This window comes from Trachypithecus francoisi, unplaced genomic scaffold (genome assembly GCF_009764315.1).
Source record: "Trachypithecus francoisi isolate TF-2019V2 unplaced genomic scaffold, Tfra_2.0 Lachesis_group8, whole genome shotgun sequence".
In the NCBI taxonomy this organism is placed as follows: Eukaryota; Metazoa; Chordata; class Mammalia; order Primates; family Cercopithecidae; genus Trachypithecus; species Trachypithecus francoisi.
The window spans coordinates 16,388,912-16,461,000 of NW_022681473.1; the positions used below are offsets into that span (position 1 = coordinate 16,388,912).

General features: G+C 37.0%; 6 protein-coding genes across 6 annotated transcripts in view; 5 read left to right on the top strand and 1 right to left on the bottom strand.

The window, feature by feature from the left end:
- The first annotated feature begins 5,626 nt into the window (after window positions 1-5,626).
- On the top strand, window positions 5,627-6,610 carry LOC117080025 (olfactory receptor 9G4). Its single transcript, XM_033204499.1, has one exon. It carries the CDS (start codon window positions 5,627-5,629, stop codon window positions 6,608-6,610), a length of 984 nt encoding a protein of 327 aa, XP_033060390.1.
- A 2,060-nt stretch (window positions 6,611-8,670) lies between these two features.
- LOC117081179 (olfactory receptor 1013) lies at window positions 8,671-9,699 on the bottom strand. The gene has a single exon (XM_033206887.1). The coding sequence runs from the start codon at window positions 9,592-9,594 to the stop codon at window positions 8,671-8,673; it is 924 nt and encodes a 307-aa protein (XP_033062778.1). The 5' UTR covers window positions 9,595-9,699.
- A 15,161-nt stretch (window positions 9,700-24,860) lies between these two features.
- On the top strand, window positions 24,861-25,893 carry LOC117080543 (olfactory receptor 5M8). Its single transcript, XM_033205653.1, has one exon. It carries the CDS (start codon window positions 24,877-24,879, stop codon window positions 25,810-25,812), a length of 936 nt encoding a protein of 311 aa, XP_033061544.1. The 5' UTR covers window positions 24,861-24,876; the 3' UTR covers window positions 25,813-25,893.
- Window positions 25,894-31,349: 5,456 nt separating this feature from the next.
- LOC117081085 (olfactory receptor 5M3) lies at window positions 31,350-32,388 on the top strand. The gene has a single exon (XM_033206697.1). The coding sequence runs from the start codon at window positions 31,385-31,387 to the stop codon at window positions 32,306-32,308; it is 924 nt and encodes a 307-aa protein (XP_033062588.1). The 5' UTR covers window positions 31,350-31,384; the 3' UTR covers window positions 32,309-32,388.
- Window positions 32,389-37,563: 5,175 nt separating this feature from the next.
- Window positions 37,564-38,496, top strand: LOC117081271 (olfactory receptor 5M9). The gene has a single exon (XM_033207105.1). It carries the CDS (start codon window positions 37,564-37,566, stop codon window positions 38,494-38,496), a length of 933 nt encoding a protein of 310 aa, XP_033062996.1.
- A 33,064-nt stretch (window positions 38,497-71,560) lies between these two features.
- The window catches only part of LOC117080214 (olfactory receptor 5R1), a 1,422-nt gene continuing 893 nt past the window's right edge, over window positions 71,561-72,089 (top strand). The window contains exon 1 of the mRNA XM_033205014.1: window positions 71,561-72,089. This exon is cut by the window's right edge and continues 893 nt beyond it. Coding sequence (XP_033060905.1) covers window positions 71,561-72,089 — 529 coding nt within the window.

The following is a 72,089-nucleotide window of genomic DNA, read 5'->3' on the forward strand; positions in this document are numbered from 1 at the left end:
TAGGTAGGACACAGAAACAGATCGAGAAGTAGGGCCAGAGAGAGATTTCAGAAAACTTTATATCCAAGGGAAGATTTAGAGTGAAAATCTTCACCAAAAAAACAGTGACTGTTAACGGTCAAGAATGTACTAATTTTTGTATGTTGTTTTTTAGTGTTATGTTATAAATTAATTAAAAATTAGAGACTATTTCACTGTGATATATCAAATTTCCTAGTTATAGTAGTCTTTTTACAAATAAAACATGAGGATTTTCCAGCATAAAAAGGCCCTAGTGAATGTATTAGTTTGCAAGTGTTGCTATAACAAAATAGTGCAGCCTGGGTGGCTTATGCAACAGAAACTTACTCTCCCATTGTTCTGAGAGCTAAAAGTCCAAGCTGAAGGTGCTGGCAGGATTAGGTTCTTCTGAGAGCTCTCTCCTTGGCTCTCAGATGACACTCTTGCTGTGTTCACATGTGGTTTTCTTTCCATTCACTTATAACCCTGGTCTCTGTGTATGCTCACCTTTCCTTTTTATAAAGACACCAGTCAGATTGGATTGAGCCTATTCTAACTGCCTCATATTAACTTAATCACTTCTTTAACGGTCTCATCTTCAAATATAGTCAGATTCTAAGGTACTGTATAAGTTAGGGCTTCAACAAATGCATTTCCAAGACACAATTCAGACCATACCCCAGGGATAGGTAGTAGATTTCCAGTGGAGGAGACAAGGGCGAATAGCCTGGACAGAGAAAAGAGCGTATCACACAGAAAAAAATATAGACCACATGATACTTTCTAGAAAAGTCTAATTAGTACAATTTGGAAAAATTCAATTATAAGATACACCAACTATAACAGAATTCTGAGTTAGATCCATTAAGAGAGTCAACTTTTAATGACATACTACTCATTTCATCATATCCTAATTTATTTAACGTCCCCAAACTCCAGATGAACTCTAATTGAGTCTTTGGAGACAGAGGTACGGATTTCTGTGCTGCTGTGAGGGAGGTGTCTCAAAGGGCTGTTGAGGAAATACATACATTGAGTGCAACAAAGACACATTACACACCAGAAGAGAGGGAAAAGTGTCACTTCCAAGAGCTGGTCTTCCAAACCAAGGGTAAGCACCTAGGATCCGGGGCAACTAGGAAGTCTGGCCTCTCTCTGACTTCAGCTGCAAATCAGAAGGGGGATACAGAATCTGGCATGGCTGTCAAAGGATTTACTGCTGTGCCACACATGCTCACAGGTGCACGTGCAGACTCCCTAGTACATCAAATTCCATTCAGTGATACATCCTGCTCTCACCTAGAATTTGAAACTCAGTCTTATATCTATGCTGGACCATCATATATTCACTTACACAGTGAAGAAATCAAGAGGGCAAAAAAAATGTGACTTGCTTTTCTGACTCCAGTGATTGTGCTACTCTAAACTACTAGTGTGTGGCATTTTCACTTCTTGGTAGTAATTTTCAGATGCCAGGAAGGCACATTCCTACCAAAGAATTTTTCTTGCTCCAGTGAAGGGAGCAGAGACCTGGGCTGTTGCAGGGGAAGATGCATCTTGATAGGCCATTCTACAGGAGATTCTTTAGCACGATTGGCTCAGACATTTTCTGTGCCTTTTATTTCACATTCACAGATATTTGGTAACTTGGTTCAAATTCAAGATGGACTTGAGGTCTTGGAAGTGAGCCTTCTCTTTCATTTACTCTTCTTTCTTATCTTGATACAGTACACTGTGCTGGGAAAGTCCACTTGAGGATAGATCTTGTTCTGAATATTTTGAACCAGGTTAGAAATAGACAGTAGTGGCCGGGCACGTGGTTCAAGCCTATGATCTTAGCATTTTGGGAGGCCAAGGAGGGCAGATGACGAGGTGAGGAGTTCAAGACCAGCCTGGCCAACATAGTGAAACCCTGTCTCTACTAAAAATACAAAACATTAGCTAGGCATGGTGGTGGCTGTCTGTAATCCCAGCTATTTGGGAGACTGAGGCAGGAGAATCACTTGAACTTGGGAGGTGGAGGTTGCAGTGAGCGGAGACCGTGCCACTGCACTCCAGCCTGAGTGACAGTGTGAGACTCTATCTCAAAGAAAAAAAAAAAAAAGAGATACATAGTACTTTGTTAAACCAGCTTCAAGATATGATGGTAATTAACCAATTACTCACTCTAGAAATATTTACTGAGTGTCAATTCATTAATAGGAGCTGTTCCTCATGCTGGGATATAGCAATAAACAAGACAGAGAAATATTTTGCCCTATAGATGTTGCATTCTTGTGAGGAGAAGTAGGCAATAGATTTAATAAACAGGAGTTAGAGGATGACAATAGATGAGGGAGATAACACAGTAGAATCGAAGTAGAGTAATAAGGATAAAGATTGTTGGAGGGAAAGGGACATGGAATTTAAAAGGAGTGGTTAGCATGTACCTTTGTCAGAAAATGACATTTGAAAGGAACTTAAAGAAGATGAATGAGTGGGCCATGCTATCATCTGGAGAATAGTGTTCCAGGCAGAGGGAACAGACAGTCAAAAATCTTTGATGCTGGGACAGAGACGGCACATTTGAGAAAAAGTGAGAAAGCCATCAAGACTGGGGCAGAAGGAAGGAGGAGGTCAGTGAGGTGACTGTTAGGAGATGAGGTTCTTTAGGTAAGGGAGAGACAGATTATGGGTTTTAACTTCGAATAAATTGGGAGCCTTTACAGGGTTTTTAAAACAGAAGCAAGTTATTTATGTGTTTAATGGCCTACTCTGGCTGATGCATTGAAAATATGCCATAGGGAACAAGGGTGTAGATGAGTTAGAAGGTGATGGCAATATTCTTGACAGTAGATCATAGTGGTTTGAACAAGAGTGGTAGCAGTGGAGGTAGGGAGAAGTGGTCAGATTCAGGATACACTTTGAAGGTAGGAAAATCACAACTTTCTGAAAGATGGAAAAGTAGATAAGAAAGAAACAGGGTAGACTGATTCCAAATTTTTGACTTCAGATGCTGGAAGAGTGGAATCTTATTAACCAATACAGGAAATGAACACATCAATTTTTGGAACTGAAGATTAGGAATTCAACTTTAAACATGGTTAGTTTTAAATACTTATTACCCCTCTCTTATTACAGCATATTAGCACCTGAGCAAACTCAGTCATCTTCCAGTAGCAGAATTTTTTAATCTGAAATCATAACCAGCAAATTAATCGATTTTTGGGAGTTTGTGAACCTATTAAAATTTTGCATGTTTTTACATATGTACATATTCATATTTGAGAATTATCATTGCTGAGTTTATCAAGTTCTCAAAGAGGTTCATGAGTCAAAAAATTTAAAAGCATTAATTATTTGCAGATAAAGAAATTAAGAAATGCAGTGTTTAGAAAATATGCACAACTTCATAGGACTGTATTTTAAGGACACAAGAATATGTATGCAAATCTTGAGATGAAAAGAAGGGTGCAGTTGTCTTCAGCAAATTTAATTTCTCACTTCAACCAAGACAGTGGTAATATCCTGTATATCCCCAAATACCTGTGTATATAAGGACTGTTAATCTGCTCTGCCACACTGTATTGCAACAAGTGAGGCTATCTGTTGTCTCATGAAAGTTTTTCTTTTTCTTTCTTTCTTTTTTTTTGGTTTCGAGACAGAGCATCTCTCTGTCACCCATACTGGAGTGCAATGGTGCAATCTCAGCTCACTGCAACCTCTGCCTTCTGGGTTCAAGCGATTCTCCTGCCTCAGCCTCCTGAGTAGCTGGGATTACAGCCGTGTACCACCATGCCTGGCTAATTTTTAGTAGATACACGATTTTGCTGTGTTGGTCAGGCTGGTCCTGAACTCCTGGCCTCAACAGATATGCCTGCCTCAGCCTCCCAAAGTCCTGGGATTTACAGATGTGAGCCACCGCGCCTGACCCATGATAATTTCTGTAAGAGATTTTACCAAATTGGAATCATAGAAGTTTGGTGCTGGGAATAGGATCAACCAAAATTTTCACATGGGTGAATTGTGTTCCTGGGATGCTGAATTACTTTCCTAAGTCATACAGGTGATTAGTGTCAGGGATATGTACCAAATATTGGACCCCACAATCCTAAACCCTGTAACTCCTTTGTCAAATTACATGGGAGTAGTTGACAAAAATATCAAATTCTAGGATGTTAGCAAGATACTGAATGATACCACCATTCTGGCTGAAATTGCTTATTTGTAGAAACTTGGCCTTATTTATTTATGTTTTACAAGCTCAGAATTTATAATTAAGTCAGATAATTACCCTCCCACTCAGAATAATGACAGTTAAAAATTTGTAGATTGATTTTCTGTCTAGAAAATGGGCTGTTTTCTTATATTGATGTTTTCTTACCCCTTTCTAGGTAAAAACATGTAGGTTAGGAATTGTTACAACACTTCTCCAAGATTACAGAACTACCAAGTAAGAAGATCTGGTTTTGAACTCAGACACCATATCACTTGGGCAATTCTACCTATGCCAGGCCTGTCTTTTCTCACCTGGGCTTGCTCATGTCTGTGGGTAGCTCTTAGCACCACTGTAGACTGGATCATATAGAAGGGCCCCATCCGCGTGTTTGGGGGACAGCTTGCAGTTACCTGGGGTGACAGAGTGAGCACAGCCAGATGTCTTATCCAGCAAACTAACCCAGGCTTATTTACATGGTGGTGGTAGGATTCTAAAAGTGAGAAGAGAAACATAAAAAGCCTCTTGAAATCTAGGCTTTGAATCCACATGGAGCTGCCTACCTTTCAATCTATTGGCCAAAACAAACCACCAAGCCATCCAGACTCAAGGAGTTAAGTATAAGAATTAGAATAGTAACTGGTACGTGGTCAAAATGTATTTATATTTATAATATAAATAGCAGCTTTCATAATCTAATACTTAATGTAAATACTTGACACATAAGAAGTTTTCAATAACTTACGGAAAGATAGTGAAATTTTTGAGTGCCCACTAATGGACCCAATATTGGACTGTGTTATTTTTATGTATGTTTTCTTTATTCAATCAGACAGTCTGTCAAGAAGTTATTAGTCAGCCAGGTACAATGGCTCATGCCTGTAATCCCAGCACTTTGGGAGGCTGAGGTAGGTGGATCACCAGAGGTCAGCAATTTGAGACCAGCCTGGCCAACATGGTGAAATGCTGTCTCTACTAAAAATAAAAAAATTAGTCGGGTGTGGTGGTGGGCGGCCATAATCCCAACGACTCAGGAGGCTGAGGCAGGAGAACTGCTTAAACCCAGGAGGCAGAGGTTGTAGTGAATGGAGATCATGCCACTGCACTCTATCCTGGGTGACAGAGCGAGATTCCGTCTCAAAGAAAAAAAAAAAAAAGAAGTAATTAGTTATCCTTGTGAGTTTCATTTTTCTTTTCATGTTTGTAAGAATATGAGACTTGCCCTGCATTAAATAGTTAATAAGTAAAATTCCTAATTTTCAAATTATTTTTGACTCCAATTCCAGTAATTTTTCCGAATCGTGGACTGAAGTCCTATAATTCTAGATAGTAAGGGAGAAAAATCTACAAGTTTCTTAGTAATTGTTGATTTGTAAATTAGTAATAATTGATACCCTTGTTAACTTGTGTCAATACAAAAATCACTAAGTGATGCTCTTCCCTTCTTGTGATAGTCAGGCTTTCACCTCTGTGGACATGGACGTGGGAAATCGCACCATCCTGACTGAATTCATCTTGTTGGGTTTCTCAGCGAACCCCCAGTGGCAGCTGATTCTATTTGGAGTGTTTCTGATGCTCTATTTGATAACCTTGTCAGGAAACATGACCTTGGTTATCTTAATCCGAATTGATTCCCACTTGCATACGCCTATGTACTTTTTCATTGGTAATCTGTCTTTTTTGGATTTCTGGTATACCTCTGTGTATACCCCCAAAATCCTGGCCAGTTGTGTCTCAGAAGATAAGCGCATTTCCCTGGCTGGATGTGGGGCTCAGCTGTTTTTTTCCTGTGTTGTAGCCTACACTGAATGCTATCTTCTGGCAGCCATGGCTTATGATCGCCATGCAGCAATTTGTAATCCATTGCTTTACTCAGGTACCATGTCCACTGCTCTCTGTACTGGGCTTGTTGCTGGCTCCTACATAGGAGGATTTTTGAATGCCATGGCCCATACTGCCAATACATTCCGCCTGCGTTTTTGTGGTAAAAATATCATTGACCACTTTTTCTGTGATGCACCACCATTGGTAAAAATGTCCTGTACAGACACCAGGGTCTATGAAAAAGTTCTTCTTGGTGTGGTGGGCTTCACAGTCCTCTCCAGCATTCTTGCTATCCTGATTTCCTATGTCAACATCCTCCTGGCTATCTTGAGAATCCATTCAGCTTCAGGGAGACGCAAGGCATTCTCCACCTGTGCTTCCCACCTCATCTCAGTCATGCTCTTCTATGGATCATTGTTGTTTATGTATTCAAGGCCTAGTTCCACCTACTCCCTAGAGAGGGACAAAGTAGCTGCTCTGTTCTACACTGTGATCAACCCACTGCTCAACCCTCTCATCTATAGCCTGAGAAACAGAGATATCAAAGAGGCCTTCAGGAAAGCAACACAGACTATACGACCACAAACATGAAGGTTATTCTCTTTGCAAAAGCTGTTATTGAATTTTCCAGATTATTGTCTTATACATGTTTGTTTGCATTTCTGTAGTTCATTTAAATTCAATAAGTCATATTTAAGACATTAAAAGACTGACCACATGAGTCTTTAATTGTTATTAGTTTGTTGTGATGTAAGCAAAACAAAGCAATATTTAAAACTTCTAGTATTGGGTTGTTTGACATTCTGCAATACGGTATTTTGCCTCGGCAGTATTCAGTCTTTCGTAGATTTCATTGTGTTTGCTGCCTTTGGGAGATCTTGGGGAACAAAAGAAATTATGTGGTTTAATGAGTATAGTTTGACTTTGAAGCTTGGTAAGCAATCTTTACTAGGTGGCAAGAATCTCTGAAAGGGTGAGACTTCTGGAAATATGCTCAAGATTTTACAAATATTTATTTTAAGAAAATCATTTCCTCAAAATTTCTTCAGAATGCTCTAATTGAGCATATAGGAAGTATCTTTGTAAACCTCATGCCTTCTACGTAAAGAGAATAAATTAGGAAGATGTTTAAGAGTTGTTCAGGTTACAAACAACAATGACAACAGCAAAACCATCTCTAAATTAATGAATAAATATGTGTCTTTAGAATTGCATATCATCCTAAAAGAGTGTTCTCTCTTACAAGGAGTGAGTACTCCACAGTACTCTCTCTCAGGTCACACAGCGGTGTAACAACATCAGACAAAATGAAGCAAATGAGCAACAGTAACCACCGCTCCCTAGTTACCTTTCTTTTTCGTTTGTCCTGACCAAAAGACATAAGCTGCATGTTTGCCCCTGGCCTGAACCCAGCCTGGGCCTTGCACATTCCTAAGAACTGATAAACTTGTTTAGGTCGATGCCTGAAATCCTGAAAAATCAAACGTGTTGCTAACCACGTGGAAACTAGCCTCGGCCTTGAGCCCAGTTCCCTAAACGCTGATAGAAACTCTGTAACCGAACCCCCTGTGATGGCAGGTTGACTTGATATTTCACTCCGTAGCCTTTAGAAGACGGCAAGGTAAGGATTATTGGTTACAGTTTTCAAATCAGAAGCTTGCGGCTCAGAGGTTAGCACTTTGTTAATGAAATGTTATAGCATTTGCTGGAATGAGCACATTTACAAAATTAATTGAAATTTAAAAATTTGGGACATATAGCTGTAGCCATTTCATTTGTCTTTGCTGTGACATTTCTCATCTTTCTCTTCAGCTGCATTTGTTTTCCAACACATCCTGCCTCTTTCCATCAAAATAATCATGACATTCTTATGCCCCTATCACAAAGGAAGCTGTTTGAGTACTTAACTATAAGGATTTGGGGTGTATCCCACAAATATCAATGATCCATATCATGATTTCTTTTCATCTCCATAATACTCACTATGTAGGAAAAATAATTGGGTCAATATTAGGGGAAATAACAAAGTAAAATTTGGTTTTACTTTAGGATGTCAGAAGTATTACTCTTCCATTTTGCATTAATCGGAGATACTGAATTTTAAAAACTGTATCAATATTCAATTGAACCTACAATTCTGTAGTATATATTATAGTCTGATATCAAAACCATAAAAAACAAACAAGCAAACAAAAATACAAAGAAGCAACATTTTTTCTGTTGAATTTTGTTCAATGATAAAAAAAGAAATAGAGGGCCGGGCGCGGGTGGCTCAAGCCTGTAATCCCAGCCCTTTGGGAGGCCGAGACGGGCGGATCACAAGGTCAGGAGATCGAGACCATCCTGGCTAACACGGTGAAACCCCGTCTCTACTAAAAAATACAAAAAAAAACTAGCCAGGCGTGGTGGCGGGCGCCTGTAGTCCCAGCTACTTACTCGGGAGGCTGAGGCAGGAGAATGGCGTGAACCCGGGAGGCGGAGCTTGCAGTGAGCTGAGATCCGGCCACTGCACTCCAGCCTGGGTGACAGTGAGACTCCGTCTCAAAAAAAAAAAAAAAAAAGGAAATAGAAATCTAGTTCTGTAACCTCTCTGAGCAGTTTGTTATCACTTAGCACTGATTTGGGAACCTTAGGTCAATTCAGACTTTGGATTACGCTGACTTGAAGAATTTTTTCAGAGCTTCTTTCACGTCTTTATTCCTCAGACTGTAGATCATAGGGTTCAACATGGGGAACAGCACAGTATAAAAGGTAGAAACAATTTTGTCCCTCTCAAGGGAGTAGCCGGAACTTGGCCGAGAGTAGATGTAGAGAATGGAGCCATAGTATAAGGTAACAGAGATCAGGTGGGAGGAGCATGTGGAGAAGGCTTTGAGGCGGCCCTGGGTGGAGCGGATCCTCAGGATGGTGGCGATGATGGAGAGGTAAGAGGCCAGGATGAGCACAGTAGGGGAGATGACATTGGAGGCCAGCAGGAAGTGCAGTACAGCCTGGTAGCTGTCTCTCACCCTGCATGCCAGCTTCACCAGGGGTGGGACATCACAGAAAAAGTCATCAATGACGTTGTCACCACAAAAATCCAGTGTGAATGTGTTGCTAGTTAATATTATTGCATTGACAAAACCCCCAGTATAGGAATATAAAACCAAACAGATGCACAATCTCCCTGGCATAGCCTGAGCGTAAAGCAGGGGCTTGGAGATGGCCACGTAGCGGTCATAAGCCATGGCAGCCAGCAGGTAGCACTCACTATAGGCCAGTCCAGCAGAGAAGAAGAACTGACACAGGCAGCCAGCAAAAGAGATGCTTTTGTCTTCAGAGATGCAGGTCACTAGGATCTTTGGGGTGTAGACAGAGGAATACCAGAGATCCAGAAATGACAGATTTCCAATGAAAAAATACATGGGTGTGTGGAGGCGGGAGTCATTACAGATCAACATGATGAGGATGCTATTTCCTACCACAGTCAGAGAGTGCACGCCCAGGAACACCACAAACAGGCCCAGCTGCATCCCTGGATCTGTGGTGAAGCCCAGCAGGATGAATTCAGTCACTGTGTGATTGCTCCTCTGCATGGCTTACGGATACTGCACCTACAAATAGAGTAGAAGAGAGTTTAATTGCCTCAACCAACACCAAATGATGGCATTTTCTATGCTAAGCACCTGCAATAATATAACCAACACTAAGCAGGAATTTTGGCTGCCTTGGGCAGGTGATGGAAATTTTCTGAGCTTCAATATATTTATTGTAATAAAATGCATTTAATAACAGAAAAGCCTTCATGCTATTGAGAGGTTTGTTAATTTTTTCTTGAAAAACAAAATATTTATTGAGCCCTATGTGCTGTTCCAGACAGTGGGATATAGCAGTGAAGATGATAGGGCTGACTCCTATCCTACTGAGCTTTTATTTTAGAAGGGAGAGATACATAAAAAACAAATAAGTACAGTGTCAATTAATGTTAAATGCTAATAAGAAAATAAAACTAGATGATAGGATAAAAACCAACTAGGAAAGAGCTCGTCTAATTTAGACACTGAGAGAAAAAAAAATTCTTTTCCTGTTCCCAGCTGTGGATGGACAAATTGTTCAGAGCCTATGAAAGCTGAAACCTTCTAAACACTATGGTTTAGAGGGTGATAACAATGTATTTTTCCACAATCACAGAAAAAATTATCTGCTTAGTTACTCCACAGGAGTCTTTGGTACATTTATCATGAATTCCAGGGAAGGAATCCGGTTGAGAATTAGGGTGAAGCTTGGGTAAAGACCAATGAGTTTATCTGTTTCTGCCAAGTAAAAAAATGTGTGATTTCTTTATGGGTATTTGGGGTATAAAATATTGAGACTCAGCATTACTTCTCATCTCTATAAGCAGCCCTGGACATGGTTCTTAAAAGGACAGTTATCCCAAGTTGATATTGTCTACAGCAATAGTTCTGAATGCCATAATATTGGAAAAATCTTCTTGTCAAACAAACATTAAGAAATGCTTCCTTTAGATTCTTGAAATAATATGTATAGTTGATGTAACCTAAGTATAAACATGTATGTATGTGTATGCAAACTATCCTAAGTCTAATGTAAATGGATGTAAAAGAAAAATAATTCACAATACAATAATGAAATAATTATAATATAGGTTGTATTATAAAATAATTTGAATTTCAATATATAAATGCTGGATCACTTAGTGAGATATAGACAGTAAAATCGACACATGTAGAATCATCATTAATGTGTTGGTGATTCAAATATCAGGAGTCACGTTGATATTGGTGATATTTTCCTGACAAGTTCATCAAGTCTTGACAAAGTTCCAAACAAAGTAAACCACAATCTTTCCTTGGTTTTATTAAATTGTTGTATAGGAGGACCTTGCAAAATATAAGTTTTCTTTGTCTGTAGAGCAGAGTAGATTTCAAACTGATGTAATTATAACAATATTTTCTAATGCACAAATATGCATTGGGAGTCTGGGTGTAGGGAATGGAACATTTTTCTTTGCATAGGGTTGTCCCTATGGATGCAGGATGTGTTCATACTTGTCTACTACATACTAAACATCCAGTAGTCCTCTTATCTTTGTGATAATAATAAATCCAACCACACTCTTAAGAAATGACCATCAATGATAGACTGGATAAAGAAAATGTGACACATATACACCATGGAATACTATGCATCCATAAAAAAGAATGAGTTCATGTTCTTTGCAGGGACATGGATGAAGCTGGAAGCCATCATTGTCAGTAAACTAACACAAGAACAGAAAACCAAACACCACATGTTCTCACTCATAAGTGGGAGTTGAACAATGAGAACACATGGACACAGGAAGGGGAATATCACACGCTGGGGCCTGTTGGGGGTTGGAGGGCAAGGGGAGGGAGAGCATTAGGACAAATACCTAATGCATGCAGGGCTTAAAACCTAGATGATGGGTTAATAGGTGCAGAAAACCACCACGGCACATGTATTCTTAGGTAAGACAAATCTGCACGTTCTGCACATGTGTCTCAGAACTTAAAGTAAAATAAAGAAAAAAAGAAAAGTAAAAGAAAACCCAGCAGCTATGAGCACACACAAAGCACAAGTTTTGGTAGCTAAATACCATTTTTCCACTGAAGGGACCCAGAGCTCCTTAAACCTCCCAAGTTTTGGTCAAGGATTACATAAGATGAGTCTGGGACATCTTGTGGCAGAAACTAAGAAAATATTCAAAGATTATAAGGACATGTTAAAGCGACCCAGAGGCTGGTATGAAGAAGTTTCCCCTGGATGCATTTTAGACAATTTCATATTATAAGTATAATTACCATAATTGGATAAAACATATTGAATATAAAATAAAAAAAGAAACACTCTTTAAAGGATGTTTTCATTTATTGAGACTCCACTCCTCCAAAACTTTGCATTTTACTTTGTGAAGCTTCATAGGCTTTTCTAGGAATTGTGTAAAGAAATACAAATTAACTGGAAAATGTTCCTAAGTGGTCAAATTACCTGTGGCAGTACGGCTCTCCATTTACTTTTTTTTAACTGGGTCACTGGGGTAAAGTAGAGATAGAAGCCCACAGGATAGAGCAAGGATTTTTGTTTCTTTTGCATGTTACATATCCCCACTGCCTAGAATAGTTCCTGGCATATAATAGATATACAATAAATATTTATGGAATAAACAAATGGGTAACCCTGACTCAGAAGAGAAACAAGTCAAGAGAATTGATGTTCTGGGTGTCCTCTAATGATGTCATTATACCCTAAAACCACTACAGAATTGTTTGATATTCCGCATGCATTTCCCAGCACCAGTAATCCCTGGTCATTTGTGTTTTTTTGCAGACAGGTGCAGGGACAAAGAAATCAGTCCACAATATAGCCAGCCTAAACAAATATTTGTTTTCCCAAATGGAGTGTCTGTGAAGAAATTGTTTTTCATCTGAGCAACAGATTGCCTGTCATTATGTGTCATGACGTTTAGGAAGCAAGCCTAAGAAATTAGAGCTGACTGCTCACACTAGAGACAGATGGGATACCCTCGAAAAAGCATTTGTCTTTCAACAACTGAGAAGGATTCAAGTTCTTCATCACTAGTCAACAATGTAAAGCCTCCATTTCTTCATATGTAAGATAGGGATAATTCATCTCTTTTTAGGGTTGTTGTAAAGCAGTTTACTCAAATAAGGACTACATTCAGTGCCTAGCATGTCATAAACACTCAAGTAATAAATGGTTCTCAAATTCTTTGCACCTAAGAGTGCCCTGGTATTTCTAACTTAGGAAGTTGCAGGCGAGCCCCCAGGAAACTGCTTTCATTAAAGCAGCCCAAGTGCTTGTAATGTGGGTTGCCTGTAGGTCATGTTGAGAAACATTAAAATGAATATCAGTTGTATTTATAAAAGTTTCCAGAATCAAAATGAAGTTAATAGTGTTAAATAAAAACAAGTGACAAATGTGGCTGGGCATGGTGATTCATGCTTTTAATCCCAGAACTTTGGGAGGCTGAGTTGGGAGGGTCTCTGGAGCCCAGGTGTTCAAAAACAGTGTGGGCAACACAATGGGACTATGTTTCTATAATACATACATACATATATAAAAATAATTTAAAAAGTGACAAAAAGAGCCAGAGAAGGCAATTAAGAGAGGTTTCTCATGCTTGTATGCCTGATAAAACTGTCACAAAGACTGCAAAAAACCACACTCCTGCACAAAGGTCATCATAACTTTACACAAAAAGAGAACTTCTGCAAGGACATCTGCCCAGAAACTGCCTGTCCAACTGGGCATCGACCGGGCCACACACGCCTGCTACTGCTGGGTGCTGGAGAATCTGGTAAAAGCACCACTGTGAAGCAGATGAGAATCCTACATGTTAATAGGTTTAATGGAGAGGGTGCTGAAGAGGACCTGCAGGCTGCAAGGATCAACAGAGATGGAATATATTATCCCTGGATGATGGCTACAGTTTCTCATCTTCCTGGCTATGTCCTATCAAAATTCACATGCTGGAATTGCTCCGTCTTAGGAACTTCTAGTTGATTTGCGTAGAGGTGTTTATAGTATTCTCTGACGGTTGTTTGTATTTCTGTGGGGTCGGTGGTGATATCCCCTTTATCATTTTTTATTGTGTCTATTTGATTCCTCTCTCTTTTCTTCTTTATTAGTCTTGCTAGCGGTCTGTCAATTTTGTTGATCTTTTCAAAAAACCAACTCCTGGATTCATTGATTTTTTGGAGGGTTTTTTGTGTCTCTATCTCCTTCAGTTCTGCTCTGATCTTAGTTATTTCTTGCCTTCTGCTAGCTTTTGAATGTGTTTGCTCTTGCCTCTCTAGTTCTTTTAATTGTGATGTTAGAGTGTCAATTTTAGATCTTTCCAGCTTTCTCTTGTGGGCATTTAGTGCTATAAATTTCCCTCTACACACTGCTTTAAATGTGTCCCAGAGATTCTGGTATGTTGTATGTTTATTCTCATTGGTTTCAAAGAACATCTTTATTTCTGCTTTCATTTCGTTATGTACCCAGTAGTCATTCAGGAGCAGGTTGTTCAGTTTCCATGTAGTTGAGCAGTTTTGACTGAGTTTCTTAGTCCTGAGTTCTAGTTTGATTGCACTGTGGTCTGAGAGACAGTTTGTTATAATTTCTGTTCTTGTACATTTGCTGAGGAGTGCTTTACTTCCAATTATGTGGTCAATTTTGGAATAAGTGCGATGTGGTGCTGAGAAGAATGTATATTCTGTTGACTTGGGGTGGAGAGTTCTATAGATGTCTATTAGGTCTGCTTGGTGCAGAGATGAGTTCAATTCCTGGATATCCTTGTTAACTTTCTGTCTCGTTGATCTGTCTAATGTTGACAGTGGAGTGTTGAAGTCTCCCATTATTATTGTATGGGAGTCTAAGTCTCTTTGTAAGTCTCTAAGGACTTGCTTTATGAATCTGGGTGCTCCTGTATTGGGTGCACATATATTTAGGAGAGTTAGCTCTTCCTGTTGAATTGATCCCTTTACCATTATGTAATGGCCTTCTTTGTCTCTTTTAATCTTTGATGGTTTAAAGTCTGTTTTATCAGAGACTAGGATTGCAACCCCTGCTTTTTTTTGTTCTCCATTTGCTTGGTAGATCTTCCTCCATCCCTTTATTTTGAGCCTATGTATGTCTCTGCATGTGAGATGGGTCTCCTGAATACAGCAGACTGATGGGTCTTGACTCTTTATCCAGTTTGCCAGTCTGTGTCTTTTAATTGGAGCATTTAGTCCATTGACATTAAGGTTAATATTGTTATGTGTGAACTTGATCCTGCCATTATGATATTAACTGGTTATTTTGCTCGTTAGTTGATGCAGTTTCTTCCTAGCCTCGATGGTCTTTACATTTTGGCATGTTTTTGCAATGGCTGGTACCGGTTGTTCCTTTCCATGTTTAGGGCTTCCTTCAGGGTCTCTTGTAAGGCAGGCCTGGTGGTGACAAAATCTCGAAGCATTTGCTTATCTGTAAAGGATTTTATTTCTCCTTCACTTATGAAACTTAGTTTGGCTGGATATGAAATTCTGGGTTTAAAATTCTTTTCTTTAAGAACGTTGAATATTGGCCCCCACTCTCTTCTGGCTTGTAGAGTTTCTGCCGAGAGGTCTGCTGTTAGTCTGATGGGCTTCCCTTTGTGGGTAACCCGACCTTTCTCTCTGGCTGCCCTTAAGATTTTTTCCTTCATTGCAACTTTGGTGAATCTGGCAATTATGTGTCTTGGAGTTGCTCTTCTGGAGGAGTATCTTTGTGGCGTTCTCTGTATTTCCTGAATTTGAATGTTGGCCTGCCCTACTAGGTTGGGGAAGTTCTCCTGGATGATATCCTGAAGAGTGTTTTCCAAGTTGGTTCCATTTTCCCCCTCACTTTCAGGCACCCCAATCAGACGTAGATTTGGTCTTTTTACATAATCCCATACTTCTTGCAGGCTTTGTTCATTTCTTTTTCTTCTTTTTTCTTTTGGTTTCTCTTCTCGCTTCATTTCATTCATTTGATCCTCAATCGCTGATACTCTTTCTTCCAGTTGATCGAGTCAGTTACTGAAGCTTGTGCATTTGTCACGTATTTCTCGTGTCATGGTTTTCATCTCTGTCATTTCGTTTATGACCTTCTCTGCATTAATTAGTCTAGCTGTCAATTCTTCCACTCTTTTTTCAAGATTTTTAGTTTCTTTGCGCTGGGTACGTAATTCCTCCTATAGCTCTGAGAAGTTTGATGGACTGAAGCCTTCTTCTCTCATCTCGTCAAAGTCATTCTCTGGCCAGCTTTGATCCGTTGCTGGCGATGGGCTGCGCTCCTTTGCAGGCGGAGATGCGCTTTTATTTTTTGAATTTCCAGCTTTTCTGCCCTGCTTTTTCCCCATCTTTGTGGTTTTATCTGTCTCTGGTCTTTGATGATGGTGACATACTGATGGGGTTTTGGTATAGGTGTCCTTCCTGTTTGATTGTTTTCCTTCTAACAGTCAGGACCCCCAGCTGTAGGTCTGTTGGAGATTGCTTGAGGTCCACTCCAGACCCTGTTTGCCTGGGTATCAGCAGCAGAGGTTGCAGAAGATAGAATATTGCTGAACAGCGAGTGTACCTGTCTGATTCTTCCTTTGGAAGCTTACTCTCAGGGGTGTACTCCACCATGTGAGGTGTGGGGTGTCAGACTGCCCCTAGTGGGGGATGTCTCCCAGCTAGGCTACTCAGGGGTCAGGGACCCACCTGAGCAGGCAGTCTGTCCGTTCTCAGATCTCAACCTCCGCGTTGGGAGATCCACGGCTCTCCCCAAAGCTGTCAGACAGAGTCGTTCGTGTCTGCACAGGCCCCCGCTGCTTCCCCTGTTGGTCTTCAGCTGTGCGCTGTCCCCAGAGGTGGAGTCTACAGAGACAGGCAGGCTTCCTTGAGCTGCTGTGAGCTCCACCCAGTTCGAGCTTCCCAGCGGCTTTGTTTACCTACTTAAGCCTCAGCAATGGCGGGCACCTCTCCCCCAGCCTCGCTGCTGCCGTTTCGGTTAGATTGCAGACTGCTGTGTTAGCAATGAGGGAGGCTCCGTGGGCGTGGGACCCTCCCGGCCAGGTGTGGGATATATTCTCCTGGTGTGCCCGTTTGCTTAAAGCGCAATATTGGGGTGGGAGTTACCTGATTTTCCAGGTGTTGTGTGTCTCAGTTCCCCTGGCTAGGAAAAGGGATTCCCTTCCCCCTTGCGCTTCCCAGGTGAGGCGATGCCTCGCCCTGCTTCAGCTCTCGCTGGTCGGGCTGCAGCAGCTGACCAGCACCGATTGTCCGGCACTCCCTAGTGAGATGACTCCAGTACCTCAGTTGAAAATGCAGAAATCACCGGTCTTCTGTGTCGCTCGTGCTGGGAGTTGGAGACTGGAGCTGTTCCTATTCGGCCATCTTGCTCCGCCCCCCCCAAGAACTTTTCAAGGAGCTCGACAAAGGCATAGTTTTACAGGGGTCATGAAACTGTAAACAGAAAGATCAACACAATTTGTTAAATGATGTAAGACTATGGAGGTGCTAACGAAAGGGAGGAAAGAAAAAATTATCTCTGGGCAAATTGAAGCTAGCCCTGTGATTGTCCAAGACAAGAACTTGTTTATGCTTTGTGCACCTTCCTCAGTGCTCCCATAGCTCCTGGTATGATGTTATGTCTGGTGGGGTCTGAGCAAAATAATTAAGAACCAATTTATGATCAAATATGTGGATGTTACTTTCAATGAAAAATAAAAAACCATAAAACTGTAACAAGTCATAACTCAAAAAGACATATTTCTTTCTCAGTTGTATTTCAAAGCTTTCTTTGTACCTGAGTTGATCTCTGCTTAGTATTTGCTACAGAAATTTTCAGACTCATTCATTTTATATTATTGCATACAATTATTTTAAACTTTTTCCTGCTACATATTCCTATTTAAATACCTTGATTTTGAAAGTCAGATTGCCCACAAATTCTGTTAAAACACACATATATATAAGAAAACCTTTTAAAACTGCTTTTTTTACATTTAATTAACAATTTATTGAATTCCACTTAGATGCATACCTAGATGTATTCCTGTTTAAACACACACATGTTTTTAGTTATGCAAAACCAGCCTCTTAATTATATCAAATTTTCTGATCTCAGGGCCCATGCTTCTATCTGTATAGCCTAGCTTGGCACTGAGGAAAATTTCAATGACTGCAGCATGAAAGTATACACCATACAAATTAATTTTATTAAAAGTGAATGAATGTCCACTTTCAAAGTAAGCAAAGTGCCTCAATTTTAGAATATATGAGAAAAGTGTCTTTGAATGGACCAGCAGATGACTCTGAGGGAATATGTTATTAGTCATAAACCAACTTACTTTTCAGAAATACGAGTAACCATAATGTCATTGATGTTTATGACTGACTCTAGCAATAGAAAACCAATAGTTATACCCATATATACACAAGTTTAAGATAAAAAAGGAATTACACCAAGTGCTTTCATGAACTGACTGGCTCGCTGGAATCACATCTATCAGCCTGTTAAGACTATCTAAGTCCATATCACATTGTATTAGACATAAAATAAATATGTGCTCATGAAAATTTTTGGTATTAATACATTATTTTAGTAGGCCCTGGATTTTACCTAAAAAGGAAAGAATAATTTTCTTATTGATGACATTGATGACATTAAAATCCCATTATTAAAGTCTGTCATAAGGGATTTCAAGAAGAGTCTCCAATTTCACGTGCCTTTTCTTTCAAAGTTAATTCTGTTGAATTCCTTATTTGTTGGACAAATTGGGTAACACAATGAAGAAATCATCAGAAAAAATAGAGAACATTTACTGTACTTTTGAAAAGAACAATAAATATGATATATTGTATTTTCTCCTCACCTATTCAAAAGATCATCACTCGGATACTGCTTTCAGGAAAATTTATACATGTGTATAAAAGACTAAATATTATAGGGAATAGTGATGTTATGAGCCTAAAGTCTTTACTCATACTTTTTTATGGCCCCTTCAGTCAGTAGGGGATTAGGATGATTAGATTATCAGTGAATTCCATCTCAAAGTAGGCCCAGTGGGTCCCTGAACTCATCCTGCGGTTATTTCTCTGGTTCTAAAATGCATAAATAGAATAGACATACTTGGCAGAATCCCCATGTTGGTCCTCATACTTGTGAAGCTTGGGTAAGAGAAATAGTTGAAACAATTTATTTAAAGTGTTTTGTGAGCATAGAGAAAGAAAAAAATTATCCTGACAAAAAGCTTTTTGGGTAAGGTAACCACTGAGATGGGTTTTGAAAGTTGAGTAGGAATTTCAAAGGGTAGAGGATGGATTGCAAAGACATTTCCTAAAGAGTGAACCAACCAATCAAGAAGAATAGCTTGGTTGTGCTTGTGACACAAATAATAGATAGGAAAGTAGTAAAAGATGAGGTTGAATAGTAAACTAGATCAGATAAGGCAAGAATGAAATGCTTTGTTAACATATTTAGACTTAATTGGATCTACATGATGCCGTGATTTGAATGTATCCTCAAAAAAGAATGTGTTGGAAAGTTAATCCCCACTGTAATGGTGTTCAAAAGTGGGGCCTAATGGGAGGTATTTAGCTCACAAAGGTTACAACCTCGTGGGATTGATAAAAAGGCTTAATAAAGAACGACTTAAAAAAAAGCCAATTATAGAAGGGCATGAGGCTGCAAGTTCGCTAACTTGCTGTCACCTTCTCTTGCCCTCTGCCTTCCTCCATGGGCTGACACAACATGAAGGCCTTTGATTGATGCCAGCACCATGAATTTTGATTTCTCAGTTACCAGAACTATAAAACAGGTACATTTCTATTTACTGTAAGTTACTTAGTTTGTGTTACTCTGTTGCAGCAGCATAAAACAGACTAAGAGAAATTTGGTACTCAGAAGTGGGGCTGTACTATATCAGCTGAACATGCGAAAGTCGCCTTGGAACTGCGTAATGAGTAGAGGCCAAAAGAATTTGCAGGAACAGTCTAGAAAAAGCCTAGACTGCCATGAATGGTGGTTTAAGGGTGATTATGGTGAAGGCTAAGAAATGTAGGGCAAGTCTGGAACTTCTTAAATACTACATATGTGGCTATCATCAGATTGCTGGTAGAAATATGGGTAGCAAAGGCCGTTCTGAAGAGATCTCAGGTGAAACTGAGAAACAATGTATTGGAAACTAGAGTAAAGACCATCTTTGTTATAGGGTGGCAAATAAATTGGCAGAATTCTGTTCATGTCCCATGGCTCTGTGGAATACATAACTTAAGAATGGTGAGCTAGGCTACCTGGAAGAAGAAATATCTGAGAAGCAAAAAATTAAAGGTGGTGCACAGCTTATTTTGGGTGCTTACAGTAAAATGAGAGAAGAAAGAAAACAAGATGGAATTTGTAATGAAAAGGAAGCAGCATGAAATGATTTGGAAAACTCTTAGCCTCATCATGTGAAGCATAAAAAAGCATGTTTGGGACAGAATACTAAGGGAGTGATCACGTAGGACACAGTACATTCCTCTTTGAAGTTTAGCCTGTTAACTTCAAGAAGGAGAAAAATTGTTAAGTACAATGAGTTCTGAGTTCCACTTCAAAGAAACAATGTATCAGTATGTTCAGCTTCCCTGTTCTTTGTTCTCCATTTTAAAGTTTGATCTCCTCGTTCTTTACATCTCTTTGCCCCTAGTTTCAGTAAACAACCCCCTCCTAGCCTCTATCACCTGTTCTGTCCTTAGTCATCCTCAGTCACCTGCTCTGTCCTTAGTTATCCTGCACTGTAACCTTCCTTCCCATGGAAACTACTCATGGGGCCATTCTGGCTCCTACCCCTGCGCTCTTTAAAATAGCCAATCAGAATAGCTTAGACTGTGGGGTCCAACCCTAGCCAATAGGGGAAAGACATGGCAGTGGGGACTAGATGCGTTAGGATAAGAATCCTTTCCGTTTCCTCCTAAGGTGTGCTCTCACCATCGCTCCATGTGTGAGATGCACCCTTCTACAGAAATAAATTGCCTTGCTGAGAAAACTTTTGCCTGAGTGTTAGTTTCACTTTGTGGCAACGAACATTTACTTCCAACAATCATTTGCTACAGAGATTAACATAAATAGAAGGAATCCAGGTTGAATTTATCAAGACAATGGGAGGATGACCCTGAAAGCATTTCAAAGATCTTGCAGGCAAGCTGGGATTTTGAGAGCAAAGTACCCAGAGAGATACGTAAATATATGTTTAGTTTTGAACTGGTAGTGAGCTGGGATGTACTGTATGTAGTACAATCATATATTTTAAAGACGTGGAAACTGAAAGAGGGTGACTAGCCTGAAACTAATGGACTAGCTTGTGAAAACAGTATTTCTCAGTGGAACTAAACTGACTTTGCTTGTTTTTCTTTCTAGTTAAATGTTGTAATAAATTTATCAGATACTGCTTCCATGTATCTGGAAAGCATAGACATTTCGATTCATTGTAATCAATGTTTAATCATGAAATTAGATGAAGTAACAGCAAGTGAAGCATGTTAGTGCATGTTAGTGACTAGAGATAGGAGATTCATAGTCAAAGCTGCTTTCATTTCTCAGTGAGCTCACTCAACAGCTTTTTGAATTTGAGAAAATTGAATTTTCTTTCTAAGCCTCAGTTCCTTCAGTATATAATGGGTCTAATAATATTTATTTCATATTTTGATATTTACAATAAAATTATACATAAGTTCTGTATATTGAATTTATAAAAGCCTTTTATTTTAGTAATCAAGTATATTAAATACACTTACCCCAAATTTTAACTGCTGTATATGGTACCTCATGGCTTAGGAAAATAAAGAATAATAAAAATTATCCTAATCATTTGCACTCTTTAGATTTCTTCAATCATATTCATTTACTCTTGGATTTTTCTACAAACAGACCAACACAAAATAAACAAAGAAAAAGAAGGGGACCAAAAATACCCCATGATTTTTTTTTTTCAAATGAATGTGTGCTCACGGTAATGATACTGTGTGTTAGAACATGTTTTTGCTCCATTAGTGGCCAAGTGAAAAGAGTGAGTAAAGTGTTCCTTTTTGAGTGCAGTTCTTTCTGCCGAGTAATGGAGGTAGTGAGGTAGAACAATGCCCAGTGATACATGATAAGCAATAAGTAAAGTCATTACCAAAAGACATGAAAAAGATGCAGAAGACATATTAAGCCATTTTTAACTCCCTTGTTAAAAGTCACTGAGCTGTCTTCGGGGAACATTTAATTGGCAGAATTGACTGCCTCGTTGTGACTTGTTTTTGATGCAACAGGGTAAAGGAGTCAACTTTATAAACACAAGCAAATATTTCCTTATTTATTATCCTTGAAGGCCCATTGGTTTTCCTACTTCTTTATAGGTAGGGCTGTCTATTTTGTGTGTGTGTTAGGAACTAGGTAAAGTGTTACTATATATACTTAGAAGCCAAATACTTATTGGGTAGAAATTATGCATGGTTAGAAATAGTTAAATGACTTCATAGGAGTATGGGTGGTTATATAGGTATCAATGCACACAATCTGAGAATTTGTATTTGTTCTAACCACTGAACAAAGGGGACTAAGAAACTAAAATTTCTTGCAATGACTTTATGTACCTCACATGTTGTCAGATCTCTACATAGATTATAAGTTTTAATCCTCAAAAAGCAGTCCTTTAACATTTTGAGGTGAGAAAACTAAAGCTCATAAAAGTTATGTAAGTTGTCTACAATTGTAGAGCTAACATATAGCATAGTTGTAATTTTTCAAGTCAAATAAGGCAAGTTCCAAAACTTTTGAGTTGATTTTGGGAGATGAATACCAGTATTAAGGATGTTGGAAACAGTGTAGCACAAAATAATTTTAATGTTTTGGAAAGTACAAATGTACATGGCAGACTGTTTCTAAGGAAGGTGGGATGTAAGGTTAGGACATGAATATATAGAAAACTGCAAGATGATGTTCCTGTGTTCTACAGAAAAAGATGAGGAAAAGATGGCAAAGCATCTAACTACACAATCCTCATGAAAACATATGCATGCACCCTGAAACAAAGTCTACATGTGTATGCATGTACATATGGGTATTATGTATCTCTATGTGTATACATACAATATGCATAGTCGGGGAGGCTTTACATACATTGTCAGGAGAAGAGAGAGACACAGAGAGAGGTTAAATCACCATCCTTCTAAAGATAATGGTTCCTGTTACATGAAGAACCTTTTAGTTTGTCAAAGCACCGTAATGTGTTCACTAGGCAAAGTTGGAGCTAGAGCAGAGTTTGAGATTAGGAGACCCCAAAAGGTGAACCACTTAGAATAAAAACATAGAGAAAAATACAGTTTTTGAGGTCATTTTAGAAGAGAAGGAAGGAAAGGTGAGAAATAAGAGGGGAGTAGAATTAAGAGAAACCAGAGAGTTATCATGAATTGGGTTAAGTGCTGTAAAATAACCAGTGACAAATTCTCTATGATTAGGCCACAGGTAGAAAATTTTAGAAATATAATAGATTTAATGTTTTAATTTTAATTTTTATTCTCTTTTGCAACAAATATCTTCTACTTGCTTTCCACAGAGTTGCAATATTATATGTGTCTGTGTGTTTGCATACTTGTAAACATTAGGGATTTCTAAATGACATGGAATAGATAGGAGTTTTAAGATGATTTTTGCAAGGTCTCAAGATGCCGACATCAGGATTATTTAAGCATTATCCTTACATTTTATAAGTCATACTATAGTCCTTGAATATAATCTCTAACAGAGTAAATTCTAACTTATTAGTTAGATCACTAGTAAGTTCTAACTTATTAGTTAGATCAATCACTTCATATGTTTTCATATTATATAGCAGTCAAGTTTACAGTAATCTTATTAAGCACTGACCTTAAGAGTGTTTATATTAGTTAGACAATGAATTAAATTCCTACCAGAGCAAAAAAAATAACAGTCAAACAAATTAGAAGTTTATTTCTCATTTCTGTAAAATTCTGAGCTGGTATGTCATATCAGCTCTGTCAAGGTTTTAGGAGCTCCAACTAATTTACTCTTCTTTCTCTGCTTTCTGTAAAAAGTTACTCGCGTCTATATGATCCAGGATGGCTCAGCACTATATCCACATTACAGCCAGTGAGAGGCAGAAAAGAAGGGAAGGGCAAATCTATTTTATCAATGGATGGATACAAGTAGTATACTTTTCTTTTATCACATTCTCTTGGCCATCTGGTTTGAGAATTTAAAAAAAAGAAAAACAAAAAACAAACAAAAAAACCCACGAAATTCTCATCATTTTTTGTTTTATTTTCTTTGGCTTTGCTTTTTAAAATTTATTTTTACTTATTTATTTTTTAAGAGCTGTCCCAGCTTTGGCTCTGAGGAGCAAATACTTCCCTGATTATGGGAGAGGTACTAACTTCTAGTGCAGGCTCAAGCTCTGTCAAATCTGTCTGTTGTCTGGATGTCTGAATGATGACTTTGCTATCTAATCACTGTGCTATCTGATCATTTTGCTATTCATGCTCAGTATGCACAAATATAGATAGACATGTTGGACAAAGTCATTTCCATGCTCTAATTCAGTTCTGTCTCTCCAAAAAATTACCCACTTTGAAGTTTATGAAATTAACTGGAAGAATGTTAGTAGACATTTTGAAAGTTTTTCTGTAAGATTTTCAATTGGTATCCTCTTCAAATATTTCCCTTTTATTTCCCCCCAAAAGTAGCAGCTAGTCTAAATTAGTATATTCTGTTTATGTCACACAAAGAATGAGCTAAAATGTATTTTTAATTTTTTACTACCTGTCCTTGTAACAAAAACTTAAGGGATTTTATGTGACATGGCATGGAAGAATTAACTATAATCAGAAAAAGAATGTCAGGTACCAGGTTCTCAAGTTATAGCTAAGTCATCTAAACAATTAATTTACATAAGCAGTGAGTATTCATTTGTTTATTAGCACTGGTGGCAAAATCTGAGAATTAAGGATGTCAGATAAAAAAGCAAAATGTAAAAAAAATAGATACAGTAGAAATGAAGAGGAGTAAGAAATTGACATAAACCAAAAAGATTAACAGAAAAAAAGAAATAAGAGGGCAAAAATAAAGGCAAAAGACCTGAAACCAGTGGCAAATGAGACATAGCAGCAGTTGATTGTTTCTTAAAGCTTAAATGTTTAATTAGACCCTGTTTCAGTTAAATCACTATCTCTAGCGTCTCCTGAGACAAAACGAAGTTAGAAAAATTGCAGAGGAGCAATGCAAAACAATGTTCTAAGAAAATATAAAAATGTTTGCCCTTTAAAAAATATCTACTAATCCAACATTCTCATTTCCCACTGAAGGAAATTATGAGAAGAAACTTTACGCTGTTGACTGAGTTCATTCTCCTGGGACTGACCAGTCGCCGGGAATTACAGATTCTCCTCTTCACGCTGTTTCTGGTCATTTACATGGTCACGGTGGCAGGGAACCTTGGTATGATTCTCCTCATCCAGGCCAATGCCCGGCTCCACACACCCATGTACTTTTTCCTGAGCCACTTATCCTTCGTGGATCTGTGCTTCTCTTCCAATGTGACTCCAAAGATGCTGGAGATTTTCCTTTCAGAGAAGAAAAGCATTTCCTATCCTGCCTGTCTGGTGCAGTGTTACCTTTTTATTGCCTTGGTCCACACTGAGATCTACATCCTGGCTGTGATGGCCTTTGACCGGTACATGGCCATCTGCAACCCTCTGCTTTATGGCAGCAAAATGTCCAAGAGTGTGTGCTCCTTCCTCATCACGGTGCCTTATGTGTATGGAGCGCTCACTGGCCTGATGGAGACCATGTGGACCTACAGCCTAGCCTTCTGTGGCCCCAACGAAATTAATCACTTCTACTGTGCTGATCCACCACTGATTAAGCTGGCTTGTTCTGACACCTACAACAAGGAGTTGTCAATGTTTGTTGTGGCTGGCTGGAACCTTTCTTTTTCTCTCTTCATCATATTTATTTCCTACCTTTACATTTTTCCTGCTATTTTAAAGATTCGCTCTACAGAGGGTAGGCAAAAAGCTTTTTCTACCTGTGGCTCCCATCTGACAGCTGTCACTATATTCTATGCAACGCTTTTCTTCATGTATCTCAGACTCCCCTCAAAGGAATCTGTTGAACAGGGTAAAATGGTAGCTGTATTTTATACCACAGTAATCCCTATGCTGAACCCTATAATTTATAGCCTTAGAAATAAAAATGTGAAAGAAGCATTAATCAAAGAGCTGTCAAGGAAGAAATACTTTTCTTAAAAATAAGTATTCTTTTGGTTTCTAAAGCCCTTCCTAGACTTTTTTTCCTTAGTTGAGAAATATAGTACATCAATGGAGAACATTGCAGTTTTAAAAACTTTATTTATTTTTATTTTATTATTATTTTTTGAGACAGAGTTTCTCTCTGTCACTAGGCTGGAGTGCAGTGGTGTGATCTCGGCTCACTGCAACCTCTGCCTCCCAGGTTCAAGCAATTCTCCTGCCTCAGCCTCCCGAGTAGCTGGGACCACATTGCACACCACCATGCCCGACTCATTTTTTGTATTTTAGTAGAGACGGAGTTCCATCATGTTGGCCAGGATGGTATCTTATCTCTTGACCTCGTGATCTGCCCACCTCGGCCTCCCAAAGTGCTGGGATTACAGGCATGAAACACCGTGCCCCGTCTAAAAATTTTATTTTCTAAAATTCAAATACATACAACTTTGCTCACAAAAGTTTTTCTGTTTTAAGATGTCATTCATCTTGTTCAGCAGTTATTTTAAGTTATTTGTCTTCTGTGCACAGTATGACTTTGTACTTCCATGCCCTTAGGTTTAGGTAAGATCATGTGGCTATTTCTGGAAGATGAGATTAAAATTCACATATGTCACCTCTCGGTTGAACATTCAATTGGTTGTTAGAGCATTTTTGAGTGGGTCTGTTGTTGTTTTAATTTTTTCCATGGTGACAAGCAAGACTTAATATAGTGGCTGCTCAGTCAGGCGACATGGAACACAGTTCTCATCCGACTCACAATGGCAATACAAAATGGCTGATAAATAACCGTCTTTTCATAAGCTACTATGATATGTGGAGTTTGCTTGTTTCCCTAGCACAAAGTAGTCTATTCTGACTGATGCCATGTTAATAATACAAATTTACACAGGCTGAATTACGTAATGTGGTAGCTACGATATGAGCAATATGAGCTAAGGGTTGTCAAAATTCAGGAGCAGAGATTATTAATTTTACCTGGAAACTTCCAGAAAGTGTTTAAGAGAAGACAACATTTGCATGATTCAAGTAAACAACTCTTGAGTTAAGTTACCTTCTTTCTATCATGGAGAGGACTTTAGGACTAGAATAAGAAAAGCTTACTTTCTTGCTATGTGGAATGAGTCTTATCTATATTTCTGTGTGCTAAATAAGTGGCTCTCACAGCTTATCACAGTCCCCGATAAGCACATTTACATCATAAAATGCAGAAAAAAATCACATAAGGTTATTTAGTGTCTTGTAGAGAATGACCTTAAAAATTAAACCTAACACAATATTATTACAGATAAAAATTATTTAATTGGCAACTGAAAAACAGTCTGTGTTCAGAGAACTGCAGGTTACCCTTTATAATGTGGGGCCCATGACCTCTATAGATAGTAAACTCCTGGCAATAAGTAGCACAATTATTCTGTCACACCAACAATTTTTCTCTTGATGCACTCAGAGCTCTAACTTGCAGTCTTAACCAAAGTTCTTCAGCGTTAAACTGTAACTTCATTTTGTGTCTGAAACATCTCAACATTATTCTGAGAAGTGCTTAAGAATACTTAGATGTGTACCTCTCCTATCTATCTAGTCAAAGATTGAAAACTTGATCACTTTAACCATTTTCATCAGTTAACAAATATTTTGTGAAACTACCATGTGCCAAATACTGTTATAAATACTGGGGCAGGGCTGGGGCAATTCAGTCAGGGGCCCTTTTATCAAAATTGTATTACCATGAAAAAGGAACAAGGTATGAGTAGAGAAACCAGCCATTTTCTCCACAATTTAATAAATGAGAATCAACCTTGTTTTGTAGGAATGTAAACATGGCTGGTGTTAATATAGTCCAGTAGGGAGGCCAGAAGAGGCAACAAGTTTCACCTGTGGGAGCACATTTTCAGGCACCCAAGTAAAGTGACAACTGCACATGACACTGAAACAATCCACAATTGTTTGGCTATCCAAAAAACAGATTTGTGTTCCCTTAAGTCCATAAAGACCATGATAGAAGGTATCACGTATACCAGTCATGTAACAAAAATGAGAGTCTTTTGGGATTAGGAAATAAGAAATTTGGTCTCTTTTCCTGTAATGGTTACTTGTTGGACAAAAGGATGAGATGGTTAATGGTACAAATTCTGGAATCAGGAATTTAGTTCATTGAAAGTGTGACACTGATCAAGTCACTGAACCTCTGAAAGACTCAATTTCTTGTCTGAAAAATAAGAATAAATAATAATTGCCTCAGGGTTGTTACAATAATTAAATTAGCACAGTATCTGGTGTGTGTTACTTCAAAAATGCATTATTGTTGCTATTATTACTACTACTACTTGGAGTAATGCTTTTGTTATTTATAAAATGAGGAATTGAAGAAAATGTATTTTTTCTGCTTTTATATGCTATATTTTTAATTAGAGGGAATAATACTTGACTCATCTTCCCTGAAAAACCCTACAACAGAGAATGTGAAGTATAGAGCATGAACTTGATATATACAGTTTGGATAACCCCATAAACAGGTTTAGTGTGATACAGATCCCCTCTCAAATTGTATTTGATTTTAGTACTCATTCGAAATAACTGGAGTTTGGGGGAAAATAAAATTGTAGAAAACTCTAATGAAAAAAACCCACACACTCAACAGTTGGCTTTCTCTCTAGAGATGCACTTTCCACAGGACCATTTCTATGGGAAAAAAAATCTTAATTGCTCCTTGCTTTCTAATCAAGCAGTTAAGGGAGACTTCCACTGTGGACTTTTCCCAGTTTCTCTTTCGTCAGATTGAAAGTGTTTACCATTCCCATATATAGCATGCACTTTTCAACTCTGCATCCACATTGGGAATATTTCTCTTCATTCTCAGGTTGGTGAAAAATGTATCTATCTGGAATTGTCAGATGGAGCTTGCATTGAAGATTTTATTTTCTTTTACGATTTATAGGAAGGCATTCATAATTTTTTCTTTATGTTACATGTGTATGTGTTGAGATACATAAGAGATACATTTTCAATAAGACTATATTATTGGATAATTACAAATGAATAAAGGAGTGTATCTGATAATTATTTTCATATGTATTATGTGTTAATATATATCTTTTCAAATTCACAAACACACAATGAAATGGATATTATTAAGTCCTACTGAGGAATATAAAAAGTAAAAGCAAAACAAAACAAGAATAAAACAAGTCCAGTTTTATAAAATAAGTCATAGAGCCTGGATCCAACCATGCTCTGATGATAGAAACAGAATTCTTTAACTAGGATAGTTAATATTGCTTCATACCTGGTCTGGAAAAGAATCCATATTTATTGGCAATTTAATTTGAAATAGAGTAATTTAATAAGGGAAGGTTATGTGTGTATTTTTAAATTTAGGTAGTGAGGAAATTCTCTAAATATTCTTGAGGTCCCCAATCTCTATTTCTTTGTACACCTTGCCCCCCCTAGGATCATGTCTCACCCCTGGGTTCCTGTAATTTTACTATCGCTGTTCATCACCTGGATAACCATCACTCAGGACTCTTGTGGGGAGTAGGGACAATGCCATCTTCTACATCCTTGTTTGTGCTGAATCACCCTTCAGCACAGAATGAGATACGACTTTCCAAATAAGAATCCCTCTCTTGCCAGCAAGAACATTTCGGGCCGCTGCAGGCATAAACTGTTGAATCAGAAATCTGGAGTTATCTGTTGATATGCCTGTAATTTCTGTTCGGATATGAATCTAAGGATCTCAGAGATTTTAACAACTCTGTAAGTATTTTGCAGTCTATATATAAATATATTCTAAAACAGTATACATAGTTTTTAGAACTTTAACTATTATTCATTTAAAAAAATGTACCTACTAATTAATCCTTCAAATTTTTATTAATTAGATCAAACCTCTGGAGCCATGTAGAATGTAACCTGTCTCAGTTAGTAATTTTCTCCTCTAGTCATAGAAAAATGTTCTTTCCAAGTTTGTGGTTGAAAAGTTTTGAATTATTACTATAGATAAATAGTCACTTATTTTCACTATCCATTGAGATTTACCTTCCTGACTGCTCATTTTTTGGGTAACTGCTAACCAGTAATAATACGGATACATTTCATCACATTGTGATTGAATACAGTTTAACGTTGCAGATTACAAAAAGGGTTTTGGGAATAATCATTTGCTGTAGGGATAATATATAGCCATTAGAAGATTTGACACAATCCCATCTCCAACAAATGTATTTCCTGCTGAAAGGCTGTCTCAAGATTCTTATTAGATATATTTGCACTCTGTGTTCTGAGGAATGTGATTGCTCATTGACAACATATCTAATTAATGGAATTTCTCTCATACATATATGAGAGAAATATATATAAGCTTTATGTATGTTTATATACTTATAGGTGTGTGTGTATATATATACACACATATGTATATACATATATAGAGAGAGGTATGTGTGTGTGGCAGCGTGTGAGTGTAAATTTGTATGTTAAACGAATGATGTGTACAGTAAATAACTTTACTAGGTAGACTGTGAATCACTAAGAGATTTGACAGGGCACAGAGATGTCCCATTTGATGGAGAAAAACTTGTGGATTATTCTCTATTATGTCCAGTAAGATCATGCCAAACGCTAATGTTTTCTTAGAAATATAATTTGAGAAAGATTTTTCTAGAAGAAATTTCCTATATGATACATCCTATATTTGAAAATAAATTTGCAAAATATACAAGAAATCTTCCTAGAATTCCACTGAACCCTCAAAGGAGAATCAATCACTTCCTAAATTTCTGTCCCTATTATACCTCTGTAAGAATACATCCAAGTTTTAGAAAGTATTTATTTACATTAGTAGCTTCATAAGTACTAACATTAATCTGTATGTTGCACATCTCTTTGAATCTCTAGAACATAACAGTATATAATATCTAGTGGATTATAATTTTATATTAGAGTTAGGAGGGAGTCCATATCCAGGACATGTTGATACAGTGTGAACATGGACAAATAATTCACCCTTTAACTTGACTTTGATGGCTACTATCATCAGTTTTTTCTTCTTTACTTGAAAATAATGCAAATATGAGATTAGATTAAAAATATTTTATAACATTTTAGGCTGATGATTTAATCATATGATTTTCTTCTCTAATCATTGAGAATATGCTTATAACAAACAAGAGATTAGGTAAAAATGTACACTTTTTAAGTTCTATTATGAAAATAACTATAATCCCCTGTAACTATCTTTAAAATATGAAACTCCAGACATGCCATCATTGAAAATCAGGGAAATTTAAGAAGTAATGAAGTAATCTTGGAAATGTGACTACTCACAATACTTACTATCAGTATATACAATTATACTTTGTATAATTGTTATATGATAGGGACCGTCCACATTTATTCATTGTAGAGCCTATTACGTAACAGGCACTGAGAAAAGATTGGTGAAAATAATGCAGTGTGCTTATAGATATTGTATAAAGGGAGGATCTAAAGGTATAAATTAATAAACATCCTAATTTTTTCCTTTATTTTAGTTATCAAAAAGTTTTATAACTGATATTGACTTAGAATTGGGAAAATGCTCAATTTCACTGATGTGACAGAGTTCATTCTTTTGGGGCTAACCGGCCATCGGGAATGGCAAGTTCTCTTCTTCATCGTCTTCCTTGTGGTCTACATTATCACCGTGGTGGGCAATATTGGCATGATCATGTTAATCAAGGTCAGTCCCCAGCTTAACAGCCCCATGTACTTTTTCCTCAGCCACTTGTCATTTGTTGATGTGTGGTTTTCTTCCAATGTCACCCCTAAAATGTTGGAAAACCTGTTATCAGATAAAAAAACAATTTCTTATGCTGGCTGTTTAGTACAGTGTTTCTTCTTCATTGCTCTTGTCCATGTGGAAATTTTTATTCTTGCTGTGATGGCCTTTGATAGATACATGGCGATTGGAAATCCTTTGCTTTATGGCAGTAAAATGTCAAGGGTTGTCTGTATTCGACTGATTTCCTTCCCTTACATTTATGGTTTTCTGACGAGTCTGGCAGCAACATTATGGACTTATGGCTTGTACTTCTGTGGAAAAATTGAGATCAATCATTTCTACTGTGCAGATCCACCTCTCATCAAAATGGCCTGTGCCGGGACATTTGTAAAAGAATATACAATGATCATACTTGCCGGCATTAACTTCACATATTCTCTGACTGTAATTATCATCTCTTATTTATTTATCCTCATTGCCATTCTGCGAATGCGCTCAGCAGAAGGAAGGCGGAAGGCCTTTTCCACATGTGGGTCCCATCTGACAGCTGTCATCATATTCTATGGTACTTTGATCTTCATGTATCTCAGACATCCCTCAGAGAAGTCAGTGGAGCAGGGGAAGATGGTGGCTGTGTTCTATACCACAGTGATCCCCATGTTGAATCCCATGATCTATAGTCTGAGGAACAAGGATGTGAAAGAGGCCATGACAAAAGTGATCAGTAGATCATGTTAAACAAAATAAAATCAAATTTGATTTAATTTTATCTTCTATTATTTGTTTGCAAAATGGTTATTACCCAGTACCTATGAACATTAAGATATATTCTGTAGGTTGAAAAGAAAAATAAAAATGTTGCAAATTGAGAAAATGTAAGGTGGAATGATTCATTTCTGTTGATGTATGGAGATTAATTACATACGAATAAGTTAATTGAAACGGTGATGTGTGCCAAAGTTCATAGGTGTACTAAGGGAAGTTGCTCAAATACTTAGCTGCAACCAAAAGACTTTTTCTTAATGAAAAGTACAGTTGCATGACTTTAAGAAATATTTATTTGCCCACTTAAAAACAAATTTGGGGCAGAAAAAAAAACCCATGATATTTAATTTGGTTTTCCAATATGAAGACATAAAATATTGGTCTCACTAATTGTTATGAGATTAATTATTGTTTAATGCATCTTTCATTATGTTGTGTAGGGTCTGTTCAGAGACTACTACTTGGAAAATAACAATATTATTGTATTTCATGCTTTTTAACTTTTTGGTGTTTCTTAAGAAACACAACATGGTGGCCGGGCGCGGTGGCTCAAGCCTGTAATCCCAGCACTTTGGGAGGCCGAGGTGGGCGGATCACAAGGTCAGGAGATCGAGACCATCCTGGCTAACACGGTGAAACCCCGTCTCGGCCGGGCGCGGTGGCTCAAGCCTGTAATCCCAGCACTTTGGGAGGCCGAGATGGGCGGATCACGAGGTCAGGAGATCGAGACCATCCTGGCTAACACGGTGAAACCCCGTCTCTACTAAAAAAATACAAAAAATTAGCCGGGCGAGATGGCGGGCGCCTGTAGTCCCAGCTACTCGGGAGGCTGAGGCGAGAGAATGGCGTAAACCCGGGAGGCGGAGCTTGCAGTGAGCTGAGATCCGGCCACTGCACTCCAGCCTGGGCGACAGAGCGAGACTCCGTCTCAAAAAAAAAAAAAAAAAAAAAAAAAACCCCGTCTCTACTAAAAAATACAAAAAACTAGCCGGGCGAGGTGGTGGGCGCCTGTAGTCCCAGCTACTCGGGAGGCTGAGGCAGGAGAATGGCGTGAACCCGGGAGGCGGAGCTTGCAGTGAGCTGAGATCTGGCCACTGCACTCCAGCTTGGGTGACAGAGCGAGACTCCGCTGGTGTCTTCACTTGACTGAAGAGTAGGAGGACAATTAGTGGAAGAAGCTGTCATTGTAAAACCATGGCTCTCCAAATTCCATAGAATGAATTACATTCCACTCATGTGGCATATTTGGCATACCTGTGACCAAGACATGGCACTTACATATTCTAGTTAGCTTTTACATTTGAAATAAATTCAGTATTTAGGACGCATTATTTGTTGTTATCAATAACATTTTCTGACATCATAATAGGAACATAATTTGACATCTCTCTTGAACCTTATGTCATGAAGCATAAGGATGAAGCTACAACTTACCTTATTTCATCAAGTCTACATCCTCAGGTCAAATAAACAAATAATCACCTTCTGTTTTGATGCAAACAATATACAGCTAAAGAAATGTAATTTATACATTTTAATTTATACATTTAAAAATTAAAAATTATCTGCAAAGATGTGAATATAAAATAAGATTGGTGTCATCTGAGAAAAAAAGCATTCTTTTTTAATTTAAGTTTTATTTTAAGTTCAAGAGTAGGTGTGCGGGTTTGTTCTACAGATAAAACTTGTGTCATAGAGGGTTGTGGTACATATTATTTCATCACCCAAGTATTAAGCCTAGTACCCATTAATTATTTATCTTGATCCTCCCAACCTCTACCCTTTCATAGGCCTCAATGTGTGTTGCTCCCCTCTATGTGTCCATGTACTCTCAAAATCTTAGCTCACACTTCTAAGTGAGAACATGAGGTATTTGGTTTTCTGTTCCCACATTAGTTTGCTAAAGATAATGGTCTCAAGCTCCATCTATGTTCTCGCAAAGGACAAGATCTCATTGTTTTCCTTATGGTTGCCTAGTATTGCATGATGTATATGTATATTTTCTTTATTCAATCTATCACTGATGGGTTTTTAGGTTGATTACCTGTGTTTGCTATTGTGAATAGTGCTGCAATGAATATACATGTGCATGTGTCTTTATAGTAGAACAATTTATATTCATTTGGGCATATACCCAGGCGTGGAATTGCTGGATATTTCTGTTTTGAGGTGTTTGAGGAATCACCACACTGTCTTCCACAATGGTTGAACTAAGATACATGAGGCCAAGAATCACATGAAAAAGCTCAACATCACTGATGATTAACAAAATGGAAATCAAAACTATGGTGAGATACCATCTCACATCAGTAAGAATGGCTATTATCAAAAAGCCAAAAAAATTAGATGCTCATAAGGTTGTGAAGAAAAAGAAACGTTTATCTGCTGTTGATGGAAGTGTAAAAAAGCATTCTTCTTTGTCCATGATTGAATTTTATTTACATCAAGAGAAACTATAAGTGCAATGAACTAATTTCCACATACATACACATAAATAATGGGCAGCATTTTAAAACCTTTTGCATACATAAACAAATTACTAATTTAGATTCGATTATAGTATTACTGTGTCTCTGGTTGAAATATGTCAAACCTCCGGAGACTTTTAATGTCTCAGGTACTCATTCTTTTGGGATTACTCCAAAGTTAAAAGTAATTTGTCTTGGCAATAAAAACATTTATTTGCCATTTTGGGGGAACTCTTGATATGCCAAATTAGTTTCTTGTTATTAATAAATTTCAAAATGTATATTGAAAGCATTTTATCACTTTCAGCATGTTGGCAGGTAAATTTGAACCATCTTTGTTACCTCTTTTTTTCAAAGGCAAAATGCATTTCTGTTTATTCTTTTGGGGAGTTAGTTTAGATAACATAAAGAATGATGAGTCAAGGTCCGTGGTCAAACCATGTTTCTGGTTTGAGTTTCCAAATTTCAAGTGCACTTGTGGAAGACCTTGGACAAGTCACTTTTTGTCACCCATCCACTTACTTTTAAGGTTGTAAACCTTACTTCTCTCTCTTTACCAAGGATTTATTCTTTGAGGCATCTGACATCTGAACACAACCATGAGATGCATGGGACATGCATTCCGATGATCATGTGTCCTGACAGATGGCGCTTTAAAAGAACAGTTGTCCAGCCAGAAAGGGACTCACTGAAATTTTAAGTGATTCAAACCAATATCTTGCTGAAATGCATAATTGTCAATGTGTAAATAAAAGAAGACAGAAACCATGTGAAAGTGGGAGATAAGATTACACTGTTGATAAAGAATTTTGATCTATTTTATTTAAAAATTCTTCTCCTCATTCATACTCCTTAACTGCTCCTACACCTGAGCTGTGTCTAGAATTTTACTTTTTTTTTTTTTCGTAATTACCTGAATGGTCCCTTAGGGAGATGATCCCAGTGTTCCTAATGTTTAAGACATTATTATAAATAGTGAAAAGTTATCATTTGCTACTCTGTATGCTGAAGGTAGGTCTGCAAGTTCTTCACTCAATAAAATAGAGATTGATGTAGTCAAATCTTTTAATTTCACTCTCTGTCTTGAAGAGGAAACTAATACCTTATTCACAGACTTATTTGTTATCAGAGTGTCTTCTTGTATGAAATTATATTTCTGGGAACTTTTTGTATTTCTATCCCTGGTTTATTCAAAACTTTGTAAGAATGAGCTTATATAATGAAGATTTGCAAAACTCTTCATTTCATTTCACATTTTTAATCTTCTCATTTTCCTTTACAGGCAAAAACTATTAACTTTCATAATATTGTTTAAATATATGTATGAATGGAGTTGGGGATATAGAGGCATGATTTGTCCAGTAATTTATACCTTCACTGTTTTTCTTCATTAAAAACTCCTGAAATATTAATAGAAATCAATTTTGGGTTTTATTTGTAAATTGCAAATTCAATCTGCTTGATTATTTTGATAGATGATACACATTTATGTATTAAATTTATTTTCTTCTGGAAATCATTATCATCTGATCCTGAGATAAACTTGGAGAAGTAGAGAGTTGTAGTGATTTACTATCTCAATGGTTTAGGCTGCTTTAGGGTAACCAAAGCTCTTAAAAGTCCATTGAAGATGAACTGTGAAAGAGATAACTTCCTCCCATTGTGGAGGATGAGCAAACTGAATTTTAAATGAAAAGAAATATAATGGTAGAAGAGGCTATCAAAGATGCAGCAATGGAATATTGTCAAAGACACAACACAAAAGTGATTTTTTTTGCATCCAAGTTCTGCTAATTAGTAGACCTCTGACCAAGGGAGACTTTCTTAATCTCTCGGTGTTTAGTTTCCTCATTTGCAAAATGGGCACGCAAATAAAACCTGTTTTATAGGACGTTTGCATGGAAGAGTTTTTATGAACATTCAATAACAGCTATTCTTACAAATATTACAAGACTGAGACTGTTGCCTCTAGAAAAATATTTCTTAGAGAGTTTTAATTATACTGGATTATTGTATTATGTTTAGTGAATCTAGAGATCAGGGCATGTAGAAATCGTATGTATAACTATTTCTGAATTTCTGTTACATGTAACTACTTAGCAAGACAGTTTAAGGTGTTTTAAGGTAAACAAAACAAACTAATATTAGGTTGGTGCAAAAGTAATTGCATTTTTGCCATTGAAAGTAACGGCAAAACCTACAATAACTTGTGCACCAACTTAAATGCTAAAGCCCTAATGGTTGTGTAAAATAAGACAAGTACATCACACAGTGACTGAAACAAAATGAAGTAGTGTTAGTTTATGTCTCTTAGATGACTTGATGCTTTATTTCATATATTTTATACTTAAAACAGTAGTAACAGTAACCCAAGTCAAATTCTATTAGTGACAGGAAATCAGTAGAGATCAGTACTTTTTACATAGGAAAATCTCTGACCACAGCATCTGCAGCTCTTTACCTAGTTTGACATTTATGGTGAGCCAAAAAAGTGAAACTACAATCATGGACATCTATAGCAAAGGGAACTTAGCTCAGAACTAAAACTGAAGTGCCTATTATGTTATGTATTCAGTTCATTTTACATATAGTATATTTAAACCCTATTGTACATTTTGCAAAGTGTACATTGTTTGTAAATTATTTGAATTAAAATAAGGACAAAGGCAACTCAAAGTTTCAAGAATAAAACAAATTCATTTACCTTCTTTTTAAAAAAATTTCTCCATAGGCAACACAGACTTGGCCTACACTAAGGCAATGCCTAATTTCACGGATGTGACAGAATTTACCCTTCTGGGACTGACCTGTCATCAGGAACTACAGGTTCTCCTTTTTGTGGTGTTCCTAGCGGTTTACATGGTCACTCTGTTGGGAAATATTGGTGTGATCATTTTGATTGACATCAGTCCTCAGCTTCAGAGCCCCATGTACTTTTTCCTGAGTCATCTGTCTTTTGTGGACGTGTGCTTCTCCTCCAACGTTACCCCCAAAATGCTGGAAAACTTATTATCAGAGACAAAAACCATTTCCTATGTGGGATGCTTAGTGCAGTGCTACTTTTTCATTGCACTTGTCCACGTGGAGGTCTATATCCTGGCTGTGATGGCCTTTGACGGGTACATGGCCATCTGCAACCCTCTGCTTTACGGCAGTAAAATGTCCAGGACTGTGTGTGTTCGGCTCATCTCTGTGCCTTATGTCTATGGATTCTCTGTCAGCCTAATATGCACACTATGGACTTATGGCTTATACTTCTGTGGAAACTTTGAAGTCAATCACTTCTATTGTGCAGATCCTCCTCTCATCAAGATTGCCTGTGGGGGAGTGCACATCAAAGAAATCACAATGATTGTTATTGCTGGAATTAACTTCACATATTCCCTGTCAGTGGTCCTCATCTCCTATACTCTCATTGTAGTAGCTGTGCTACGCATGCGCTCTGCCGATGGCAGGAGGAAGGCGTTCTCCACCTGTGGGTCCCACTTGACGGCCGTTTCTATGTTTTCTGGGACCCTCATCTTCATGTACCTCAGGAGACCCACTGAGGAATCTGTAGAGCGGGGGAAAATGGTGGCCGTGTTTTACACCACAGTAATTCCTATGTTGAATCCAATGATCTACAGTCTGAGGAATAAGGATGTAAAAGAAGCAGTCAACAAAGCAATCACCAAGACATATGTGAGGCAGTAAAACTGCAGTGGATATTGTTGTCCCTATTATAAATAGGGTCCTATTATAAATGGTCACACGTAAAAGTCCTAGCTCAGAAAACAGTATCTAAAGGTAACTCTTTCATAAACTAAGAGGTTCAATGTAACAGGATGATGCTTTATCCCATGTATCGACTCTAATTACTAAGCATATTTTCTCCTCCATGTGCACCCATATTGTGAAAGATGACACAGCGTTCATTCACAATGTGCTTAAAATTGGGCTAAGTTTAGTCACTGGAGGAAATCACAAATGAGTGTAGATACATATATGTTAAGTTGGAAGTTACTGTTGGATGTTATTTTGCAGAGTACTTTACACATATACATATTCCTCAAACTAGATTTCATGTGAAATATGTAAATTCTCAGAAAGAAGTAAATACTTCATTTCTTTTTCACGGCCATAGAATATTGATGAACAGTTTACCTAAAAAGAGTTTAAAATTTTGAAAATGCAATTATATTTAGAATTTTAGTGTCTTGATATAATCCCATTTGTCATCATTTTGCATAATTTGATAGTTAATAATGTTTTGTTTCCATGGTCTGTTTTCTTGCCCTAACTCTACTCCTTGATGGGTATTCATTTACACATTTTTTATGTTAATGGGGTGAACTCTCTCTGACAAAAGATTTTCCTGCCCTTATCATAATGAAAAGATGAGCCAGTATACATTTTCTGACACAAAGTCTGAGCTTTGGCAATCCCATATTGTCTCATTAAACCATTGATTGATAATTTGATTTGAAACTTTTCTTTGCTTCCAGCAACTTTTCAATAACATTAAATTCTTTGACTTTGTATATAGCAACTTAAATCAAGCTTTTAATGTCTATACTTGATCAACCAGATAAGAAGCACTGTTCAACTAAATGCCATTGAACTGGGCATGCATTCGAACGTGATCAACAGAGTTCTAAATTGCATCCCGTTTGGGCCTGGTTAAAAATCTTAAAAGCTCACTGTTTGTCTAGATTAGTGCTTCCATAGCTTACTTGTTCTACATTACATTCTAGGTAAAGACAACAATGGAAATTTGTTTGCCCCCGGTGACTCTTGCTAAGATAATTGCATAAAGGCAAGTGGGAGATAAAGGTGATTGCTGATGAGTGAGTTTATTTGGGATGTGATGATCTAACCACGAAGGTGCACAATTCAATTAGTATGTACAAGTTGACTCTGAGAAGTAAAATATAGTTGTGGTAATGCTTCTAGGAAGATGGACTAATTCAAACACAGAAAGCATTGTTATTCATGCAAATTTACCATGGTTCACTTTCCTAGTAACTTAGAATAGATCTGAGTAAAGGTAGGTGGGATACATACTCTTTCATAAATTTACATTCTGAGAGTAAAGTATGATCGGTTTGTATTCAAAATTGTGTTAACACCATGTTTATGTTTCTAAACCACCCAAATTTGCTTCTAAAAATTCAGAAGGAAGCACAAAATGCAGGGCTACTCAAGCAACAACTTCTTTTACAGAGATCGGTATCACAACCTGACATTCTAAGGCCTTATATTTGTGTGATCATTATGGCAGAGCTATTCCTCATTCTCCATTTGTGTGGGTTTTGTGTTTGTTTTTTAACAACTTAAACAGCAAAAATTTATGATTTCAGAATTGCCATGGGTTATGAGTGCAGGTAAAGATGAAATGGGCCTGCTGCTCAGGGTCTTCCCAGGCAGAAATCAATTTCTTGGTCAGGTCTGTGGTTCCATCTGAGATTCTGGGTCCTCTTTCCAGTTCAATGTGTTTTCCAAATTTAGTTCCTTGCGGTTATAGGACTGATGTTTGCTTTTTAAAAAATTAACTTCAGTTTTTATTATATTTGAGGGGCTCATGTCTAAGTTTGTAACATGGATATATTGTGTGATGCTAAGACTTAGGATACAAATGATCTCATCACCCAGGTAGTGAACATGGTACAGAAGAGTTAGTTTTCCAATCCTTGCCCCACTCTTTACTCCCCACTCTAATAGTCTCCAGTGTCTATTGTTCCCATCTATATGTCCACAAGTACACAATGTTTAGCTCCCGCTTATAAGTGAAAATATGTGGTATTTGGTTTTTTGTTCCAGCAGCAATTTATCTAGGATTATGTCCTTCAGCTGCATTCATGTTACTGCAAAGGATATGATTTCATTCCTTTTTAAGACTGTGTAGTATTCCATGGAGTATATATGCCACATTTTCTTGGTGATACATAGTGTATACTTGCCACATCCAGTCCACTGTTGATGGACACCTTGTTTGATTCCATGTCTTTGCTATTGTTAATTGCTCTGTATTCAACTTACAAATGCATGTGTCCTTTTGGTAGAACCGATAGCAACAGGAGACAGACAAATTCCCAGGCTGACAGGGTTGGGTCCAGGTGAAACTCCACCTTCAAGCCCAGGACAGTTAAAACCCAAAAACCAAGCTACTAGTTCCAGATAGAATCCACTGGCAGAGGGAGAACTCCCATCCCCAGCTTAACCACCCTCTCGATTGATTCTTTCTGAATGATGCCTTTTAACCAATCGAACAGTGTCTTTTCCAAGCCTACCAATAACAATCAGCATGCATTCCCCATTCTAAGCCCATAAAAAGCCTGGACGCAGCCTCACATAAGGCTACCCACTTTTGGGTCTCCTCTCACTGTTGAGAGTGTTTCTTTCACTCAATAAATTTTACTGAGCCTTACTTACTCTCCAGTGTCCACGTACCTCATTCCTCCTGGTCTTGAGAGAAGAACTTGGAACTCATGGAACTGCAGGAATGAAAGAGCTATAACACTTCCTCTCACTCGTTAAACTATGGGAGTGAAGAAGCTGCTAGGCACCACTCTCTCCTGCTCATCAAACTACAGGAGTAAGAAAGCCGCAACAGAACAATTTGTTTTCTTTTGGATATATACACAGTAATGGGATTGCTGGGTTGGATGGTAGTTCCGTTTCACGTTCTTTGAGAAATCTCCAAAGTGCTTTCTGCAATGACTGAACTGATTTACATTCCCACCAACACTGTATAAATGTTACCTTTTGTTGGCCGCCTCGCCAGCATGTTGTTTTTCTGGCTTTTTAACAATAGCCGTTCTGACTCGTGTGAGATGGCATCTTTTTTTTTTTTTTTAAATTAGGGAAAACTGACAATTTGATTCTTTTTTTTTTCTTTTTTTCTTTTATTATACTTTAAGTTCTAGGGTACATGTGCATAACGTGCAGGTTTGTTACATATGTATACTTGTGCCATGTTGGTGTGCTGCACCCATCAACTCGTCAGCCCCCATCAATTCATCATTTATATCATGTATAACTCCAAATGCAATCCCTCCCCCCTCCCCCTCCCCATGATAGGCCCCAGCGTGTGATGTTCCCCTTCCCGAGTCCAAATGATCTCAATGTTCAGTTCCCACCTATGAGTGAGAACATGCGGTGTTTGGTTTTCTCTTCTTGTGATAGTTTACTAAGAATGATGGTTTCCAGCTGCATCCATGTCCCTACAAAGGACGCAAACTCATCCTTTTTTATGGCTACATAGTATTCCATAGTGTATATGTGCCACATTTTCTTAATCCAGTCTGTCACAGATGGACATTTGGGTTGATTCCAAGTCTTTGCTATTGTGAATAGTGCCGCAATAAACATACGTGTGCATGTGTCTTTATAGCAGCATGATTTATAATCCTTTGGGTATATACCCAGTAGTGGGATGGCTGGGTCATATGGTACATCTGGTTCTAGATCCTTGAGGAATTGCCATACTGTTTTCCATAATGGTTGAACTAGTTTACAATCCCACCAACAGTGTAAAAGTGTTCCTATTTCTCCACATCCTCTCCAGCACCTGTTGTTTCCTGACTTTTTAATGATTGCCATTCTAACTGGTGTGAGATGGTATCTCATTGTGGTTTTGATTTGCATTTTTCTGGTGGCCAGTTATGATGAGCATTTTTTCATGTGTCTATGGCTGTATGAATGTCTTCTTTTGAGAAATGTCTGTTCATACCCTTTGCCCACTTTTTGATAGGGTTGTTTGTTTTTTCTTGTAAATTTGTTTGAGTTATTTGTAGATTCTGGATATTAGCCCTTTGTCAGATGAGTAGATTGCAAGAATTTTCTCCCATTCTGTAGGTTGCCTGTTCACTCTGATGGTAGTTTCTTTTGCTGTGCAGAAGCTCTTTAGTTTAATTAGATCCCATTTGTCAATTTTGGCTTTTGCTGCCGTTGCTTTTGGTGTTTTAGACATGAAGTCCTTGCCCATGCCTATGTCCTGAATGGTACTACCTAGATTTTCTTCTAGGGTTTTTATGGTATTAGGTCTAACATTTAAGTCTCTAATCCATCTTGTATTAATCTTCGTATAAGGAGTAAGGAAAGGATCCAGTTTCAGCTTTCTACTTATGGCTAGCCACTTTTCCCAGCACCATTTATTAAATAGGGAATCCTTTCCCCATTTCTTGTTTCTCTCATGTTTGTCAAAGATCAGATGGCTGTAGATGTGTGGTATTATTTCTGAGGACTCTGTTCTGTTCCACTGGTCTATATCTCTGTTTTGGTACCAGTACCATGCTGTTTTGGTTACTGTAGCCTTGTGGTTTTGATTTACATTTCTATGATGATTAGTGATGTTGAGCATTTTTTCATATGTTTCTTTGGCCACTTGCATATATTGTATAGAAAAGTGTCCATATCTTTTGATCACTTTTTAATGGAGTTATTTATTGTTTTGCTTCTTGAATCATTTAAGTTTCTTATAAATTCTGGATATTAGACCTTTGTCATAGTTTGTGAATATTTTCTTTCATCCTGTAGGCTATCTGTTTCCTCTGTTGATAGTTTCTTTGGCTGGGCAGAAACTCTTCATTTAATTAGGTCCCACTTGTGAATTTTTGTTTTTGTTGCAGTTGCTCATTTAGCAATTGCTAAATTGCTGAATACATTTAGTCACAAATTCTTTCCCAAGACCCATGTAAAGAATGATGTTTCTTAGGTTTTCTTCTAGGCTTCTTACTTTTTGAGCTATTACATTTAAACTTTAATTTATCTTAAGTTAATTTTTGTATATGGTGAAAAGTAGGGGTGAGGTTTCATTCTTCTGCATATGAATAGCCAGCTATCCTAGCAACATTTAATGAATAGGAGGTCACATTTTTTTGACTTTCTGAAATGTCAGATGGCTGCAGGTGTGCAGCTTTATTTCTGAATTCTCTATTCTTTTTCAATGTTGTATATGTCTGTTTCTGTACCAGTGCCATGCTCTTTTGATTACTGTAGCTATACAGTATACTTTGAAGTCAGGTAATGTAATACTTCTAGCTTTGTTTTTTCTGTTTTCTTTTCTTTCTTGTCCTTTCTTTTCTTTTCTCTTTCTTCCTCTCTAGCTATTTGTAATCTCATGAGGCCAAAAATTAAGGGACAATAAAAAATAAATTAATTAAAGCCTGAGTAGTAAGAATAAACAAACAAAAATCCTTATATGTTTATAAAGATATTCCATATTTTAGATTTAGGTAATATTAAATTGTATTGGCTAAGAGAAGAAAACAATGTTTTGTTTCTTGCTGCCTTATTTTATTTTTCGTGGAGCAAAACTTTAACGTACTAATTTGTTACATTTTTGAATAGACATCTTTTTATTTTAACAAATATGCATTATGCCAAATGAAAAGTTAAGCAGCATATTCAATGAGGAGAAAAAGAGACACCATTAACATTTCTGCTTGTGAATAAGGCAAATTTTGAATTCATAACTGATTTTCAAATACTGCCTTTCTAAAAATAAAAAAAGGTCCGGCGCGGTGGCTCACGCCTGTAATCCCAACATTTTGGGAGGAGGAGAAGGGTGGATCATGAGGTCAGAAGATCAAGCCCAACCTGGCCAAGATGGTGAAACTCCATTTCTAATAAAAATACAAAACTTAGCCGGGCACAGAGGCAGGTGCCTGTAATCCCAGCTACTCGGGAGGCTAAGGCAGGAGAATCGCTTGAACCTGGGAGGCGAAGGTTGCAGTGAACCAAGATTGCGCCACTGAACTCCAGCCTGGGTGACAGAGTCAGACTCTGTCTCAAAATAATAATAATAATAATAAATATATATATTTGTGAGTAAGGCTAGAATATATATTTTTTAAAAAGTGTAGCTCTCTAGTGTAAACTGTAGTATTCTATTTTAATTTCTTGCAAAATTTGAAATCAGAGATGTTTTCGACAATGTTTGATTAATTTTTAGTAAAAGAATAGCATACATTCCTGCTTTTAAAATGTGATAATCTCCTTCACAAGAAAAATAATAATTATTTTCAGCAAAAAAAATCCTCTTGTCTTATGTGATTTGGGAAGTTATCACTGTGAAAGCAATGACTTTTATATCTATAATTGTGAATAAGTCAGTCTAGCTTCTTGCTCCATGCTTGTGGTCCAAGCCATCACACTGTCTGCAACTTGGATAGAGTTGCAGGGTCCCCTGGGCGTCTATTAGGAGGGGGAAGGAGGAAAACCAGACCCAGCTAGAGCATGGGTAGTTTTCTTAGGTTACCAAGTAATTTCTCCTTATGTGAATTCTGTGTTTATAGCGCATACAAATTCATGTCCTTCTCCAGTTGCCACCATTTTCAAGACATCTCCTTAGATCCTTGGCCCTTGGTGCCCTCCTTCCCCTTCTTCAGCATCAGAATTAATTTATTTTCCTTTTCTGTACATAATTCTCCCATGGTTATCACAACCTGTGTGATGTGACCATTGGGGGTTATATGTCCCTTTCCACCTCAGAGTCTGAGGAATCTGAATTTAAATTTGGGAGAAAAGGAAAAGATAAAAAATTCTTGCCATATCAAAATCAAAAAAAAAAAATTAAAGTGTGCAAAATAGAAAGAATAATTCCCTTTTCTTCCCAAACAAACTGCTCATAGATAAACTTTTATTTTCCCTTAGTTTGTTGCGAGTGGTCGGAAAAATTGTTCTTTTTGTTTTCTTTTCTCCCCTCTTGACTCAAGCTTAATACTTAAATTGCTACCTAATGTTTTCTCCAAAAATAAAGCATATTTGCAAAAATATTATGCACCTATATATATATATACACACACATACATATGCGTACATACATGCACACATACATAAAACCTGGCACAAAGTCAGTTTTCTTCCTCAACCATTCCATGCAGTGGAGAGCCCATTTTGTGAGAAATGTGCATTAGGATAAAGCTGTTGAACTGACTTGTCTTCCTGAACTAGCATCTTATCACAGCTAGTGATACTGCAGCTAACTATTTTGGGTGTAGATTAAAAGGGGAAATAAGAAAGTGTTGATTTGGCCAGTATTTGCCTACTTTTAGACATGTGAACATATTGACTCTAGTGCCACTTTTAGTCTTCCATGATAAACATCATTGGAATCTAAGAAGTAATTCGTGGGAGCTTTGGTATTGGGTTACTTTTCTTCAAAGCTACACTGGAATCAGGCTTGCTTTCTCTCCTTGTACATTCACAATAAAAGAAAAAAGTGGAAAACCCATACATCCTCATCAATTTCACATTTTGAAAAGACCCATGTGAATGTTAAAAGTAGTATGTTAAGAAAATGCCCTTATTTTATTACTCTCGTATATGAAGGTCTGTCTTAATATGTTAAGAAAATGTTCTCATTTTTGTGTGTCACTCTTGCATATGAATGTCTGTTTGATACACATTTTCTTTAAAACTATCAACATTTTTACCTAAAAGAAAGACAATACTCATTCTCATTAAGTCCTTTATTTTACAGAAATTGATTCTTGGACTTTTATCAAAAGGTAACAAATGTTTACTTCTTCTAAAGGAGACCAAAAGCTGAGGGAGCAGTTGAGGCAGATACTGTATTTTGGGAGGGTATATCCTTATCCACTTGAAGCACAGTTAGACAGGGTCATTTGTTTCCTTTTTAATGGGGAAAGTAGTGGAAGACTTGGGGAGGAAACTACAAGAAATATTCATCAGAATCTGTCATCCTACTAGGTTGTGGAATAAATCTTCCCCTGAATGTTTCCATAGGGATCTCCTTTCACATGACTCTCGGTTACTGAGAGTATATGAATGTGCCATATATGCCTTTATATAATAAAGTTGTTTATTCATTCAGATTTAATTCCTAATATTCTCCAGACATGATTCCCTTGGAGTCACTGACCCTCTAGGGCCCACCTGTCACTGGGAAGTTCTAACCAGAAAAAAATTTACCATTTGAAGACAAAGTCAACATGATGTCATATTTGAATTAGAATTATCTCACAGTTGTGTTTATGTGAAATCCAATTTGTATAGCCAACGCAAAGCAAAGCAAAAGTCGATGGCAAACAATTAAAAATTCACAACTCCTTCTAATATAATGTCCTGTTTTGTTTACCTTTGATTCTTCCTTTCCCTTGATCTCACTGAGAAGGATTCTGACTGAATCATTTGTTTAACCATCTCTTGAGTGTGTTTTATACCTAGAAATTATATGTTTTAAGCAGGCAGACTTATTTATTGTTTTATTTTCTAACGGTGAAAGTGAAAATAGTAAAAAAAAATTATCTTTATCTACATCCTACAGAGTGCACAATTCATTTTTCTTAACATATTACTTTTAAAATTCACATGGGATTTATTTGTTGTATAGCCTGAGACTAGGATCTAAGTGGTATTTGTTCCATATAGCTAACCAGTTGATCTGATATTACTGATTGAATAATCTCTTTCTCCTTAATTTTATAATTAACAAAGTCTTTTAAAAATGTAATTTTATTGATTGAAGCAATTTCATGAAATTAACTAGATTCTATATGTAATTAAATACTAGAATTATAGAAACCTTGATAAGTACAGTGCATTTTACATAGTCTCCTTTTTGTTAAAAATCTATTTTCAGAACATAAAGTATATGTATGCTGATTTATAAAATTTTATATAGATAAAAATATAAAACATATGCTTAAATCATACACTGGTGGTAACTACTCTTTAAATTGGGGACAATTAATTTTTCATGCCCTACCATATTGTTTTAATTTAAATTTTCAATTGTATTAAGAACATTTAACAGGAGATCTATCCTCTTAACATTGCTTAAGAGAAAAATATTACTCAGCCTTAAGAAAAGAAAAAGAAAATTATGCCATATGAGACAACATGGATTGACTTTGGGGATATTATGTCCAGTGAAATAAACCAGTCACAGAATAACAAATATAGCATGATTCCACTTATATGGAGTATCTAAAATAGACCCTACTCATATCTTTATGTCTCATTAATTTGAGATTATGTAATATGTGATGATTTACAGCTTCTAATCTATTTTTTACCATCAACTTATCAGAATTTTACATGCCATTGAATAGCCTTCCAAATAATATTTTGTAATGCATATATATAAACAACATATTTTGACATTTTGTGATTTTTCTCTAATTAGTAAAATAATAATGCTATTACAAAATATTTCATTCTTAACTTTTTAGAAATAATCCAACATTTTTAGAACAAAATACTAAAAAACATATGTTAAACAAGACAATATGGCTACTGTAAAACTTTTTACTTATTGCTAAATTAACTTTTTCTGATAATGTCCTTAAAATGTTGTGTCTTTACATGTTGCTTCCAGTTTGTCTCCTTTCATTTTTTTTTGAAATAACTTCCATAGCCTTTTACATCCCCCTCCTCCACCACTCAACTGAAAATCTTACCAGGATCATCACGATCTCTATGTTACACAAAACACTGTTTATCCTGTCAGCAGTATTTGCCAGAGCTGTTCACTCTTTGATTATCTTTCCTCATGTGGATCCCTACGCTCTCCTGATTTTCTCCTACTTCTCCAGATGTTCCTTCTCGGTTTTATTGCTGGTTCTTCTTCATTGCCTTCTTTTGTTAATGTTGGAGAGACACAGATCCAGTCACTTCTCTGTCATTTTGTCTTTTTATAGCTGCACATCTTTATTTCCTTGCTAATTTCACTCAGTCTTTATACACAACACACACACACACGCATACACACACACACATCCCAGGTCCTAGAATAACATTCTTTTGTTCAGCATCATTTTATTATAAAGCTGACTAAAAATTAAACATCAATCCCAGGCCAGAGCCACTGTCTACGTGAAGTCTGCATGCTCCCCTCATGTCTATGTGAGTTTTCTCTGGGTAGTATGTGTGTTTCCACATCCCAAAGATGTGCATGTTAGGTGAATTAGCACATCTACATGGCATCAGACTGAGTGTGGGTGTGTGAGTGCGCCCTGCCATGGAATGACATCCTGTCCAGGATCAGTGCCTGTCTTGTGTTCTGAGCTGCTAGATAGGGTCTGGCCACCTGCCACCCTGAACTGGAATAAGTAGGTAAATAATTATCTTACTTGATGCTATTTTTTTCTTAAATCAATCTATCTATCTATCTATCTCACATTTATTTTGATATTTAATTAGAAGTGTTTTGGTATTTGTTTCAGAAATTATTCTGCCATAAAAACATATGCCTGTGAATGCTCATTGCAGCACTATTTACAATAGCGAAGATGTGGAATCAACTTAAATGCCTATCAATGACAGATTGAATATAAGACAATGTGGTACATATACACCATGGAATACTCTGCAGCCATAAAAAAGAATGAGATCATGTCTTTTGTGAGACCACGGATGGAAGCTATTATCCTTAGCAAACTAACACAGGATCCGAAAACCAAATACTGCCTGTTCTCACTTGTAAGTGGAAACTAAATGATGAGAACTCATGAACACAAAGAAGGGTACAACAGACACTGGGGTCAACTAGGGGATGGAGGGTGGAAGGAAGGAGAGGAATGGGAAAGATAACTACTGGATACTGGACTTAATATCTGGTACAGATAAAATAATCTGTACGACAAATCCCCGTGACATGAGTTCACCTATGTAACAAACCTTCACTTGTACACCTGAACCTAAAATGAAAGTTAAAAAAAATCAATTTACAATGGTATCCAAAAGAATAAAATGCCTACGAATATGTTTAACCAAGAAAATCAGAAATTTGTGAAATGAGAATTATAAAACGTTGCTGAAAGATAATAAAGGCCTAAATAAATGGAAAGTCCTCTCATGTTCTTGGACTGGAAGACGGTGTTATTAAGATGGCAATAAAAAAAAGATCTACAGATTCAATGCAATCTCTATCGAAATCCATTGCTTTTCATTTTTTTTGCAGCAATGAAAAAGCCAATCCTCAAATTCACATGAATTTGAAAAAGAAAGAAAGAAAGAAATTTGGTGATGTTTTTGTTACCAGAAATATACCACAGAAGCTTAACTCTTGTTTACATCAATTAATATATGGTAAAATCGGTCTCGTTATACATTGTTTTGCTTCAAGTCACAATTTCCAAGAACCTATCATTGAAGTTAAGTGAGGACTGTGTGTGTATGTGTGCGTATGTGTGTGCGTGTGTGTGTATAAAATTTCTCAATTATCTACTCACCTCAGCACACGCCTCTGAATTCGACACTCCTATATTCAACATCCTATTTGACACTTTCACTTGGAAGCACACTAAGCATCTCAAATTTATCATCCTATCTGAATTCTTGGTAATCCACCTCAAATCTGCTTCTTTCTAACTTTTCCTATCTCAGTGCATGGAAACTTCATGTTGCATCAGGCAAAATTCTTGGAGTAAGCCTTGACTCCTCTTGCTCATATCTCACATTCACTCTGGTAGGAATTCTGCCTCCGGCATTCAACTACATTTTACCAACTGCACTGTTCTTCTGTGTTCTTGTTTGCCATTTTTTCTAATACAAATATTTTTCCAAGTAGGTTTGTAGTTTCTGTCCTTTCCCCCTACAGTAGAATTTTTTTTAACACAGTAGCCATAATAATCCTTTTAACAGTAAGTTAGGTGATCTCGTGCCTCTGCACAGAATTCTGCAATGGTTGCCCTGTTTCACCCATAAAATTCAAAGTCCTTATGAGAGTCTGTAAAGTCTGGCATGATCTGGCCCCTGTTAACTTTCTGATTCTTGATCTCTTAGTGCTACCTTGAAATCACCATTCTTCTATCCACTCTGACCTCAAACACTCCAGAGGCCACCCTCCAGCCTTGAGTATTTGTACTTGCTTCCCCTCCCTGGAATAATAGGTCTTTCTCAGATACTGCTATGCTTTCTCTCACTTCCTGACACTTCCATGGTGGCAAAGTATGAGAGCCCTGGAGGTGGACTATCTGGCTGTAATCTGGCTCTGCCATTACTTTCTATAAGAACTTGGTCACATAACATCTCTGTGTCTTGTTTTCATCATCTTTAAAAGAGTAGCAGTAATAGTCAATGCCTCAAGTGCTGCTTTGAGGACTGGGTTAAACCGTGTGAAGATCTAGAATCTAGAAGCATTCATTATAATAGTACTACCACTGTATTCCTTCCCATATATCTTTTTTCTCATAACATTTATCTCTATATAATATTTTTACATTGTTAGCTTATTTGATGTTTTTTTTATTTTATTTTATTGTTTTAGATGGAGTCTCGGTCTGTCTCCCAGGCTGGAGTGCAGTGGTGCGATCTTGGCTCACTGCAACCTCTGCCTCCCAGGTTCAGGTCATTCTCCTACTTCAGCTTCCTGAGTAGCTGGATTTACAGGTGTGAACCACTACACTCAGCTATTTTTTGCATTTTTAGTAGAGACAGGTTTTCACCATGTTGGCCAGGCTGGTCTCGAACTCCTGATCTCAGGTATCTGCCCTCTTTGGCCTCCCAAAGTGCTGGAATTACAGGCGTGTGCCACCGTGCCTGGCCTCATTTTGATATTTACTGTGTCTGCAAGCATTTTGTTCTCCTTTTCACTGTTCTCCGTAGCACTTGACACAAACTATGGACTCACTATAAAATTGATAAAATAAAGGAATCTCTTCGAAAGCTTTTCACAATTTCACTCACAGAACTGCTATAAGAATGCCCATTTTCTTCCTGCACTATTATTAAACATTATAAATTTCTCACTTTACCAAGCTGATTACTTTAAAATGCTCTTTTCTCTTTTATGTGTATATATTTGATCATTAATATAATTGATATTTTCATGTTTGTTATTTATTCACTTTTTTCCATTTGAGATTGTTTTGACTTCTATGTATTTTCACATTGTTTTTCAGATTTACTCACTGATTTATAATCCTATGTTGTTTTTAAATATCTGAATATATTTTCATTTACTGAAGACTTCTCCCCACTGTTACCTGTGCATAATTTTTTTGTTGATGAGTTTCAAAATAGAGAAGCTTAAATGAATGCAAATATACCTATTAAGCTCTTTGTTCTCTCCCCTCTTTTAACTCTTCTTCCTCTCTTTCTCTTTCCCCTCTCTCCTTTCTTCTCTCTTACTTATCTCCCTCCCTCCCCTCCCTTCCTTTCTTCCTTCCTCTTTTTCTTTCTCTCAGTTATGCTGGAGTTTCTCCATCCTAACATTGTATCTGTGTTAATCTGGAGCATTTTATGTCTTTTAAAAGTATGATTAACTCTTCAATTAGTTCATAATAATAATTATTTTTATAATAACTATAAATTACTCATTAATCAATAATTTATTTTACTATGGGGAATAAATCAAGGATTCCACATTTTAACTTTATTTATTCTCCACAAAACTGGTTGATGATCACAGCCTCATTTGGGGTTTAATACATCTTTTCCTGTTTATTTAAAACAGCGAGTACCTACTGTGTGTCAAACACTATATTATATGCTTGAGACACAATAGCAAGTAAATACAGAGATGACCCATGCTACATATTTTGATGGGGAAGGGTTATTAATGTGCAGTGAAATAAATTTTCCCAAACTATAACCAATTATGAAAAAAAATTTGTTATACTATGAGAACTTGTAACAGAAGAGTCTGGTCTAAAATGGAGGTCAGTATCATTCTGTTGCGGTATGATTATGAGTAGGAGTTCACAAAGCAATAGTAAATTTATTTGAAATACTCCTACAAACCTGGTTTGCTTCTCTGATTTCTGTATTGTGCCATTAACAGAGCTCTTTCCCTACTCTTCTATCACAGTTTTAAGATCATTATAGATTGAAAATGACACACTAAGTGGCATTGTATTTTCTCACCTAATATTCTGTTTTTTTCAAAATATTATAGTCAATATCATCCATTATATTTTTCTAAATGTGTATATACATCCCCCACATATATGTGTATTTGTATATGTATATACACACATAATTTTAGAATCTCTGTTATTTTCTAAAAGAAAACTCATATTTTATTATGATAGTACCATATTTATAAATTAACTAGAAGGTAGAATTGAACTATTTATATTAGGTATGTTCCTTCATGAAATGTGCTATGCGTCTTTATTATCTGTCCCACAGTAAACTTTTTAATGTGTCTTTGTATTAGTCCTATCATTTTTTATTATAACAATATTCTGCTCATTTTCTCCTTAGTATAGTCAGAACTATTTTTTTATTGACAGTGATGTGTGATTAAACTGTTACATGTATATTTGTATACATATGTGCATATGTATGTGTATATATACACATATTTTTGTAACCGGCCCCATTAAAACAGCTTTGTTAATTTATATACACTGTATTGGCTTTTGCATATTGTCCAGAAATAATAGAATACCTGTCTCCTTTTTGCTAACAATTATTTATTTTATTTGTCTTCTTATCTTTATTGCTTTTGGTTTCTTTCTTTATTGCATGTGGCTTCTTTCTTTCTCGTCTCTTTTTCCTACTGCCTACCACCCGCTATAATTTTAAAAGAAAATCAATGGAGGTAAAAGGAATCTCTCTATTTCCTGATTTTCATTAAGATGCTTCTACTGTTTCTCCATTAAATATGATAGTGACTACTAATTTGTGACAGATCATCTTTATTATTTTGTTAATGTTTTTCTTATTTCTGTTTTCCTTGGAGCTTTATTTATGATGAGAGATTAATTTTTATCAAACACTTTCTAAAAAATGTATTAGGAGAATAATGCAATTCTTTCATCTCATTAATTTTTGAATCACACCGCTAAGTTTAACAATGAAAACGCATTAGTAGTTAGAACAATCTTTACATTTAAAATACCAAGCAAATAGATATAGTGTCTTAAAAGTTAATTTAATCTTTTTTTACCATTTAATTCTATCAGATAATGGTAACAGCAGGAGGCAGACCAACACCTAAGCAGATAGGGAAGGGTTCTCAGTGAAAGGCCACCTCCAAGCCAAAGACAGTTTAAAGCCTGAAAGCCAAGCTACAAGTCAAATCCATGATCCAGATTAAGAACCTGTCTTCCCATTTGGCATGCTTTTCTCTGATTCATCTCCACTCATCACCTATTTTACATATACCTACCCTTCTCTAATTGTTTTCTTACACTGTCATGCCCAACTTTGAATTGTGCCTTTGTTTTAACTTTGCTGTATACTGACAAACCAATCAGCACACTCTCCCCTATTCTGAGCCCGTAAAAGCCTTGGATCCAGCCACACTGAGAGAAACCACCCAACTCAGGGGTGGGGGACAACCCTATGACACCCATGTCCCCTCTCTGGTGAGAGCCATTCTGCCGCTCAATAAAATTCTTCACTCATCCTCGCTCTTCACTTGCCAACATATACTCATTCTTCCTGGACATGGGACAAGAGCTTGGGAACCACTGAACACAGGTACAAGCTATAGCACAAGTGGGTCAAGTTGGTGGGGTGCTTCCAGCAGCAGGCCCAGGGACGAAGCAGGCCCACATTTGGAGGCATTGCTGGTTATGGAGGTCCCTGGATAGCAAAGTGGCCTAGAAAAATCCTGTGTCAATGGTATTGTTAATGTCCATCTTTTCTCTCTGACAATATCCTTTCTGCTGCTAATACATGAGCATTATTGAAAATATAATCATGTTTGCTAGTGTGGACCATTGCTAATATATAGGCAGTGTTCTTGGCTAATATATTGGCACTGTTGTAATAACTTTTCACAAATTATATCAACTTACCATTTATAATAACCCTTGATTTCAGGTTTTAATATTAATAATACATATTTTTTCTGCTCTTTATTTACATGTGAATAAATTAAGGTCAGCAGAAGGAAGACTAGGTGCTCAATATCACACAAGTTGTGTAAGTTTGAAACAGAGAATATAGTTTTCTCACCACCTCTCCCACATCAATCACATGAATCTTTTAATCATTTGTTATACAGGTTTCCATGTTAATGTTTTCTTTTATTTCTAATTTGAAACTTAACTTATCTGAGCCTTTTTTTTCTTTTCTCAATTTTTGGAACTTATTTTCTTTTTTTTTTTTTTTGAGACGGAGTCTCGCTCTGTCGCCAGGGCTGGAGTGCAGTGGCCGATCTCAGCTCACTGCAACTCCGCCTCCCGGGTTCACGCCATTCTCCTGCCTCAGCCTCCCGAGTAGCTGGGACTACAGGCGCCCGCCACCTCGCCCGCTAGTTTTTTTTTTGTATTTTTTTAGTAGAGACGGGGTTTCACAGTGTTAGCCAGGATGGTCTCGATCTCCTGACCTCGTGATCCGCCCTCTCGGCCTCCCAAAGTGCTGGGATACAGGCTTGAGCCACCGCGCCCGGCCTGGAACTTATTTTCTAATGTACCTAGTTAGAGTCTTTCTTATTTAATTACAAAGTGTATAGCACTGTGCATGACTAATGCTCTGCATATACCTTCATTTGTAAGCAAACACACACAGAAACAAGTATGGCCCTAATGTTTCAAACTGTAAAATTAAGATTTTCCTTCAAGAAAGTTTATTTAGTAGATTTAACTAGAGTGATTTATTTTGATATGTTTTAATACACTATTTGTTATGCAATAAGATATTTGTGGCCTGGTATATTTCTAGAAAATAACTAGACCATAGTCATAAGCATTTTATCTTAGTTCAGTTTTTACTCTGTACCTCAAAATATGCAGTAACCAATGATCTGCCCAACTGTTGAAGCTCATAAATCATCAACCCCATCCAAACTGTGCAGATGTGGCATATTCTATATTATATTATTAGCATGAACATCTCCACATTTGATATTTATATCCTCTCTACATGTGAGTAGGCCTTTAACTGGTTGTCCATCTTGGATTTCTTTGTTCAAGAAAGAATGAAACTGCCTTTAGTTTCCTTTAATGCACTCTAATAGGGCATTCTTACCATAGAACATGTCACAAATTTTTATTGTGATAAAAGTTATGGTTTGCCATTGAATGTAAAAAATATTAATTGGTGATTATATTCCCAAATTATTTTATACAGATTAATATATGCTATCACATCAAAGAATTTAAGAGCACCAGTGTGAAAGGAGTTAGTTTAGCAATTCTATTTCTAACCAGGCTTCAAAAATTCAGTGTATCTGGAAAAATTAAGAAAAATACCATTTTATATAACTGCCAGTCTTCCTCTGTTGATTTTCATTAAATAATTGCTGATCATTAGGTAAAGAGAAATGAAGTCAGAGTTCGCTTAAGCATTGATGATGAAACTGTCTCTCTGCGTCTCATTACAAAATTCTTCATTGCAAACACAACTCCTTACCGTAATTGCTATAAAAAGTTGATTTACTTACTAATCAGTTTCCAAGGGCCTTATTAAAGTGATTGGTTTCTCAACTTTTTCACGAGGACATATTAACTGAAACCAATCTCAATAAACACAAAGTTTCAACTTTTTCAGTAAGATTAATGAATATGTAGTTTAGTTTGAAAGTGTTGAGACAATTATCTGCTTCCTCAGGGATGGCCATTTCCTCTACCTTGAAGCACTTTCCTTCAGGAGACAAGGTATTGGAAAAGAAGAGAATTTGGAGCCAGACCTAGGTTTGCACCCAGGCTCTTCTCCTATTTATCCATGTGCTCTTGGGAACGATATAAACTCAGAGCCTCAATTAAGAAATAAAAATACTACTTACAGCAGAGGAGTATTTCAAAATGTACACTTGTAGTGAATATTAAATTATTTAACAAACTAGAAATTAATGATATTATATGGATTGTGAATAAAATGATAACACCAATGATAAAGATAGTGTTTAACATTTAGTCAATGCTTATTGTGTCCTACACAAGGTGCTAGAATATTTATATATATTATATCATTAATCTTCATAAAAACACTGAGATATAGGTAAAATGAGCCCACATTTTGGATAAGAAAAGAGGCTCAGATAATTTAAATACTTTGCTTCAAGCTACAGCTGATAGATGTGTTAGCTAGAATCCAGATGTGAATATAGATTAGATATTTTTGACTATTATGTGCTTATTTTCTCCCTTTCTATTTTATGTCTTCAAAATTTATTCTAAGATACTCAAGCATGCATTATGATTGTGTCTCAGTAAACTGTAATAAATTTGCCATTCTCTTGTTATTTGTAATAATAGGATAAACATTATATTAGAAATACAGATAAGAGACAGATATGTGGATACATACCTCCCTACACACATGACAAAAATTCTTTGTATGATCAAACCTTTGTGTGGCTCCTAAGCCTGCTCCTAAGCCCACCTATGCACTTGCTTGTAAAATTCCATTTTAGCAAATAACCCCACTAAGTCAGTTTAGCAAGAATCCCTCACCCATGATATCTGATCGCTTTCAATATCTGATCAGATTTGTTATCTTCCACCAACCTCTATGTGATATCTGATCACCCTGGCCTGTCTTCTGCAAGAATCCTGTAAGGTTGGTTTAGCCAGAAACTTCTTTAACAATTATGTTTTCTCTTAGTCATTTTCCACTCACTGACCCCCACTCTGCCTCCTAGCTACACATTTCTTCTTGCCCATGTTCTATTCAAAGCTGAGCTCAAACTCTCTCCCCTGCTGCAAGACCCCGTTGCAGTCATCCCTGTATCTATGCCAGGGGTCCTGAATAACTTCCTTCTTACTGTTCTTTAACAAGTGTCATTAGATACTGTTTTTTTCTTTAATACATGCACACACTTATGCATATATTATTAAATTCCTCAGCTAAGACTATCAGACTTCTAACTATGAATCCCAGTAACACAATCCAGGGAATAGTAAACTAAATATATAAATATCAAAATTTTCACATTTTTTTAAGCTTCATACACACAGCCTGTAATGTGTGTTTTTTAATTTTGAATTTTATTCTGTTTTTCTTAATTTTCCCACATATTAGCCTCTTTTAAAGTTATTACATGGTATTTCATTGTGTTACCCCCTACTCCACTGAAGGACTTTTTGAAAACGCTACTTCTGATATCAGTCTTATATATCTGGATGGTGCAAAAGTAATTGCAGTTTTGCATTGTGAATTTTAAATCATAACTGGACTCAGACAAATCTTTTTAAATCAAAATAGGAACAATTACAATCAACACATTTTTGCCAATGAGACATAAATTTGCTTATTCCTGTAGTGTAAAAATCCGTGCTTTGGGATTCGACCAACTGTCAGAAAGCATTTTCTGTAGCCGGGCGCCGTGGCTCATGCCTGTAATCCCAGCACTGTGGGAGGTGGAGGCAACGAGGGCAGGTGATGGAGACCATTCTGGCTAACATGGTGAAACCCCGTCTCTACCAAAAATACAAAAATTAGCCGGGCATTGTGGCAGGCGCCTGTAGTCCCAGCTACTAGGGAGGCTGAGACAGGAGACTGGTGTGAATCCCGGAGGCGGAGCTTGGAGCTTGCAGTGAGTCGACTTCGCGCCACTGCACTCCAGCCTGGGCGACAGAGCGAGACTCCGAAAGAAAGGAAGAAAGAAAATAAAGAAAAGAAAGAAAAGAAAGAAAGAAAAGAAAGAGGATCACGAGGTCAGCAGATCGAGACCATCCTGGCTAACACGGTGAAACCCCGTCTCTACTAAAAAATACAAAAAACTAGCCGGGCGAGATGGCGGGCGCCTGTAGTCCCAGCTACTCGGGAGGCTGAGGCAGGAGAATGGCGTAAACCCGGGAGGCGGAGCTTGCAGTGAGCTGAGATCCGGCCACTGCACTCCAGCCCGGGCAACAGAGCGAGACTCCACCTCAAAAAAAGAAAAGAAAAGAAAAGAAAGAAAGAAAGAAGAAAGAAAGAAAGGAAGAAAAGAAAGAAGAAAGAAAGAAAGGAAGAAAAGAAAGAAAGAAAGAAAGAAAAAGAAAAGAAAGAAAGAGAAAGAGAAAGAGAAAGAGAAAGAGAAAGAGAAAGAGAAAGAGAAAGAGAAAGAGAAAGAGAAAGAGAAAGAGAGAAAGAGAAAGAGAAAAAGAGAGAGAAAGCATTTTCTGCATCCTGCTGGTTGTGGAAGCGTTTTCCCTGCAAAATGTTGTCGAGATTCTTGAAGTGGTATTCGATTGGCGAGCGGTCAGGTGAATGTGGGCGATGAGGCAAAGTTTCATAACCCAATTCGTTCAGCTTTTGAAGCATTGGTTATATGATGTGGAGTCAAGCATTGTCATGGACAAGAGTTGGGTGCTTTCTGTTGACCAATGCCGGCTGCAGGTGTTGTAGTTTTCGGTGCATCTCATTGATTCACTGCGCATAGTTCTCAGCTGAATCTCTGGTTTGCCAGGATTCAGAGAGCTGCAGTGGATCAGACCGGCAGCAGACCACCGAAGAGTGACCATGACTTTTTTGTGTGTGCAAGTTTGGCTTTGAGAAGTGCTGTAGAGCTTCTCGGTCCAACCACTGAGCTGGTTGTCACCGGTTGTCATATAAAATCCACTTTTAATCACACGTCACAATCCGATTGGTTCGTTGTGTGGAATGGGAAGATGACACTTCAAAATGATGGGGTTTTTTTGTTTGTTTGTTTTTTAAATTTTCACTCAGCTAATGAGGCACTCACTTATTGAGCTTTTTCACCTTCCAATTTGCTTCAAATGCTGAAGGACCGTAGAATGGTGGACACTGAGTTCTTTGACAACTTCTCATGATGTTGTAAGAGGACGAGCATCGATGATTGCTCTCAACTGGTCAATGTCAACTTCCGATGGCCGGCCACTATACTCCTTATCTTCAAGGCTCTTGTCTCCTTTGCAAAAGTTTTTGAACCACTACTGCACTGTACATTCTTTAGCAGTTCCTGGGCCAAATGTGTTGTTGATATTGTGAGTTGTCTCTGCTGCTTTATGACCCATTTTGAACTTGAATAAGAAAAGTACTCGAATTTGTTTTTTGTCTAACATCATTTCCACAGCTTAAAGTAAATATAAAATAAACAGCAAGTATTAAGTCATTAGCCAAAAAAAAGCAAGAAACGCACATTAAAATGATGTATAACATAATCACATATATTTAAGAATGTATTCCAGTATCAAACAACAAATTTCAACAATGCAAAGACCGCAATTACGTTTGCACCAACCTAATATATAGCATTTATATAGCTTCTCTCTGCTATGGAACTTAGACTACCCTCAGGGGTATGACTTGTGAGGCTCTATGTCCTTTCTTTGCAACTTCTTTCCCTGACATTTTCCTCCTTGACTGCCACAAAACTTCCTCTCCTTCATTGGCCATGGCTGCATTTCTTGTCTTTGTACTTGCTCTGTTACTGAAATATGTTTTAAAGCCCAACATTTTCTCATCCTTCCAGTACAAGCTTAGAAGTTAACTTCTTGGAAGATCTTTTACCATATGCACTGACTCTTCTCCTTACCTGATCTCCAATAGAAAAAAAAAGTAACCACTTCTCAGTGTATTATTGGTGCCTTCTTGTGTCACTGTTATATTTTCATATTGTATTATAATTCTCTCCATATATGTCTCCCTTATTTTACTAGGAGCCATCTAAGGATAGGAATTCTGACTGAGTCATCTTTTTCTTTACTTCCAGTGTCTTATGTATTATGGTGACTCTGTTATTCTTTTCTTTAAGAAAATAGTGGACCAGTTTGAAAGGCATTCAAAAAAAAAAAAACCTTTATAATAATAAAATATTATCATTTTAATTAAAATTTCATGCCAAAGCATTTTATTTCTTTAGGGCCTTTTTTATTTGAATACTTTTGATGTCTAATTCAACAGGCACTTTACCTAATAGATCCCACTCTAAGTATTTTTTCCCATTGTATTTTTACAATTTTTATTTGCAATACACGAGAGTTTCATTTTTATTAAAATTTCAACATTCTGATTTCTTGATTTCCTTAGATTTTACTGATCACATAACTTGTAAAACATATTTTTATTTTTTCTTTAAAAAAATCTGTCTTATTTTTCCTTTGTGTAGATTTGTCAGCCTCTATGATAATACTTTTAACAGAGATGTACTAATGTTCCAAGCCCCAAACTAATACAACTATTTTAAACGTTTTAATCTTTTTATGTTTTTGCTATATAAACTACTTATTATATAAAAAAACTTTAAAAAAATTTTTTGTGTACATTTTCAAACAAATATAGAAGAATTTTCATAGAAATCTCCCTATAACAATTACCCAACTTTAACGTCTTGGTTCATAGTCATAGGTGTTCCATCTATACCCTTCACCTCATCAGCTAACCCTCCAATGTTGTTTTGAAATTAATCTCAGATTTTACGACATTTTGCGTATTTGTGTTCTCCAGGCAAAGGCCACCAGGAACAAACGTGTAGTCAAAGTTGTGTTACTCTTGCTTGTTTCAAAGAGGGAAACAATACACCGTGTAAAACAGGAGCATCTCAAAAGTGGGTTTATGGAAGAGCTTGCAATAGGATTTTGGCCTGTATTAGGTTACTTAGGGGAGTGTTCAAGAAAGCATGGTTTCTCTCTGTGTTGAGTGTTGTTAGAATGTGGCAGCAATTCTATGATTGCGTATGTTAAATGGAAAAGGGCTAAGGCTATAGTTGGTTAAAAAACAAAGGAGCAGTTCCTCATATTAGCCAGGTGAGAAGGATGCTAGGACATTGTTGGTTTGGACAGTTTTTCTGATTTAGTCTATTTTCCAACATTATTGCTGAGTTATCCTGATTTTGTCTTATTTAATCACAGTTCCCCAATAAATTTTTCTCATGTTGATGTTCCATGGAATTATTTGGTGTCAAATCAGACCCAGCTGACAGTTGTCAGAGGATGCTTTATTCTGCAATACACCCATGCATATTTCACTGCAAATATATATTTTTGATTATGTGAATAAAATATGAAGAGTTAATATTTTAAGCAGATAGTAGAGATCAAGGAACTTTGTGAAGTATTACTTCATTTCCAAGAAAACCCATTCTGCCCATTTTTATCAAGTCTTGACTTAAGTGCTTTATTTTTCTCAAAGGTCTTGGAATGCACCCACCCGCACCCGCACCTAAATACATAGAGGTGATATTATTTCTAAACAAAATTCCCAAAGCATTTAGTTATCAAGAAAAATATTAGATAAATTGCAAGGAAATTAGAGAATTATTGATCAGATTCCTGTGAAGAAACAACCTGCAGTAATTAAAATAAAGAGATGTAAACAAACAATGGGATACTGAGTACCTAGGACCTAACCATGAAATTGTATTAGCACCTCAGTGGCTGAAGAGACTCAATGGGAATCTAGAGCCCAGTGATAGCTAGGGTGTGAGTGAGAGATTGCCTGAAAGGAAGTGAGGACAGGGATGCCTCTACTGCCAGGCATCCCTTTAGAACTGTGACAGCCATAGTCCAAGAGCAGAGAGAGAGCAGGGCTAATGTAACCTGGCCTCTCTCTCCTCCTCCCATCTGATCTCCTGTTACAGGTTCCAATTGGCTGCAACCTATTGAATCCAGCCATCAAATATTCCTTAGAGATGTAGTCCATGGGAATCAGTATCTTCATGCTTAGAGAAGAGCAAGAAAGAAAAGTGTAAATTAGTAGTTATGTTTCTGGAGTTAGTCAAAGTCCCAGTTCGCTGCTGTGTGGCCTTGAGCAAAGTACCTGGCCTTCCTAGACTTCAGTTTCCACCTCTGTAAATAGGGATAGTAATACTACTTATAGGGTTTCCAGGACTAAATATTCTAATATATAGACCTCTTAGAATAGTGCTTGGCACAATATGAGTGACTATAAATGAGTTTATAGTCTTATTTACAGTGAATACTATTACTAGATTGAATATTATTACTATGAAAGACTGTGGTGTCCTATTCTTCACTCATAGATGACATTAAGAGAGAGAATTGTGAGAGCTCGAGGAGTCCTGGTTTCCGCATCTGTTTAAATGACCATGTTAAATTAGATGATCTTAGAAGCCCAGATAGAGAATGATGCAAATAATTAGTTGTAAGACCTACCTTAAGAAATTAAAAGCAAGGTTTAAAATACACTTTTTGTCTCATCTGATTTCAGTTGTGTTTGTGTGTGCTTATACAGTACAGAAAAAACTACTTTTAAAATTGACTGATAAGTCAATATAAAAATATTTATTTTCATTTTTTATAGTAAGACCTATGCTAGGATGCAGGAATACAGTGGTGAGCAAATTGGACATGGTCCCTGACCTCGCAGATCTTATAATTTACTGAGAGAGACTTAAAATAAATGGCCACAAAGGAGCATATAATTATGACCTGTGATTATTCCTTCCAAGAAGAGATGCATGATGCTGAGCGAATTGGAAGGGAAACCCAAATAGTTCACTTTTCAGCAAAAGTTTCCCTGGTAAATGATGCTTAATTTGAATACCAAAGGACTGGCAAAAGGGGTGGAAGTAGGGACAACATTTAAGGAGAAAGAAAACAATATTCTGAATCTCAAAGCAGCAAGAAACTTGCAACATCAGAAGAAATGAGAAAAGCTACTGTGACTAGAATGAAAGTGATTGAGGGAGAGCAAGGTAGGGCTGGAGAGGAAAGTCTTAGCTCATGCAGAAGCCTGAATACAATTGCATAAAATTTCATCTTTATTCTAACAATATTTGGAAGGCATTAAAATTTTTTAAATCAATATGATTATCCAATGGGGTTTATGTTTCAATACATTTATTAGAGACTAATTAAAATGACATTTTAGCCATTTTAGAAAAGATGAAGTTAGTTGGGATTGGAGGATGGCAATGGAGAGGGAAGGAAAAGCATGAATAAGGTGAACATCAAAGAGGTAAAAAATAAGATATAAAATTGGCGAAGGAAGGAAGACAAAGAAGTGAAGGATGAATAATAGTATATGCCTTGCCTAGTAGGATAGACAATAGTGATCAAGCACACAGGACAACGACCAAATTTGAGGTCAAGATATTGGGAACTTGACCTTGGGAATGTAGAATTTTAGTTGCTTTTGAGCCATGCAACTTAAACTCAAAACTAGGTATTTGGATAGAGAGCGCTGAAGCTACAGGAAGTGGTAAGATACAGAAATAAATGTACGAATCGTTGATAATTGAAGTTGTGGGTATGATAAAACAGTCTACAAAAATAAGGAACGGGAAAAACTAACAGCTGAACAGAGGATGCCAAATCTGCAATTAGTGAGGTAAGAGAAAAATAAAGAAAATGTGAGGCGTCACACAAGACAAGAAGTGAGACATTGTACATTTCCAAATTTCAGAAGAAATTCAGCTAAGAATGGACAATTTTCCATTGTATATATCAATAGTGAGACAGTGGTTAACCGGGAAAGAATTGGCCTCAGTGATCAGTGGAAAGCTGGATTTGAAAGAGCAAAGGATTATGAAAAATTGGAAGCAATAAACAACTTTTTTGAGAATTCTGACTAGCGCTACAGGTTGTGTTTTACATACACATACCTAATACATATATAATAGTTTCTCAGTTTGTAATTTGAGAAGAAACTGAATTTCACCATTGATAACAAATAATATATTTTTCAATATTGATTTAGAAAAAACATGAAATGAGTCAATACGACTTCTTTTGTTCAGGTATACTTTTTTTTTCTTTCTTCTTTTTCTCATTTAAATTTTAGGTTTATGGGTATATGTGCAGGCTTGTTATATAGATAAACTTGTGTCACAGTGATTCCTTGTACAAATTATTTTGTCACCCAGGTACTAAGCCCAGTACCCAATAGATAATTTTTCTGATCCTCTCTCCCTCCTCCCACACTCCACCTTTAAGAAGGTCCCAGGGTCTGTTGTTTCCCCATATGTGTCCCTGTGTTCTCACCATTTAGCTCCCACTTATAAGTGAGAACAGGTTGTATTTAGTTTTTTGTCCCCGTGTTAGTTTGCCAAGGATAATGGCCTCCAGCTCCATCTATCTTTTATATGTCTCACATTTTCTTTATTCAGTCTACCATTGATGGACACTTAGGTTGATTCTACATCTTTGCATTGTGTATAGAGCTTCATGAACATATGTGTGCATGTGTCTTTTTGGTAGGAGAAGTTCTTTTTTTTCCCAGACAGAGTCTCGCTCTGTCGCCCAGGCTGGAGTGCAGTAGCGCGACCTCTGCTCACTGCAAGCTCCACCTCCTGGGTTCACGCCATTCTCCTGCCTCAGCCTCCCAAGAAGCTCAAGCCTGGCTAATTTTTTGTATTTTTTAGTAGAGACGACGTTTCACTGTGTTAGCCAGGATGGTCTCGATCTCCTGACCTTGTGATCCGCCTGCCTTGCCTCCCAAAGTGCTGGGATTACACCTTGCCTAGCCAGAAGTTCTTAATGTACTACAAAATCAATGTCTTCCAATGTTCTAAAGTGATACAAAATTTAAAAATAAGAGTGTAATCCTTTATATTGAAAGATGCTTTTAGAAAACGTAGAGAGACAAATCAATCAGAAAACACAGATTCAGTGGCAAAAAAAAAAAAAATGCAACAGTGAGAAAACATGATAATGAGATGAGATGTAGAATGTAGAATGATGAGTCATATATGTGTCTGTGTGCATATACATGGGTGGTGGGAGAGAGACAGATACATGAGGAAATGAATTTTGAGGAATATGTAATCATTTTCATTAAAGACAGCATAATGTACACCAGAAAGATTTAATAAATTTTCCAGATTCACCTAGATAGAGGTTGAAACTGGTAGTAATGGTTTTGGTTTTCTTGTGCTTTTGGAGTATCTTGGTTTTATTTGTGGTTCTGATTCTGTCCTACTTATTAAAACAGGTAACTTCAAACATTTACTGCCTACCCGACAGTTTACTGAACTCTTCACATACGTTAACTCATTTGATACACTCAAAGACATTATAGAGAAGGTATAATTTTACTTCATTTTAAAATTGAGGAGGTTTAGGCTCAAAAAGTCACAGACCTTTTCCCAAGATCTTGTAAGTTGCTCAGGATTTAAGTGCTCATCTTATTATTTCACAAAACTTGATTCTTAACAAAAATGAACTAAGTGTTATGGCTTATGATACCATTTCCAGTAGTAGATCACACAATTGCCCTCATGGATACGTATATGATTAGTATTTTTGAAGTATGAGTGTCTCAGGAATACAGGTAGTTTGAAGGATTAAAAAAAAAATTTTCAATGCAATTTGTCCAGCTCATCTCACACTGAGAGAAACATAGGAGGAAACATCAAGCTTTCAGATACCTCTAGAGGTTCAAGTTTGATCCAATGGGACCTAAGAACTAATAAATCATCTGAATAACTTCCAAATGAGCTCAGTGGGAGTCAAGATCACTGCTAAGTGGGTAAGTCTGTATATGGAACCAATAGGCATCCCTCCACCCATGCCCCAGATCTTCATCCGAAGTCTCTCTCTTCGGTGAGCTTTAATGTTAAATGGATTCAGACTGCATCCTAACTGTGTTTCATACATTCACGCTGTCTGCTTTTCCAGAACTGTCTAAAGGATATCTATTTGTATTTAAAATAATACTCCATTGGCTGGGTGCGGTGGCTCACGCCTGTAATCCCAGCACTTTGGGAGGCCAAGGTGGGCGGATCACCTGAGGTCAGGAGTTCAAGACTAGCCTGGCCAACATGGGGAAACCCTGTCTCTACTAAAAATACAAAAAATTAGCCGGGTTTGGTGGCATGTGCCTGTAATCCCAGCTACTCAGGGTTCTCCTGCTGAGGCAGAAGAATCGCTTGAACCTAGGAGGTGGAGGTTGCAGTGAGCCAAGATCACGCCATTGCACTTCAGCATGGGCAACAAGAGCAAAACTCCATCTCAAAAAAATAATAATAATTATAATAATACATCATTAATCCTCATTGCTGTCTCTCTCTCTCCTCCTTACACATCCTTCTCTCTTTCTCTCCTTAAATGATGACATGATAAGTTGAGCAGAGAATCTCTTAGAATTTACCATGTTTTCTGCAATAGTTCCCACAAAATAAGAGTTGTTACTGTATGGATGATGGAGGAGAGAGATGTGTGCAGATGTGATTTTCTGACTAAAATTCTTAGGAAGTTCATTTACCAAGAATAGCCCTCCTTAAGTTCTGGAAATGAGATTTTTTAATAATCCATCCTTAGCCTTAGCAAACACTGAACATAAGGTAAATTTTTCCCTTCTAAGTAAGAATGAATATTCACTATACATTTTTGAATCCTATAATACAACAATGTAGAAACCTGTTGGCATATCATATACCAAATATTTCTTCTCAGGTGAAGTATTCAGCTTTAACCAGCACTCCAATGTAATTCAAATCAAACCAGTGCTTCCCAACCTTTTCCATGCCATATCATGCCATTTTTGCATGTGCTGAGTTACACAGAGGGAACACCCAATGGCTCAAGATGTCCCCAGGTCTGAACACCTATAGCACACTGGTGGCGCACAGGGTGTCCCTGCAGCCTGTTGCTAAGATCTGGTGAAGAAACCAAGCTTGTTGCAGCCCTGGAATGAAGAATGCTTGGCCTGAAAAAGCCCTGAACACCCTGACAAAGAACAAGGTAGAACCTGAATAGCACTAGGCAGTGAGTAAATCAGAAAATGTCTTGATTGATAGGGCAGTGGAAAGGCAAGAGGAAGTCTCCATTAAGCTTTTGCTTTTACGCTATTGAATATATTTTTCTGTTCAAAGCATTGCCATTGTATTAGATGCCAAAGTGTTTAAAACCTCAGAGATATGTCCCTAATTCTTTTTTTTTTTTTTTTTTTTTTTGAGACGGAGTCTTGCTCTGTCGCCGGGGCTGGAGTGCAGTGGCCGGATCTCAGCTCACTGCAAGCTCCGCCTCCCGGATTCACGCCATTCTCCTGCCTCAGCCTCCCGAGTAGCTGGGACTACAGACGCCCGCCACCTCGCCCGGCTAGTTTTTTGTATTTTTTAGTAGAGACGGGGTTTCACAGTGTTCGCCAGGATGGTCTCGATCTCCTGACCTCGTGATCCGCCCGTCTCGGCCTCCCAAAGTGCTGGGATTACAGGCTTGAGCCACCGCGCCCGGCCCCCTAATTCTTAAGAAGCAAGGCAAGGCCTTCAAGAATTAGTGTTTCAGAGAGAGATTTAATTCATTTTGCAACTGAGTTTTGAGAATCTAAATGGACAAATACAACCTACGGAGACTTGAAGAGAGCAAAATAAATAAAACTGCTTAATTTTAAAGAACTAGCCAACTATCAGAAAGGCCTAAAAAAGACAATTGCTAATTAATTTTGGTACTCACCAAAATAGTTAGAGAAAGCAATGTTTTTATTTTCAACATGCATAGTTAAGTGAATATCTAAAATTTTCAACCAATAGTTTAAGTAGGTACTAAGATACAATTTTTCAAAGCTGTAAATATTGGCATTTAAAATTAAATATAGATTTAAATGAATGCCTAAAATTAAACGTATCTTAATATAAAATAATTAGCATAACCTATATTTTTCTAATTTTGATGAGTGATGATTAAATAGAAATTTAACTTGTAGTTGAAAGTTGTCTTATTAATCAGATGGGGGTCATATTAATGGTGTCTTGATAAAAAGGATTATCCAAATGCTCAAGTCTCTTAGAATCCAGGATATTTTTTACACCTGGGGGCAAGAGATCATAGTGAGATTCCAGATGGATGAAAAGTATGCCTTGTGTTATAACATGGGAGAAGGAATGATTTTGAAAATAGAAGACAAAAGGGAACCAAGAGCACAGGTACTTTCTCAGTCAAATCATTTTCAGAAAAAGGAAAATATAGAAATAGAGGAACTGAAGATTGCTTTCTTAAGACTGTTTTCGTGCAGTTGGGATTTCACTGGCATGGTGGAGTGGTGTACTCAAACTAAATCACAGGTTAGGCAAACAAATCCCAAAAAGAAATTTTGAAAATATTTCCAAAACTATTTTAGATAATATTTTTGAAAATTTTGAAAATATATCTGAACTCTGGTTGCCATTCCAAAAATCAAATTTGTTCTTTAGATTATTGGTTATCAAACATGGCTGTATATTAGAATCACTTGGGCCTCGGTGCCTCCAAGATGTTCTGAATAAATGGTATTGGATGTCCCGGCATTGGCATGTAAAGAGTTCTAGATGATTCCGATGTGCAGTGAAGTTTGAGGCAAAACTTGCTTTAGGAAGATGGAGCGAAGAAAGAAACACTAGTGCTTATGAAAGAACTCTTTGTTTGAAATATGGAATTGATTTTAGATTTCCCCTAAAATAGATAAAGATATGAAAATGACTAAATGGGTGGTGAGACTTTGGGATGGTGATTACTTAAAAAAAAAAAAAAGAAAAACTCAGACAAATGAATTGGAGGCTATGAAGAAAAACAGCTTTTAAAAACTTAGAGGAATTATAAAATAATGTAGAGAGTTGTAAGATAGGTGCAAAATCATAAATGCTGTATTTTATGAGCACTGTAACAGATTTTTGTAAGTAATTTTATTTCTACGTGATTTTTAAGTTTATTGAATTTGGAATTTAAACTCCAGTTTAATACGCAACTTCGCTGTTGACTTTGTTTTTCTACTATAATGTGGTGTATGTATCTACTTAAACTTAAATATTCCATGTTACTTAATAGTACATGTCCACCATAGTTAACATTCTTACACATCTATTTTCTCATGTGGCACCCTCTCATTTGGTATGACATGTACCTTGGAACCACCACAAATCTTGAAGTTATATAAAAGCAATAACACAGGAAGTGCTAACATATAGATGGACTTCATTAAGTAAAAAATAAAATTAAACAGATGATAGATAAAACTCTTTCCCTGACACTATTTTTCAGTGAAGGTGGTCTATTTACTTTTACATTGTGGGACAGCCTCATAATTATCCTCAATCAGGGTTCAAATTATAACTTCACAGCTAGAATTGACATAAAATCCTTTGTGAAAAAAATTGAACACGTTCAAGTCCCATATGTAAGTCAGATAATTCTGGCTTCTGAATATTCATAAATGAAACAGTTATTTACTGAGAATAGCAATATATATATATGTGTATATATGTATATTTGCATATGTCTCTGTATATGTATGTGTGTGTATGCCGTGTGTGTGTGTGTGTGTGTGTGTATATATATGTTTTAGGAGCCTTCTATTTTACTTTGACCTAGTATATGAAAAACTTTGCAATCTTTGGAAAACTACAGTTTTCATGTTTGTCTTCTCTAAGCTTTAAACATTTAGTTTGACACTTTAGCCTTGTTCCTTCATCCCTGTGATTAAAGCTTAAGGAACAAACCACTACACTTGGGCAGCATAAGGGTGATTAGAAATATGGGTGGATCACGAGGTCAGGAGATCAAGACCCATCCTGGCTAACACGGTGAAACCCTGTCTCTACTAAAAATACAAAAAAAAAAAAAAAAAAAAAAATTAGCCGGGCGTGGTGACGGGCACCTGTAGTCCCAGCTACTTGGGAGGCTGAGGCAGGAGAATGGCGTGAACCCAGGAGGCGAAGCTTGCAGTAAGTCGAGACTGCACTCCGGCCAGGGCGACAGAGCGAGACTCAGTCTCAAAAAAAAAAAAAAAAAAGAAAAGAAAAGAAATATGGACTCTGCTGTCAGTTATACACAGTCACACTAATACTCTGTGACCATTACCAGAAACTCGGATTTTTCCAACGTTTATAAGGAGTTATGGGTGACAGCCTTCCTCATAGGGTAAGAAAGAGACTATCTTAAGTTAATTCATGTAATGCACTCAGAATATCTGATAACGGCATCACTCAATTGCGATAGATAAAATAATAATAGTACTAATCAATGGAATGTGAAAGAAAGTGGTTAGATACGATGATCTCTCAAAACTAAAGTTTAAATAGGCTAATATTGGACCTAAGATGAATCCTCTTTTTTTCAGGGCTGGTAGAAATACAAGTAATTTTAATTATCCTAAAAGATGCATCAGAAACTCCATGCACCAGTATATGTTTCCATAAAACTTTTTACAATTGAATATTTCCTTAGAATATGTTTCTAAAAGTACAACTAACTAGAGTAAGTGCCTTGGATATTTTAAGTCCTAGAAATATATTGACACAATTGTGAAAGAAATTATTTATCTACATGGGATTTAACTATGATAAACTACTTAATTGTGTTAAGTCTTTGAGCAATACACTTCCAAATATGTTAACTTCTGATAAACTACTTGATTTGTGTTAACTCTGGGTAACACACTTCCAAATATGTTAAATTTTGAATTGGAAAAATAATGTGTTTTTTAAATTCATATGTAAATAAAATTTTATGTTTTCTCATATTTCTGATCAAATTTCTTTCAATTTCTATAGCATAAATTACTTATTCTATGTAAGTGTGGGAAGCAATATAGCAAATTGAATAATTCATAGCCACCCTAACATTATTTTGATCTATTTTTGATATATTTTATGGAAGCATGCACAAAACTGAAAAATAAGGAGATATAAATGTGGTCACATCTATAAATTCAATATTTTCATGCTGTTATAATTATATAAGCATGGAAAAATATAAGATTTTTAATGGCAGCAAAAACGTTGAAATATTGGTGTCAGTTGTCACAAGTGGTTTCATGCTACATAATTTTAACCAACATCCTCTCTTATTTTCTAAAATTACAAACCAAAATATTTCTTAAGAATACTATTCTGCAAGTAAAAGACTCCCCTCCCTCAGGCAAGACCGGCCTCTGTCATTAGAGAGGTAAGATGCATGTTTTTGCGTACATGATGATACGATTCAAGGCAAGAAGGGAACAATGATCGCCTTTACCCAACACTGACAGGGAACATGAGAAATATCATTTTTATTCTTCAATCACAACAAATCTACAAAACCTGTTAGGATAAATGGCTGAAGTTAATATCACTTATGTCACTGAATTCATTCTCAAAGGAATTACCAACCGGACAGAGCTTCAGGCCCCGTGCTTTGGGGTGTTTTTAGTTATCTATCTAGTCACAGTGCTGGGCAATCTTGGGTTGATTACCTTAATCAAGATTGATACTCAACTCCACACACCTATGTACTATTTCCTCAGCCACCTGGCCTTTGTTGACCTTTGTTACTCTTCTGCTATAACACCGAAGATGATGGTGAATTTTGTTGTGGAACGCAACACCATTCTTTTCCATGCTTGTGCAACCCAACTGGGTTGTTTTCTCACCTTCATGATCACTGAGTGTTTCCTTCTAGCCTCCATGGCCTACGATCGTTATGTCGCCATCTGTAGTCCCCTGCACTATTTAACACTGATGTCAAGAAGAGTCTGCATTCAGCTGGTGGCAGTTCCATATATATATAGCTTCCTGGTCGCCCTCTTCCACACCATTATCACTTTCCACCTGACTTACTGTGGCCCAAACATAATTAACCATT

Coding starts and splice junctions, on each gene's coding strand:
- LOC117080025 (XM_033204499.1), top strand. CDS start 5,627: ATGCTCTTCCCTTCTTGTGATAGTCAGGCTTTCACCTCTGTGGACATG.
- LOC117081271 (XM_033207105.1), top strand. CDS start 37,564: ATGCCTAATTTCACGGATGTGACAGAATTTACCCTTCTGGGACTGACC.
- LOC117081085 (XM_033206697.1), top strand. CDS start 31,385: ATGCTCAATTTCACTGATGTGACAGAGTTCATTCTTTTGGGGCTAACC.
- LOC117081179 (XM_033206887.1), bottom strand. CDS start 9,594: ATGCAGAGGAGCAATCACACAGTGACTGAATTCATCCTGCTGGGCTTC.
- LOC117080543 (XM_033205653.1), top strand. CDS start 24,877: ATGAGAAGAAACTTTACGCTGTTGACTGAGTTCATTCTCCTGGGACTG.